The sequence below is a fragment of the Pyrus communis genome, chromosome 10, assembly GCF_041283825.1.
Source record: "Pyrus communis isolate YQ-2024b chromosome 10, ASM4128382v1, whole genome shotgun sequence".
Taxonomy (NCBI): domain Eukaryota; kingdom Viridiplantae; phylum Streptophyta; class Magnoliopsida; order Rosales; family Rosaceae; genus Pyrus; species Pyrus communis.
Genome location: NC_142574.1, coordinates 15,696,618 through 15,768,706, shown reverse-complemented (window position 1 = coordinate 15,768,706; position 72,089 = coordinate 15,696,618). Strand labels below are relative to the sequence as shown.

The following is a 72,089-nucleotide window of genomic DNA, read 5'->3' as shown; positions in this document are numbered from 1 at the left end:
GAGTTAGAGTTTTCTATATTATGTTTGTATGGTTATACATGTATAAATACGTATTCATAATGCAATAGAAGCGTGACTTACTAGGTATTTTGGATTTGCTGGTTTCATTTTTTCTCAAGTCTGATATTTTGCACCATGACGTCTTCAATTGTTTGCACAACCATCAAACAACCATAAACATCTACATATAGTATAGTTATAAGCATCAGCGTAAACTCAATTCAATAAAAAAAACTAACCATGATGCTTTTAGTATTGTAGCAGCATTCAAAATTAGAAGTTTTACCTGTTAGTTCTATATCTCTGTTAACTCTTTTGCGAAGCTGATCAAATTTGATTAAGTTAAACCAATGGATTGTGATTACTTGGCTGGTTTTCTCAACAGGAACTATGGTAGTTTTCTTGTTCAAAAAACAAATATCTCTACACATCTTTACCAGAGGAGGAACAATGCTTGAGTACATCTCTGCACGTAGAAATGTTTATATAGAAATACGTCATTTTTATCTTAAAGCCATACTAATTGAATTTTGATTCTCCATTTTTAGTATTATATCTTACAAAATAGCTGACGGGAAAGGGAAATTAGTGCAGTAATTAGCTACTTATCAGCTGCATTTTACTTCATGCGTTTCCAAAATCATGACGCTTCTCTCTAACATTCCTATCAACCTACTTCTCTGTAAATATTAACACATTTTCAGGGATTCCCTGTTTAGAAACAAACTAAATCATGGGATTGGTGAAGTCCATACCTTGGAAAGGAAAGACGCAGAGAGCTCTTTGAGATCAGTTCGAACTGCGGGGTCGGAGATGGAAACATAGGCCAATATTTCAAGGTTATCATGCAATTTAACAAATAGAAAATTAGAATTTAATCCTTAAATAAGATGAAGTTTAGAAAAATGTCTTATAGCAGAATAAAAATTAATTTTAGTCCCAAAACTCTATTTAATGCTAAGAGAGAGAGAGAGAGAGAGAGAGAGAGAGATATATATATATATATATATATATATATATACCCACACACACACATATATAGGTATAATTAGATTCCCCTGCAACTTTTGAACAATTTTTAGATTAAACATTTGTTTCTTTTTCAAATTTGATTAAAACGTTTTAACCATAAGCCACGTCAGCATTTGTTGTTTATTTAAATTACATATTTTTTAGATCTTCTCTAACCATGAGCTAAAACTCAAATTTCCATTTCTATTCCCCACACCACCCCCACTAGCCGCCCCCCCCCCCCCCCCCAACCCAAAAACAAAAAAACCCAACCCAACCCAATGCTAAAATGTGGCCTAAAACCTAAAACTCAAAAGGAAGCCAAATTAGCCCAGGATTAGTGGGGCTGACCCACCATATATGTATATTTTATTTAGTTTTATATTTATAAATACATTGAATCCAACAGTTAAGATCTAATTTAATGAAATTCAACGGTAAAAAAAATAATTTAACAGTCCAAATTTAAGTCTAACGGCTAAAGTAAATAAAAGAAAAATCTTTTCATTTGTTTCATATTTTTTCATAGTATTTAACGAGTTTCATGGTGTTGGTGTGACAGCCCGTTCCAGATTTTCGAACCGTAGGGGTGAAATGACGATTTTGCCCCTATTATGGTTGTTTCGTTGTGTGGCTGTCTTTGGGTGTTGCTTGGCTGGTTTTGGACCACACACACACCACACTCACTCACCCTCTCTCCCTGCCCTGTCCCGAGCTCTCTCTCTCTCTCCCATTCCTATTCTTCTTGTACGGACGACAACCAAAACCCATTGAAACCTTCACAGATCGAGGAAACAAATTACATATTCGTGCTCATGAGGTCCTTGGGAGTTCAACCATACCCATTTTCAGGTAAGGATACCTTTGTTTTCAAGTCGAACTTGGGATACCCCGATTTGGTCACTGTTCATGCACACGTTAATTCTTGTGTTTTTGGGAATTTCAAGCTTGTAGGAAGCTTGGTGAGGTCCTTAGAAGGCTCGGGGTGGTTCGTTTGAATGTTTTGGACGTCAGGATCGTGAGTTACAAGCTTGGCCGGAGTTGGTGGTGTTTTCCCGACGAGATTTCTTGGGTTTTTGTGCTTGAAAGTGGTATAGATCTGTTCCTCTTGTTGTAAGCTTCATTTTGGTACCAATTTTGTGAAATTTGGTTGAAAAACGAGTGAGATACAAGGTTTTAAAGTTTTCCCGGTTTTCCGGCGCCAGTGATAGCGCCGGAGTTTGGCCGGAGAAGACGACGGAATATTTCGTCAGTTTGGACGGAATATTCCTAACGGTGTTAACGGAATCCGTCAGATTTAACAGAATATTCCTAACGGCGTTAACTAACGCCATCAGTGTGCCAGGCACGTGCCTGCGCGTGTGGCCGTGCCTTGGCCGGCGCGTGGGGGCGCGTGCGACATCAGAAAATTTTTCTAAAAATATGGGGATGTTCCTGACGTTGAGTAGATCACGTTGGTGTATTCATACACCCCATTTGAGCATTGTATGAGAAGTTATTTCGTGATGTTGGTTATGTGCTTTAAAATTAAAGTTTTTATAGTTGTTTCGCATATAGGTGAAACCTATCACGAGGACGAGCGCGGTCACTATAGGCAAGGGGGTTACGACCCTTCTACATACCAGTGAGTGGGCTTTTGGTTTTTCGTATATACCTATATACTTATGCTTTTCCCAAAAAGTGAAATGAAACGTTTATACGTTTATATGCCATGCTTATTGTTTGCCATTTATTTACGCATTATTAGTCGCATATGTATATATGTTTGGTGTTGCAGACGCACAGGTAAGTGTCAGGTGAGTTATGATTTATGTTTACGTTCAGTAGTGATTTGAGATGCATAGAGATCTCATAACCTGCACCCCCGGTGTTAGTGCTCCCGCCCAAAGTTGGGCACAGTCCTTCACGTGATGTTCACCTCCTGCACTACACGTTCATCTTGGATCCAAGTTAGGTGCACAGTCCTGTCGTACATACCACTTTAGGTGGTTCCGACTCGTAGGTGACCCGCGATTAGTTACCCAGCCTTCACGCGATCGTAGCACTTGAGCGTACTTATTATACACCCAGTCATGTCATACAGACCACTTTAGTTGGTTCCGACTCGTGTGCAGGTATAGTTAGTGAGTTGGAGATTTGAGCTCTAGATTCAGCCATACAGGTCACGTTAGGTGACTCCGGCTGACAGATTGCATGGCATTGATTTGACATTACCTGAGCACTTGCATTTTATTTTGAGGCAATTGTCTGAGCATGACTTATATATATGTATATTCTATTTTTCTGGGAAGTATACAGGTTTTACGACGAGGGGTTAGAATCTTGTTTATGAAATGGTTTTTGAAAAACTTTGTTTTTGCCTACTCACACTTTTCGTTTTGCGTCCCTCCAAGTTCTAGTTGGCTAGTACTTGTGGTGGCTCCCCAGAGGATTTTCCCAGCATATCTGACAGATTATCACCAGTGTAGGGCCACCTTTGGGTGTGTTTATGTAGTGTTGTTTCTCCCGGACTGCATTAGGTCTTCGTGCTCTGAACTTTGTTTTCACAGTTACGCTTGCACATGTATGTTCTTACTTTATGTAAAGCTGGTTTTTATTTATTCGTACTTTTATTATTATTTTATTAGCTTCCGCTTTGTGCACATGGTTACGTCACTTCCACGTGACAGCCAGCATACCCTGTTCTCGATCGGGGTGTGTCAGTCGATTAGTGATTTTTCAGTATTTGTCATAATCTAAATATTTTTAGGTTAAAATTTTTATAAAATTAAATTAGGATAGTCTACATAATTTTTTTATTTTAAAAAAGTTACTTTAAGAAAAAAATTAGTCTAAATTTATTCTTTAATAATCTTGGGCTAAAATTTTAAGCCAAAAGGTTCAAGCAAAAAAGTTATTTCTGGGTTAAAACCTAAATTTTCAGGGCTAAAAATTTTAGGTTTTAGGCCAAGGGTTGGAGATGGTCTTAAGCTAAAGATTACATCAGTTTCCAAATATGTCCTTTTAAGAGTTTTTTATTTTTTATTTATTTTATTTATTTATTTATTTTTTTTTTATGTGGCCTCATGTTTAGGGGAATATTTTCTGATTGTTGATAATGTTTGGAAATTAATCTTCATGTTTGAAATTTGTAATCTCCCATGTTTGAAATTCGAATAGAATTTTTCATTTTAATTAGTGGTTGTTTTTACAAATATATCTTATTCCCATTTGGCAGCAAGAGAGGGTATTATATTTGCTCTTGATATTGGCTTATATTGGCTTCACGTCGGTGTTATTGGAGCTTGATTTAAAGAGTGCAGTTAATATGATTAATGCACATGGAGAATGTTTTTCTGCAACAAGCTGTATTTTGGAAGAGATTGATTTCGAAGTTTTAATTGTGTTTGGCAGCGATTAGATAGCAACCAAGCAAATCATCAGGTTGTGAAGAAAATGAACTATGACTTTCTTTCATGGATTGAGGATCCTCCAGTATAGCCGGTATATTTTCTTGATACATATATGGTTTTTCCTAAATCATTGTTTGAGAATGGAGTGCGAACTTGGTTCGTGTGCTACAAAAAACACAAACAATATTTGGTACGTTCCAAATTCACATTGCACAAACAGTATTTAGTACGTTTTTAATTACAACGTTTGTTACTGTAATTACTTTAAGTACCAAATGACTGGTACGTTCAAAATTAAATATTACTTTACGTACCAAATGACTGGTACGTCCGAAATTAACATTATTTTACGTACCAAATGACTGGTATGTTCAAAATTAATATTTCTTTACGTACCAAATAAGTGGTACGTTCAAAATTAACATTACTTTATGTACCAAACGACATGTACGTTCAAAATTAATATTACCTCATGTACCAAATGACTGGTACGTTTAAAATAAATTTACTTTAAGTACAAAATGAGTGTTATAGTCTAAATTAACATTACGTATCGTGCGAAAAAAACTGCTACGTTACAAACTCGCTTTACATGCCGCACCATATATACACACACACACGCACACACACGTGCCAAAATATACATTAACTAACGTACCAAACTACAAGGCAAATCATGCCTATATTATGCACTCATGATTAAGCAATAGTTCAATTACAGCTACAAATTAAGAGAGTTAGAAGAGAAGTGGAAGACTTTTTTTTTCATAAGAAAAAGAAAATCTTGCACGAGGGACATAAGTTATCATGGAGATGGAAAAAATTTCTGGTAGGAAATAATTATGATTAATATATATTATGAAATTCAAATGCTTCTTATCTGCAGGGAGGATATATATTATGCAGTATTTGTTTTGATTCAAACTCTGAGATATAAGTTAAGCAAGAATTTAGGAAACTTTTTTTTGTTATCGTGAAGAATTTAGGATTATGGGCATCGATGTTTTGCTTTGATAAAATCTATGGCAGGTTTTGTAATTTAAGAACAATAAAATGGGCAAATAAAAATCATATGGCACCAAAATTGTAAAAAATTAAAAAATCAAGCGCCTATATCAAAATACCCTTATTTTTATTGATCGGAATATGTATGGTATATTAGAATGGTGTGAAATCAAAGCCAACGTGAGCAAAGCATATAATATAATAAAGGTTTTTTTAGCTAAAATAGTCTCTGAAATTTGCATAACTCATCACTTTGGTGTCTAAGATTTGAAATCAATGTAAGTGATCATTGAATTTGTCCACCATTAATTATTTTAGTCCTCTCATGAAAAATTATATTAAATAAAGATCAAAATGACAAAAATACCCTCAATTTAGAGTGGTACTAGGCTGGTTTGGTATTGCTGTGCTTTGAAAAAAAACTGTTTCTGCTGTGCTGTGAGAATAAGCAGCTGTGAAATAAAGCAGCAAAGTGTTTGGTAAACTTTTTTGTAAAAGTGCTTTTGAAAAAAAAAAAAGCAGTATTAGAGTGTTTGGTAAACTTTTATGTAAAACAGATGTGAAAAAAAACCGGTTTTTCAAAGCTGGGTTTTGCAGCTTCTTGTTTTTGGCTTTTTTTCACCCAAAACTGTGAAAAAAAGCTGAAGCTGAGTGTTTACCAAACACAAAAACAGCTCCCAGCTTTTTTTTATAGCAGCTTTTTTCAGAATCACCTCAATACCAAACCAGGTCTAAGCCCACCTCATTGTCTTATCTTCTCACCCACATTATATTCCCACCCATTATAAAAGGGTAAATAATAACATCACTATTTTCCGACCCACCATTCCAATTATAACCTTTTAAATATCTTTAAGTTCTTTAAATTTTATTTTCTGTAATATGTATTTTTAAATAAATATGTATGTAAATATTTATCTCAAAAAAAACCAACCATGGGATGAGATAGCAAGCTCCTTGGCTTGGGGCAACAATGATTGAAGAAGGAATACATTAATGCTGTTTCCCCTGTTGGTCTTGGATAGAAAAAGCCCATCTTACTCATAGGAAGAGGCTCATGCTACTAATATGATATGAAACCAATTTTCAGAGAAGACGAAAGGGCAAGTTCAATAGAAACCGAACCCGATTCTGTAGGAAGCATGACTAATCTCCGTTGTCGTTGACACAGTTAGTTTGGCTATTGTACAAGCGATCAGGCAGGAAAAGGGTTTCGCAGGTACGGGTGCAAAACGATTAGAATGGTCCTTTTCTTACCCATGGTCGCTGTCAATGGCTTCGACCGAATAGACTCAGACAGCAGCACAACGAGTTCTACATACACAGTAGATGGAATTTGAAGAGGGAGGAGGGGCTGTCATCGACGTCGCCGTGCAGGTGTGGACTCGTTGGGTTTGTATAGGGTGGGTTTTTAAATTATTTTTTTCTTTTTTCTTTTTTGCTATTTCAAGTAATGCTTATGTGGCAAAATATTAGTGGTTATTGTTTAAGTCCTTAAATGTCATTTTATAAGAGGAGATATTTGTCATTAGAATTTACATTTTAAAGTGGGTGGAGTGATAAGACAATGGGTGAGCTTACCACCACTCCTCAATTTAATATATAATGGGTCAAAGATTGATTGTGGACAAACTCAATGACTAATTTTATTAATTTTAAATCTCAGGAACTAAAGTTAGGAGTAATGCAAATCTCATGAATTATTTTGAATAAAAAGTCTATAATAAATTAATCATAGTAGGGTAAAGGTGACCCTCCCAATTTCCCAAAGTCTTAACATCACTCCTCAATTTAATAAACAATGGGTCAAATGATTGATTGTGGACAAACTCAAGGACTAATTCTATTAATTTTAAATCTCAGGAACCAAAGTTAGGAGTGATGCAAATCACATGAACCATTTTGGATAAAAAGTCTATACTAAATTAATCATAGTAGGGTAAAGGAGACCCTCCCAATTTCCCAAGGGTGAGGTTTGCCATTTTTCTATTGTTCTACTAGTATTTTGTGATGTTTTTGTTTCTTCGACCCAAAATCTTTTGCTTTGTAAGTCATACCTTCATTGTTAGGTATAGGAAACCATAACGTGAAAATTATGCACAAAAAACAAGTATGAAGTATCAATAAGAATTAGTATTTGATCTAGGACGTTTTGGAAGCAGTTTTATTATTATTATTACTTTAGGGAAAATTAGAATTCCCTGCACTTTTCTATTATTCTTTAGATTAAACATTGGTTCTATTTTGAAATTTGATTAGGACGTCTAAACAATAGTCATGTCAGCATTTTTATATTTATTTATATTACATGAAATTATTGTGTTTTTTTAATTTAAAATGTTAATTATTAAATTCCGTGTATATCCTTTTAGGTTGATATATTTTTGTATGTGACCATTTTTTTAGGAAGCCAGTTTCTTCTCCCACGTTTGAGCTGTAGCCTGTATGGTTTCTTCTCCCACATTAGAATTCTATGATCTTTATTTTTGAATTTTGAATGGACTTATCCATTTCAATTAGTGGTTGTTTTCACTATTTTATATTGATATCATGTGAGATAATTAGACATATTCTCTATTTTCGGAGGCTTGAGGCTGGTACATTTAGATAATATATTTAAAAATACCGAATACGTACCAAGAAGATATATTAAGTAACGTACCAAATATGTTTTTTTTAATAAATAAAAACGTACCAAAATAATATATAAATGTACCAAATACATACAAAAAAAGAAATATGAACGTACCAAATACGTACCAGGAAGATATATAAATTAATGTACCAAATATGTACCAAGGAGAAATATATGTTTAATCAAGAGGAAATATATGTACCAAATATGTTTTTTTAAAATAAATATAAACGTACCAAATACATACAAAAAAGAAAACAAACATACCAAATATGTACCAAGAAGATATATTAAGTAACGTATCAAATATATACCAAAAAGAAATCTACGTTTCATGTGTAATTTGAAAGATTTTTTATTAAAATTGAATACTACAATATTTATATACAAGATTTTAGGAGTTTTGAGATATTATCTAAGAAAATTAAAAGGTATATTAAATATAATGGCAAGTAGCATTCATGGGTATTTTGAAAGACTTTTTATTGGAATTAAATTCTACAATATTTATCTACAAGATTTTAGGAGTTTTGATGTATTATCTAGGAATTAAAAGGTATATTTATATAATGGCAAGTTGGGTAATTTAAATTATAAGAAAGGCTACTTCTAATCCATGTGGCATCTAAATTGTCGGAAGATGTTTAATCAAAACTCTAAAATGCATAAATGTTTAATCTCAAAATTTTAAAACCTAGACATCTGTATCAAACTCACCCTCCCCCCCCCCCCTTACTTTTAAAAGTTTGAATCTCACTCATTGATGCATAGTAAAAGAAAAAAAATAAAATACTTACAATAACAGTGTAACCATAAGCTCATCCAATTAACAGCTTCTTAGTTTCTAACGAAAAAGAAATTTTTTTACTGTGACTGTCACATTGTAGGGCCAACAACGAGCTAAATTGATTATCACTTTGCTCAAGTTCGACTTGCTTAATTTCATTTCCAAACATTTGCCAGGCTTGGCTTCCTTCTTCTATTGGCCGAGCTTAAAAATTTCTAGCTCAACAACGAACTTAAGTCATTTTGAGCTATTTATTATAATTGATAAGATGGTTTGGTATTATAACACAAATTTGCAATTTGGCAACACATTTTACTAATAGAATATATAAGGAAAAATTTTTGAAACGTCATATGAATTTGTTCATATTTTTCAATTTGTTATATAAACTAAAATTTTAAACAATTTGTCATACCAACACCAGATTTGTCTAATCTAGTGTTGGTATGACAATAATTCTCCAAAAAAAAAAAAAAAAAAAAAAAAAAAAAAAAAAAAAAAGGCTAGCTCAAGTCATTCCAAAACAACCGAATATGCAGAAGTTCCATTTTACTTGGAACAACACTTCGAGTTTCCTAAAGTACATTTTCTGAGCTACATTGCATGAAACGGCCAAACAACAGAGCAAATTTTTTTCCCTTTTTGTTTAATGGGTTGCCATACACTTGCAAACATATAAGATTTCTCATCCTATAATTGAATGGGCTGGAAAAGAGGAGGAAACAATGGTTGAGTTTAAAAACGAATATCTATGTACATCTTTACCATAAATGAGACTATTAACTGGACACGGAAGCCTTTAAGGGACACGGAAGCCTTTAAGGAAATGAATTCTCATTTCTTTTTAAAAAGGAATTAGTTGTGAGGCACACACTAAATCGAACTTCAATAATGTGAACAGTCTATTTTTTAAATTGCACCTCATAGATCATGTTTGCAAAATATTAGCCTAATCTGAAATATTTAAGGCATCTAATTAGGTTCAAAGATATTAACGAATGCTCTGTTCTATAAGAAACAATGAAATTTCATCATGATAATTAAATTGGCAAATGGTTCTGGATTGAATTGAATTTTTGCAAGGATGATCTATGAATCGAGACTTACAAAACAGACGGTTCGGATCATTGAAATTCGATGTAGAGTGGGTCCCACAACTAATCCCCATTTATTTTTATTTTTTTTTTTTAAAAAAAAAAACAAAAAAACAAATGGGGTTCCCTTTGCATAAAAGGACTATAAGTGATAGTATGACATATAGGGTTAAATTTTGTATATGGAAATGAAAGGCTTAGAATCACAACGTGTAGCAATGATCCTTTTGGATTTTGATTTTGAGCTAGCAACTCTCTTTTGTGTATGCAACTTGGATCATAAATGATAGCAAAAACATTTTCAATAGTGGATTTGCTTATGGATATGGACATGTCAATCCTACAAAAGATATAAATCCCGGGCTAGTGTATGACGCTTATAAAGAAGATATTCCATGAATTTTCTCTGTTGAGCCATGATCAAGGCAGAGTTAGACTCATACTAGGATCACTACAGGTTCTCGGAAAGGATTGCTAAGTGGCTTCAAATTCTCAAAGCGCCTTCACAAATTCTTCCTAAGAAACTATGACAACAAACCGCAACTAAATTACCATTCAATGGAAAAATAACCAGATATTCCACAGTTAAACAATTTGCTTTTTCAATAACCAAATTTATACAGAAATATTATTATTCAAAAGTAATATGCACTATAAAAAAAGATACGCATAAGCAGGATCAGTAAGCATCTAATCAAGTTCAACTTGTTTTAGATCACACCCCGAAAATTTATACAGAAAATTCAATAACCAATTCTCTAGCAAGTAGCTTAAATAACCACAGGCACAGCCCAAAAAATTTTCTGTATAAATTTTCCATCGTCGCTTCAATGAACAGACGGAATGGCAGAAGGAAATTGGGAAAATGAGAAAATGATACTTTACACAGAAACGATGTTTTGAGGGGAATGCCAGAACTGAACACACTACATTCAGTGAAGCAATGAATGTACACAAAATATTTGAAAAATATCTCTCACCTTTTCAATCAGCACATGTAGGCATGGGTTTGTCAAATGATGATGAAATCTTGTAGGAACGGGCCTCACTCCCTCTCTCTGCAAGGTCCCTGTTCAACTTAAAAATCCCGCCCTTAACCACAACGTAAACGAACGCATGGCCCAAAGGGCCTAACCCAGACCCTCTGCCAAAAAAAGAAATTTGGAAGATGAAGTGGTAATTTCGTAAATAAACTGAAATTCCCCCAATTTCAGATTCACCGTAGGTAAGCTACAGTTACCCCCTCCCCAATTTTAGAATGGAGTAATGGGAGTAAAACTTTAGGATTCAGCAATCGTTTACTTTTGTATGAATATATTTGCAAAAGTCACATAGAGAAGCTACCATGAATTTGTTATTAGTAAAGAAGCTACTATGAATTTGTTATTAGTAAAGAAGCTACTATGAATTTGTTATTAACTTATTAGTCTAATATTACTTTTCTTTTCAGTGTTGAAAGATGACATTGGTTCGAACCCTCTCTATGTAAAGAAAAGTAATATTATATAAGTTTTTTTAATCCAAAATGGTCCATGAGATTTTCATAACTTCTCATTTTTGTTTTTGAGATTTAAAATCGAAAGAATTGGTATCTAAGTTTGTCCACCATTAAGCATTTTGGTCATTCCGCGAAAAATCTCCAATAAATAAGATTAAAATGATAAAAATATCCTTAATTTCTGTCAAATCATTTTGGCCTATTGTTTATAAATTGAGAGTAGTTTTGTCATTTTAATCTTTATTAAACATAACTATTCACGGAATGACCAAAATAATTGATGGTGGACAAGCTCAATGACCACTTGTATTGATTTCAAATCTCAGGGACTAAAGTGAGAAAATATGCAAATCTCAGAGACCATTTTAACTAAAAAGTTTATTATATATAAGCAAATTTCAATTTGGAACCACTAGTGATAAGCCCTTCTATAGCCTCAAGCCCGCTGACGTGGAATTGTAGACAAAGAGCTGAACCCAAAAGATAACCTCATCGTCGTCATCTATATGCTCAGAAAACTGGTGGTGGTAGTACAAAAGCCATGAGCTCAATAGGCCAGAGCATTTTGATGGCACTGACTGTCACTGTGAACAAGTTTGCTTCATCAAATGTGCAGGCGGTTCACAGAAAGCAGAAAAAAGCACCAAAGAAAAGCACTTCGGCCACAAGCACGAATGATATTGGAAGAAGAGGGCTTCTCTTATCTGCTCTAGTTGCTACTCCTCCACTCAGTGACTCTGGGGCTGAGCTTCTGAAAAGTAAAGTGCTTATCTCTTCATTGTGCTTATTTTGCCCCTGCTTTTTTTTTTTTTTTTTGTTGGTTTTTCGTTTACTTATTTAGTAGTGATTGAAATTTGTATCAGAGTATCTGAAGAAGTCAGAAGAGAACAAGGCCAAGAATGACAAGGAGGTAACATTTCTAATTTTACAACATTTTTTTTCATAATGCAATATTCTAAACATGTCTAATAATTTATTGAGAAATTCGAACTTCGGTGCAAGGGGATGCCCACTAGGTAACACCGGTCTGCTAATTCTTCAATATGTTTTCCAGAAATATATGGTTTTATTTATGAATGTTGTACAAGGAGGTGGTGTGTTCTTTGAAATGCTAGAGGAGCAATAGTGTATAATTTTGTTTCCATGGGGTCTAAATACAATAATGTTATTTAGCCATATAAAACTGACACGCTCGGTACAAGAGATGAATAAAGATGGACCCCACCATTGCACGTAGTATTCACTAGTATCAGAGAGTGTCTAAATAACAACACTCATATAAATAATGCATTTATTATTGTTTTCACATCTTGTTGTTTTACATATATGTGTCTATATATATATGTATGTTGCAGAGAATGGACAGTTATTTCAAGCGCAATTACAAGGACTACTTTGAGTTTGAGGAAGGAACTATTAGGGCCAAGAAAGGGGAGCTTACAGAATCAGAGAAGGGTATTCTCGATTGGCTTCAAAATAACAAGTGAATACTTCAAAATTTTAAAATTGAAAGCAAAGAAGCTGCTCATCTGGTGTCTTAGTTGCACAAATCTTTTCGATTTGAATGAATATCTTTATCAGCAATTCAATTATGTAGAGTCTTTGCAAATGATCTGTCTTTGTTTTCGTTCACATCGGTTAATTCCATATGAATCAAAGGCAAGGAAGGAGGTGAAGCATGTCTTTAGAGGTTGTGTCACCGCAGTTTATAAAGAAATCTGCATGCATTTCGGATACCATTGCCCCTCCCACTCTAAACCCATTCAACCTGACTTTCTCAATCTCGGCTGCTGTCCAATGGATTGTGGAAGACCGAGCCAGCGGATTGTTCCCCAACCGGTTGAGACATTCTTCTCCTGCAAATTTAGCCACACCACCCATAAGCATCTGCAAGTTGGGAAATGATTTCCATACGCCCCTTCTCCTTCTTCACACTCATGTTTATTTATAAATCTTGGTTCTCTTTTGATTTATTCAATCCTAAAGTTAGAAATAAACATTGATCTAGGGGAGAAAAGGGTATTTGGAAATCACTTCCCCTACAAGTTTAGGAGTGATGCAGTTCAAATGTAACAGCAATGATGACTGCTAATTCTTCCATACCTTTAAAAGGAGATGAACGGTACCCGAAAACAAGATCAGTCCTGTGAAGTCTATGAAACTTCCCATCTATTGACTATTTTTACAAACTTACAAATTCAACACTATGTTCGGCATTAGAAGTTTCCTGCCCATTTGCTCCAGCATTCATATAAGTAGCTCCTCCTGTAGTGCCAGGAATTCATCCAGCAAACAGTCCTGTGAATCCTTCATTGGAGCATTGAACCCTAACCGGTTAAAGCGGAAGCCACTTCCAACTCTGTATAAACCTGGTTTTTTCTTCTCCAAGAACTCGATCCGGTTCAGTATTACACAACCATCAAAACCAAAATCATCAAACAAACAGTTTAAGCCTTTATCAATGTCAATGAACCTGATTGAATACTCATGACAGAATCTGCATAGTTATCGACAAACCAAACCATTTTACTGAATTTTATTGGAATTTGGAATAAATTAGTTTACCACATTAACTCAAAAGGAATTGTCTGCAAAATAGAGTTAAATGTTAATTTTATGTCTTTATGAAAAGCAGAATAGAACATCAAATGGAATGCTAACAGACAGACAAATAGGCCTGTCTGGAACTGTTTATGGAAATGCAAAAGGAGTTTGGGAGGTAGATTGTTTGCCCTTCTGTTTGGATGCCCTTCCTATCCTTTCTTATTTGTGCGGTCACGTTAAGCCACGTCAACATTTTATATTCTTATTGTTTTTTTTCTCATTATCTCTATAAAAAAAATCAATATAAAATGTTGACGTAACTTAACCGTGATCGCACAAAATAAAAGGAATGGGAATGGCACCTAAACAGAAGAACAGACAATCTACCTCTAATGCAAAAAGGCTTTCTGCCAACTAAAAGTGGTTATGATTACGTTGGGTAAAAAATCTTAAAAATACTTTTAAGTCATTGAAGTACATTAGTACTTCAAAGATTTTTTTAATGAAACACTTTGTATTTCTCAACGTCTTCCAAATAAAACCGACATTTTTTTTGCCAAAATAGATGTATAGCAGGCTATATTCCCCCAAAAGCCATACGTTTTTTCAAACAACACCGCTAATGCGAACTTCAATCTTGATTTTCTTTTTTGTTGGAACTTCAATCTTGATTTGGATTTTGAGATTAGACCCAACTTGAAAACACTATTCCACTCATGCAAGTCTCGTGCTTTATTTATAGAACAATGGATGCAAAACTGTTTGGATCCAAAATGACATTTTGGGCCAAGTCCATAATTGTTCTCAATCTAATAAAAAGTGTCAGGAATATTCTTACTATAGACCTGGCCTAATGCAATCCACTACAGATATTATGCCTATTAGTAATCTGAACATAACAAAAAATCTCAACTTCTACCATTAGCAATGCTCTTTATCAAATGTAATAGAACCACAAACTATGCCCATGGTAGATTCATATCTAACACCACGTGCACATAGCCATTGTGGATTACAAATTGACCACGACTGATGTCAATTATAAAAAAAATTCCAAAAAAAAAAATAATAATAAAATATTGTATACATATATAAAATACTTATAAACAAAATTACACATTTACTACAATATAATAATTACATAAAAAATTACATATTCAAATATTACAACGATATACTAAAGCTAACAACAAAACCGATGACATATACTAAGAAATACCAAACTATCCATAGACCTCAAATAACAATAACATTGTCACTTGAAGACTTCACATTTCTTTGAACACCTCCAAACAAAGGACTTTGAGAGTGAACTATTGCCCCCAATGCTTTGAGAGTGAAGTACTGCGCCTAAGAATGCTTATCTGCATAGACATAAGCACATAGATCAAAAAAAATATATTGTACTACTATAGGTGGAAATACACATTTATTATCAAGTAAAAAAAGTGATTACCGATTGAAAAAAAAAAATTCATTGTGATAGACTCATACATTCATCAAATGACTCAAAATTCCACATTGTTTCCTACAACCTGCATAGAGTTCATATACTTGCATACATATAATTCTGACTCTTTCAGGTTCCCATCTTATCAAATCTACAATATTACAACACCCTCTTCAACATCTCTAGATTAGACAAGCAAGTTAAATCCATCATGAAATCAACAATTATTTACAAACAGATACAAAATTGAAGCATCCACTGATCGGAAAAATCGACAATGAAATGTTCTTACACAATACCCCCTAAATCAAATAAATATCATCCAGTAACCCATTTGAAACCACAAATACATTTATCGAATTTTTAACAAACGAATTCCTTTTTTTTTTTTTTGACCAACCAAATTATTGACCCATAAAATTAAGAAGAAAAGCTGAAAACAAAAAAAAAATTGAAAAACTGAAGGAATATACCATTTGTATGATCGAGGGCAATGGCCTTGCTCTTTGGCATGCTTGATGTGGCAGCGCCCCTCGGGAAGAGCGACCAGGTAGGAGAAGATCGTGCCGCCGAACCAGACATGGAGGAGGGGGTCGACGGAGCTAGTTTGGATGTACTTGGCTTGGTAGTAGTCCAAGCCTTTCTGCGGATTCTTCTTGGCAAAGCCGACAAACAGCATTGGCGTATTGTGGTTGGGCAAATACTTCAGCTTCAATCCCTTGATCTCGTTGTAGAATCTCCTCATCGTCATGTGTGGTGATGCATTCGACAGAGAGAGAATCGGAAAACCCTAACCCTTGAAATCGAGGAAGACTGGAGAGAAGAAATGAGGGGATTTGAGGAAGAGAGGGAGAGTGGTAGCCATAGATGTTTGAAATTTTGCTAAATTTTGGAAAGACGGAGTTTTGCAGTAGTTGATGGGACATATAACAATTTGGATTTTCCTTCTTTATATTTTGATAAGTGTCCAGGAGTTGTGAAATTTTCAAATTTCAAAGATGTTTGAGATTTTGTAAAATTTTGATGCCCGCCTCTTTCAGTTTTTAAAAAATTAAAAATAAAGTAGGTACAATTCTATAACGTATTATGACCGTAGTAGATAACAAAAAGATAATGTGGATATTAACAATAGTAACCACTAGCAATGCCTATTGTGACTTATTATATTTACAACGTAAAATTCTGCGCGTGGTCATTAATTGCTATTTTACAAGTTAAGATTTTCTCGTGATAAAAAAATTGTTATTCACCATGTGCTTATTATACCCCTAGTAAATTTGTACTTTTTTATAACAGGCTCATAAAGCCCATGATAAATGAACTGCTGTCTTGTAGTGGAGTCCTCGTACAACCAGGAATCTTCAAAAGCTAGGTATACTTCGAATCAGAAAAGATGCCAAGAATCAAGAATGAATTTGGGTAATTAAAGAGCTTGGTGCAGAATCCTACAAGTATCAGGATTGGCCAAGACCTATCTAGATTAGGTTAAGGAATTCTAGTCCTAATGGGACTCTCGACCATGAGGAAATTGCTACTATAAATAGAGAGGGGTGTGTGTTACACCCGCCCCCGCTTATAAATGTAATTCTGTAATTCTCCTAAAAAATTAATAGAATTATCAATTTGGAGCCTATTCTTTCACCCAATCCGGATCTAAAGTGGGATTTTTTCTGTCCCCAGGCTGCCACGTGGCAGCACCCCAACTCACCTCACTTCACTTTTCTGTCCTCTACCCGTGACCCCTTTTCTCTCTCTTATTTCAACTCTCTTTCTCTGCACTCTCTCCCTTCTCAATATTGAAACTCTCATTTTTTTTCTCTTCCTCTCTTACATTGTGACCACACACACACCCAAGCTACACCTGCTCGAGGGAAGACACCATCACCATCATCAAAACCTCGCTCTTTTCTCTCTCTCCCATCACAGCGAGGACAGTGGAAAGCCAAGAACTCCGACGAGGTTCTTTATCCTTAGAAATCAAGGTAAGCCTTGGATTTTTCCTCTCTCCGTGTTAGTGTGATGATTGGATGTGATTTTTGAGTATTATCTCGTTATTTCCAAGGTTTTAGAACGAGATCGGCTAGGGGGAAAGCTCACCCATCTTCAGCGAGCCCGTGGTTTTTAAGGGATTTTTCAATCACCTCCGACCGTTCTATGGCAAACCAAAGGTATAAAAACATTAATCTCGTCTAGTTCTTCATTTTGATACGTAGATCAGGGTCTAGAGTGTACGTTTACAGTCGCCCAGAGCTGTAGAAGCTCCAACATTCTTCTCCGTTTCGCACCAGGCCTTTCAGGCTATTTCTCAAACCCACGGGCCTTAAGCCCGTTTTGTTTCAGCCATTTCCCTTTTTTATTTTATTTAAATTCCTTAAGACCCAAAGGCCTTAGGGCCATGTCAACAAACCCAAAACCCTTTCTAATTAGGCCCTCAGGGTGTGTGGGTATGGGCCGAGCCCATAGAGCTCCTAACCCATTTCCTAAATCCTTTAACCCTAAAACTAAACCCAACCCTAGGGCCCAAACCGGAGCCAATAGCCAAACCCTAAACCAGGTTGACTCAGGTTGACTTTGACCCGTTGACCAGGTCAACGTTGACCGTTGACTTTGACCTTCGGGTTGACTTTTTCGATTTTCGTCCATGACCTTTTCTAGGCTAATTTCGATGTCCTGGACCCGTTTCTGAAGTCTGAGTAGAGTTTGACTGAAGGTACCCTTTGTGTGAATAGGTGCAATTAATAGTAGTGATTTCATTATTCCTTTTTTGTACGGCTTTTCACCAACAGTGTACGGTGAGTGGACCCTTTCTAAAAATGCATGTTTTCATATTAGAAATGCATACATGAAAAGCATGATTTGATGACTATGTTTTATGAAATATTTTATGAGATAACATGCTTACTGAGGCTAGTTTGAATTATTACTATTTTTCCTATAACCCGTGTTCTTATAGAATATCCAACGGATGACGATATGATATTTAGAACATATTTAGAACACTTCTTTATAGTATAGATGATGAATGACTTTATACTATGAAGTTGCTTTTCAATATATGTATGTATGTTCACTGGTTTTGTACTTACCTAGTGGTCATTTCCGCTACGGGACGTAGGGATAGATTCTGGTCCATCCCGGGCGACGGTTTGGTGTTGGCATAGGGCCTGAAGTGTGTTTCCTTAGACTATTTAGCACAGGGACAGGGAGTCAGCATAGGGCCTGAAGTGTATTTTTCTATGACTGTCTGCTCAGAGACGAGGAGTTGGCATGGGGTCTGGGGGTTATTGGACATTCACTAGTGATTATTATATATACAAGTTATGATTTGAGATATTACACGGCATGCTAGGTTTCGGAAAACCTATGTTTATCATGATATATGTGTTTTCATAAAACCTGGAGGGTTAGTATGTTGATAACTGTTTTATTATATATATATATATGTATGTATGTATATCAACTTGGTCCACTCATGTTTGTTTTGCGTTCCCTTCAGGACCTATGAACGAGGATTACAATCTGAGCTACGAGGAATTTCCCTACCATTGATTCCATGATATATCTTCTCTGCTTCGGCACCTATTGTAATAGCACTCCTCTAAATTTCACTTGTACTCTGTAATAGACGTATGCTCTGAATATGTCATGTATTTTCCTAATTTTAATAGTTAGTAGTTGAACTTTAATTTTGTGTTATTAGTCCCTATTGCATGTTTTAGCTTATTTCTCAGCATTTGCTTAAATTAAGTGGTTTTCGTCACCCTTCGGGTGTCGGCTAGCACGTGACCATTAGGACATCGGGGTGGGGGCATGCTAGTGTGCATCATTCAAAACCCCTTCAAATCAACACACAAATCTGCCATGCGCAAACTCTCGCTCTATGTGAAACCTCTCAAAGATCTTGAGATTTTTATTTTCCTTTTTCTCGTCAACGCGGCTTCAGTTTGAATAAGCAACATTGTGGTGGCAACCAGCAACATCTTCAGTTTAGATAAACAACACATGAGTCGTAGAATCAGCCAACTGAGGAGCACTTTCAGTTTGGCTAAACATCACTGCTTCGAGACCGATTGGTTATCTATCCAAGTCTCGGTCAGTAAGGATTTCCGAGTCCTTATTGGAAGAAGTCATCTCATCAGCCTTCTCAGCGAAGTTAGGTGTTACCAGGTTACGACATTCAGCACATTGAACGCCAAATATTTATTGACCTTCGCAAAACTAGTAGCCTTGTCTTCAGGCTCTAGAATTCGAAGGCCGAGATGTGTTCCTTCTTCGGCCGCAGTCGTAAGATTCAGAAATCATCAGCATGCCCAACACCACATCAACATTCATTCATCCTCCAGCCAAGCTCGGCTGACGAGTTGGCACGCCTTACATTCAACCGAATGACGTAGTTAACTTATTAGCTATTCAGCCTGCACGTCACGTAGGCTAAGTAGTTTTTAGGGTCAACAAGAACTCACAAGGAAAAGAAAAACAATTTAAGTCTGGATGGCTAATGTGTTTGAAAAGTTTAGCAATTTGGTTTATTTTTATGTTGAGGTATTTTTTGTAATTTATGTAATAGGTTTCCTAGTAGAATGAGAATTATGATTGCTTTCATATTTGTGACTAGGGTTTCAAGATTGCTCTCTTGTTTGTTTCAAGATTAGGTCTTTACAAATACGCCTCTTGTACTTTCGTAGGAATTAAGTGGTAATAAGGTGTAGTCCTTCGTTCGTTATGTAATCGTCATGGTATTTGTCATCTTCTCCTTTCTTGTGTATCAATAGAATAAAAATATGTTTAAAATTAGTTTATCTTCTTTTCTCATCCTTTCATTTGTTAACATATTTCATAATAGATGGTAAATGCACTAATATGTCCATGTGGTAATTGCAATTTTCTTTCATACCTTTTATAAGTTCAATTCTTATTTTGGGTGTGGATTAAGATTGTAAGAATCACTGTTCTGTTTTTCTTATAATAAGCTAGGAATAAAAATTCGAATTTCAATAGTTTTTCATGGTATTGGGCAAGTACCCGATAAAGTATTCATTGGCTGTACCCCGAACATATTTGGAGTAAACCTACACATTTGTTTCTCAAACCCTATTATATTGGGGTGCAATAAGAACCTTTGCTACGATATTATGATCTTTCACTTTCTACCTGAGTTGTATATATCGATCAAGATCTCTAATTCTAAGAAAGTAGATCTTTGCATTGCTCCTATAGCTGCAGCCTGCAGGTGCAGGTACCTTCTCACTAATTCATAATTTTTCATGCAGGACATGCAGGTCCATTGCAGAGACGATAAGAGCTGCTGAGACTTTGTCTTACGATTTGGGAACACTTGAAATTAAATGGCACTGGAGGAAGCTGGGACTCGATGTTACAACACAATAAGAAACAACATAACCCTTCCCTTCCTTCCTTCCCCCTCTATTCTATTATGTTTCCAGGAATTGAAGGTTTTGTCTTGTAGGTGGTTGGAAGGGCAAATGATGTTTTCCCATACCTTTTGTATTCTTATCCAATTATCCGTACGTGCTTTTCTGCAACATGATGGAATGCAGTGAGGCAAAACATAACTATATAACCATCACTTTATATATATGATTTTAAATTGCTTGATACTCTTTTAGAATAATAATTGGAGTCAATACTCCTTAGTTACAGACGAATTGCAATTTAATAAAAGTGTATAAACTTTTCGTTTTGTTATTTTATAGTCACTCGGTAATATTGGCTTGTGATTTGCAATGAAACAAGAATACCTTGTTACCTGTAAGTTATCAATCCGTGTCCTTTATTTTATTATATGTTTCTTTCCATTGTTTTTGGGTTTTTGATCGACTGCATGGAAGACTCCTATTACTGAATCCCCAAATTTAATAATCCAAAACAACATATGGCAGGACTGTTTTGACAACTTTGACATCGTAAATTCCCAAGTCCCATCTTATCTTTATCCTTTTTCAACCTTTTGAAAAGAAAGCAAAGTTTTTATTTCAAAAGGAATAGTTTTTTAGGGAATAAGGAATGCCAAAGAATGACACATAATTGTGCATGACAGCTTCACAGCAGACAAGCTTGGAGTGTGCAAAATTACAATAACAAATAGTATATAAAATACTTAATAAAAATAAAAAATTGGTATCCTTCCAAATGAGATAAAGAAGCACAGATTAAACAAGATGGGGCATGTTCCATTAGGTCAGGGAGATTTCAGGCAGGATCTCCTGGGCTGTAGAGAAATAGGATCATGAAAAATATGCATATCAAATGCAACAACAAACAACAACAAAATATTTTCCCATTAAATGAGGTCGGCTATATAAATCCTAAAACATCATTATACTCGGTTACGTGAATATGCATATCAATTATCAAATATGATAACATTTTAGTTTGGCCTTTACCTCCTCATTTTTGAACCCTTTTCTGTACTCTGATCAGACTGCCCATCACTCGTACACTTCTACATCAAGTTGTCTCGGATTTTCATATGCATTTTTAAGCCCTAAATTTTTTAAGAGAGAACAAATATTTATCATTCAGCATGCATGGATGGAGAATTTGTCCGGACACTAGGGACATCAAGGGTCTTGTCCTTATTAATGTCTAAAGTTTTTTTTTTTAATTTTTTTTCCAAAGGTTTTGGTTTTACTTCTGGATAGATTGATCGACAGCATTATCTATACAATGCAGATTTGATGAGGGAAATCCCACCTAATCAAATGTGATGATTATTTAACCTTTTTTTATCATGTAATTTGTGTACTAGCCAAAGGAGGTAGGTGGATTCTTCATTTTTGTTCTTACTATTTGATTTAGCTGGTTTGATTAATAAAAAATTCTTAGGTGCTCTAGAATACTCACTATTTCGATTGTTTTAACAGTTAGATTTTAATTTTTATATTTTAACAATCAAAACATCTCAAATGCCGGGTTCTCCAAAGCACTCAAGAAAGTGCCTTAATTAATTATTGAAAAAAATCTATAGTACATGAATTGTAGTCAGAAACTCCGAATCTGGAGAAGAAACTCCAGATCGAATAGTAGTCAAAAGAAGACATGATACTAATTAAACCTCAATTTTTCTTACTTAATTGTTATGAAAAAACCATTTTTCGAAACTGGTTTTCATTAAGTTATGGAATTAGAAGCTTGGAATTGCTTAGAATTTTGGGTAGCTGTGATATGTAGACACGATTATCGCTTAAGACCTATTTATTCATTCCTTAATTATTTACCAACTGATTTATTTTAGGAACTGCAATGGCATGGTAAAAATAGCATGATTTGGATCCATAAAAAATGGATTTCCATTTCCCGCACTATTTTTTTTCTCATGTACACCCTTATTTATTTATGACATTGAAATTGAATAACGCATAATAAACAAAAATCAGCTTAAACGTACTAAAAAATAGAAAATAATTAAGTGTCTAGAAATCATTTAAAAAACTAAGTGCTGCATTGGATAATGGATACACATAGATTGCCTAATGTAAAAGGCTTAGCCTTTTTCCAATTTGTTGAACAGAAGGTGGAGGAGTATATATAGTAAGTAAAAAATGCCAGCTCATTTGCACCACCTGCTAGTTGACAAATAAAAACAATTAAGTTTGAAAGCAGGAAGGTTTGTTTCCAACTTCTCCTCTTAGGTTGTTTCTATCGAATTGACAGGTAAAAGAAAAATATGAAAGAAAAGAAAAAAAAGAACATGCAAGATCCCTTTTGAGATCGAAATTCCATCTACTTTTGGAGCCTCTCCCCCCACCATTCCCTACTCCTAGAGCTAGCAACTAATGCAGCAGCTGCCGTACAATCATGCAGCTAGTAGAATACAAAGAGCAGAAGCTGAGTAGCTAACTACCCTTGAAACCACCTGCATGTCAAGAAATTAAGAAACTCATTCAGTTTAAAGAACACAAGGAAATGAAAAACTACAATGTATTTGTAAACTAATGCATAAATTGTAATAATGTTTTTCAAGAAGAAGGAAAAAGATGAGGACTCAACTGGTTATTTCCAGATGGAGTAGATTGTAAGAAACCACAGTGGTCTTGGTATGCAGATCTCCCCTGCAAGAACTTAATATTTTGATCAGTAACCATTTCAAACTATATAAAGCCAAAAACAAAAATAATACAATTACTAAGCAAAAAACAAGTACCTTAAAATGTGTAGATGAGAAACCTTGTGAATAATCCAGAACACTGTCTCCAGAAGCTTGATTATTTGACACAATGAAGTTATTCTTCCGAAAAAAAATCATAAAACCCATCAAATATAATCCAAACAAATTAACATTAATAGATATATCAGTGCATGCTGATAAAAATTAGCCACACTCATGAAGTTGAGCTTAATTAATTAAATACTAATTACCTTGGAGTAGTTGAAGACAGGAGAGCTAGCAGTGTCATCTAATAAAGATGGTTGTTGTTGTTGTTGTTGATCACCACATGAGCGTCTACCTTTTCCTTTGATATTATTTCTCTGCTGCCTTTTTCTTCCAAACTTCAAATTTCCAGCATCCTTGGATATTTGAGGAGGATAAAAAGACCCATAATTATTGTTGTTGCTGTTGTTTTCATCCAAGGAAACTTCATCTTCATTGAAATGTGGAGGCCCAGAAGATGCATCAGACACCATTGACTGATCTTCTTCTTCATCATCCTCCTCCTTATCATGAATAACTTGTTTACCACAAAAATCGGACTTACTCTTGCAATTATTATCTCTGCTGCGTGAAGCACTTGGATTACGAGAAAGATAATTAGAGTGCTCCAAGTATACAGTCCAACCAGACTCACAACCACTACTGCATTCTGAGGTCAACACATTCATTTTTTCTACTCTCCGTTTCACAAGCTATAATCTCAATGGTTTTTTTCCTTTTAATAACACAAAGACAGAGGGGGAGAGAGAGGTAAATATATATAGATGAATATCAATACACCTCTCTCTCTCTCTCTCTCTCTCTCTCTCTCTCTCTCTCTCTCTCTCTCTAGTTAATTAATTAAGTAGATATTGATATATGATATATCTCAATGGAGGACTGGTGGAATGTGTCTCTCTATATTTGGACTTCGGACAACAAAAGTTAATGTAAATATATAGGAGGATTTGGAATGAATTTAAAAAGAAAGAAAGAAAGAAAGAAAATAGGTGAATAATTTGAACTCAAATCTTAGACTTGTTTTGTCCTGACTCGGACTCGCCTATTTAATTTCCCATTCAGCAGTTTGTGAGAATGAATAAAAAATGCCAGTTGGGATCGAGGAGGATTAAATTGGTTGCATGTAAGAGAGAGAAAATTAAAATTAAAATTAAAATTAAAAGAGAGAAATGGCTAGCAAGAAAGAAAGAAAGAAAGAAAATATGAAATCAGAGAGGCACAATATCCCTTCACATGCTAAGACAGCTAGGCACTGTGTACCCTCTTAACAAAACTGGGTACACGTCCGTTTCCCCTTCTCAGTATATGGACACCTATCCCTTCATATCAGTACCAGTCATAGCCTCTCTCTCTCTCTCTCTCTCTCTCTCTCTCTCTCTCTTGTTGGTGATGACATTAGCTTGATTGGATCTAGCATGGGAGTTTTTAGTACGAGATTTTTCGAGCTATCGTGTGGTCCTTGTAAATATGTTTTAGCAGATAAATAAAGCAAAGCAATTATATGCTCTGCATGTTATATTGAACTTGTAACTGCACATGCATAATCTACAAGATACTTTCCTCCTTTCTATATTATTAGTTACCATATGTCTAGGGTTTATTAACGTTAGTCAGAGTTAGGAGAGTGTCATGAAAAGTAATTCTACTAAGTTTATCAAGGATTTATCAGCATTAGTAATTGAATGAGTACTGCAAAGATGCATGTTAAGACTAGTCGCTCATGTGTTCATAAATAACTATCAAAATTTATTTGAATTTTACCGTGCATGCATGCGACTCATACTTATTGATAGTCATCAAAATACACTCTCGTACATATGTTATTACTTCGATTTATAGGTTGAGACTAGATCTAGACATAACCAAATACACTCTCGCAGAAGTGGGTAATGCAGAACAAAAAGTAGGTGTATTCGTAAGTTATTGTCTACCTTTAAGAATCAAGCCACAATAATTAAAAGGGTTAAACACAGATTAAAAGTTTTATTAGGGCATGGCTGCATGAGTGGAGACTGTAGAAATTTCTTGGGGCAAAGCGCAGTTGACTGGGTGTTTATGAATCCACATGCAATCACATTCACACCTCTCTCTCCCTCTCTTCCTCTCACACTGAAATTCTGCAGAGGGATTTACTCTTTACCTCTAAGGACTCACACACGCATGTGGGCACGTGTGCATATGCATATGCAGAATTCCCCACATATTTACACACATGTCTGCACGTGCACACGCACTTCAACCTAAATTGCTCTTTCAAAGCTGCATTTTAAAATTGGTCACTTGTGAGATTATATTTATCTTTGGTACCACTTCCAAAGTTCCAATGTTAACTTCCTTCACATCTTCCCTTTCAAAAAATTTCTTTCCTGCCATTTTTACGATGTGCCCTAATTGGTATACTTTTTATATTTATATGTATTGAATATTTTTTAAAAAAAATTCAGACAAAGCAACGTATATTACGCATGTGGTGGTCAAATAAAGGGGCACAAGAATATGTGCTAAACTTATCCGTAGCCGTATAAACTATCATCAACACGTATAGTGATAATAATTGAAGCATATATGGTTGTATATTATATAAACAAGCCAAATGTACGAGAAGGAATGCAATATTCGACCACTCTCTTATGTGTTTAATGTGATTTAGAGTATTAATGCATCCTAATCTACACATCGATTAATGATTAGAATAAGCTCACGCGCATGTTCATGCATAACCTATTGTGATGGATTAAACACCTAGTGGTTTACTATAGTACATAAACCAATAGGGCAACCACACATATACCATATATGGTAGCAAAGAAAACGAAGGTTAAAACTTTAAAAAAGCCATTTGCATTCCCTCTTGGATCACTCATTATTAATAGCCCATCAAATGATTCATTAGGACGTCCAAGTGTAACTATCAAACCCATCCAATTTGTGATGCAGGTGCTGTGTCTAGTACTGTGTACCTCCGAAGATTAAATTTGATCTCTCTCTCTCTCTCTCTCTCTCTCTCTCTCTCTCTCTCTCTCTCTCTCTCTCTCTATTTGATTGTACCAAAAATAGGTACCCATGTCCCATCCAGCTCATATGGACCACGCTTTGACAAATGCTGATTGGGGGGCATAACAAACATTGGGTCATAGACTTGATCTTTTTTAACCTCATCTTCCCTCAATGAACTGGTCAACTTAATTAGTTGCGTGTTTATTATTTTTGGTCAGATAATTAGATGAGCAGTTAACCTACTTAATTAGCACATAAACACGCTTAATTAGATGAGCAGTTAACCCAAGGAGTTAACCTACTTAATTAAGTTGTTATGCTTGGTTAATTAGTTAACCTACTTAATTAGCACATAAATACATTTATACTTGCCGGGATGTTTATTTTCCTATAATTTACTCAATTTTTTTAACAAACAATATTATCTACCCTAATAGGTGGGAGAGTGAGTTAAGCCTCACAATAGGCTAGCAACAATGTGGTTTAAATTCGTCTTTGACGAAAATCGAACCTAAGACCTCTCACTTACAAGTAAAGAGGAATACCACTAGACTGTAATGCTAAGTGGCATTTACTCAAAATCTTTAACTACTAGTAGATGTGTTAAAGAGAAGGAAAAGAGAGAGAGAGAGAGAGAGAGAGAGAGAGAGAGAGAGAGAGAGATTTAAAGAGGACTTGTATGAAGTTAAAAGCAAATGAAGCATAAAAAATAAAAAAAAATTTAATTTGGTGTTTGTAGTATTATTGATTTAACAATGTTAATTTGAACTATAAAATGGTGACTCAATTGATTAAATTCATTCACCCTTAAATATAAGGTTTCGAGTTCAATTCTTCCTCCTCAATATCTCGTTTGTATTAAAGAGTAATATTACAAGTATGAATCACAAATTTAACATTACAATAGGTAGTTTTGAAGTCATTCCTCTGTGGTTAGACATGTTTCATGAGTTGATTGAACTTTTACACATATGACATAATGTAGATGTAGTTGTAATTGCATTACGTACGTGTGTGTGTACACACACACACACATGTGGCAAAACAAAAAGAACTTAATATACTTATAGTACATAACTAGATGATTAATCAGGTTAAATCTGATAAGAACGTAATTAGGGTTTATATTTACAACATGAAGCTCTAAAGCATTCCACGTACAATTAGAAATACGTAGTAAAAACGATGGCGAATCCATTAATAGATTCCAGCTGGCAAAGTGAGGTAGTTCCAAAGAACACAGTGGGATCCACACAAGGTACAAGAACGACGGTAGTGATTTGTCGCATAGCAAGTGTACATCGTATGGACGGGCGTCCGAGGGCACACTGTACCGACCACTCGCCATATCGAGTATCTACGACGAAAATGTCTACAGGGGGAGGGAGCTGTTCATCTTGCCTCCACGTGGATCGTTGCCAATCCTTTTGCGGCAACTATGCATCTCCCGGACAAAGATTGAGATAAGGTCCTCGCCACGTCACTGTTTATAGTACACGCGATTGTAGGGCAACTGTGAGTGTGTATGTGTGTGTCTAATTTACCCCATATTGTTGGGGCTAAAGCGTTAGTAGGATTTGATGAATTGAGATCACAGGATCCTGTATTGCTCTCATCTCATAAGAAGAGTTGAGTAAGTTGAGCTGTCAGCTCCAGGTGGCTAGCACTAGCATGGGTCTAAAATGAAAACTCCAAAATTTCAATCGATATTGAGTGCATTCTTGAGCATTCTCAGATAATAATGTCTACTTGCTCAATTGTGTTATTTATATATGTTACTCTACTTCTATGTTTCATAGACTTACACATATATTGTTCGATTTAAAGACAACATTTAGGTTAATTATTCTTTCGATTTACAAAAAAATTGCATAGTCGTGTATATATAAAAATTATTAATATGTATAGAGTTAAAAATTTGTGTATTACGACCCTCATAATGCAATATATAAGTCTCATCGCTCTAGTCTATAGAGTATGTAATTACGTGAATGAGAGATAAAAATGGAAGATGAGAAGTAATTCTTGCGAGTTTATCCTCACATATTGGCCTAAAGTGCCTCAATAAGAATTTTTTGCGTACAATTGTCATAGCTCACATAAACGTGTCATATAGAATATTATCTCCCCTCCCTACTCTTCCCAACAACTTTCTTGAATTCCATATACACTAATAACTATTAGTACAAATGTATTAAAAGGGATGATGGTGATGCTTACAATATTTCATGAGAAGATAATGATTATAATCATTTATTCTTATCATTTCAAAATGAAATCATTAGATGTTGAGAAAGCCTTATTTTTCTCTTGTATCATGCACATCTTTGTCCTTATCATCTTCTTAGATACTTTGTAAAATTAGCTTGGAGTATATATGGAGTAGGTAGATCTAGTAAAAAAAGCAAGGCTCTGCACAATTCCCTTTTGTTTGTCTTCCGCACCATGTGTTCAATCATGTGGTGGATAGAGATTAATTTATTATTTTGGTGAAGATGGTAGGGATGATATATGTAACACTAACACCCAGGAACTTGTCCTACTTATAAAAGTGGGTGTTTGGTCACTTCCGTGTGGGTCGGAAGTCTGCATCAACAAAGGGCTACATAACCATTTATTAGTGGTGCTCTGATAATCGATAAAAAACATATATTACTGTGGGATATTAAGTAAAACCTAAAGAAAATGAATACAGTGATGGATATGATAAGCAACAGAATTGTCTGCATCAGGAAATGAATTTTTCGACAGAAAATACTCTAAAACTGACAGAAATTGTGTCGGATATAACCGACAATAAATGCCAGACTAATGTCGGATATTATCAATTAATGTCGGTCATGACCACCAGAAAATTAAAAATACTGTCGAATTCATATTCTCCTCCTGTCGGTCCTAACCAACAGAAAAAATTAAAAAAAATAAAATAAAATCTACTACTTTTCGTTGGTCTCAACCAATAGAAAAATATTAATAATTAAAAAAAACGAAACTTTCTGTTTGGTTTTTTAATTTTACAGAATGAATTAAAAAAAAATTAATAAGTGAATAAAATAATCAAAGCTCGTAACAAACATAATATGCATTCAAATATTAACCTACTATAATGTCTTTTGAATCAGTCATAACACATAAAGTAGACGTTAAATATAAATTAACCTACAATACAGTCATCTGAATCCGCCATAATACATAACTAGACAAAAAACATTTGTTCGACGTAGATAAAGTGTCAGACATATCAGTAAGGAAAACCAACAAACTATTTAATAGAACCCGAGCATTCTGCCGAACCTCCTTGTGCTCCAGGGCCTTCTGCTGATCCTCCCTGTGATCCAAAGCCTTCTGCCAATCCTCCATGTGCTCCTAAATACCTCAGCACATCCCCATCAAAACTACTCGACAGCAATCCGGAAAACAAACCCGGGGATAATCCACCATTGAAACCACCTGGAGAAATATGTGAGTCACCGGGAGAAGCCATCTTAGGTCAATATACTGGCATTGGATACTGCGGCTAAAACGGCATATGCTGCATGGGATATACAGGCGCAGGTGGCTAACTGGGGGCCGAATGCTGTGATGCGTGAAGGCTGAGTAATGGCCGCTGCAGATGTTATGGAATAAGCAACATCAATATATGTTGTTGCTACATCAAGAACTGCTGGTTCATCGCCTGCTACTGATGGTTTACCTGCTCTTGCGAGGTCTTTGATTTCTCAAGCTCAGCCTTTACCTCTGCCAACTTTCTAGAGGCTTCTTCCTCCTTCCTCTTCAATTCGTTGTTCTCAACTACCACCTTGGCTAATGCACCCTTGGATGATTCCCTGGAATACCTAGCACCTGAAGAGCTTGCATATGACACCATCTCTGGTATCACCCCATGACCATAACCTCAAACCCTATTTCTAGTCTCAGAACGCATCTGCTCAACATAAATCTGTGTTCTAACCTCATAGGTGTCCTCTTCTCTAGACTCGACAATTGACTGAATTTGACTCTCTATAGATGTCTTGCAATATAATATTTAAACCAAATAATAAAAGATTATTAAAAGTTGAAATATAGAAAAATAAATAAGATTCATAAAAGCAGATTCATCAATCAAGTTCATAAAAACAGAAAGATAAACAAGGTTCATATAAACATAGATTTTGTGTTTCAATAATGTGTTAGAACACAAATTCAACAATCGAAATAGAAAGATAAATAAGAATTAAATACAAATAGTCATAATCTGAATAGAGTTACAAATCATTTACCCCCCTCTGTTGTGACAATTCATCAACCCAAGAGTCATCTTTTCGGGTATGGGTAGCTCGAAAAAAAAGAAGATGGGATATGGCTCCTTACCATGCTTGTTGAGAAAAACAAATACAGATTGCCCCCAGATTATAAATACAAAAATAAAAAACACTACATATATTACAAAATAATAACACATACCAATTCCTCGCGAACCCGAGCAAACGTTTTTGAACCAGTTGTATGGTTCATCATTTTTAAGTCCCGATTATACTTGTTTTTCTCTGCCACCTCCTAAAAAGTATAAAAAAAAAAAACCTTATAAGACAAACATATTTCAATACCAAATATCAAATCATTAATTTTTTACCTTTGTTTTAGGATTATCCCAATACTCTAACATCTCGACCCACTAATCACCATCCGCACCAGGGGGAGGTTCTGAGCACTCATGCTCTTGTCTTTTGGTGTAATACTCCGCTTTCAAACAATTACGATATTCCTTGTATGCATGATCCGCAACATGGAGAGTCATGTTACAAATCATAGGCATTCTATCAAGGTCTTCATCAAGAAATATGATATTCCCCTATTTTCATAAAAACAAACATGTTAGTATAGATCCGAAATATAGTCTCGAAATATAGAAGTACAAAACAAAAATATATACTTTAATTCTTTCCCACAAAACTTCCTTATCATTTCAAGCGCCAATCCCTCTTCAATGGAATATGTCTTGGATCCCTAACCTCCGAGGCTATCAATTTCAAAAATTCACCGGCATTTTCACTAACACATTTCCCTGTCGAATCAAATAGACAAAGTTGTCTTCCTTTCCATGTTGGAATAGCAGCTCCACGGGTCCTACATTCATTTTGTTCCTCCATAGAAATGGGTGGATGTGAAAATGGAAAAGGGAAAAGGAGGGTAGAAGTGAAAATGGGAAGGAGAAGAGGAGTAAAAATGGGTAGAAGTGAGAATGGGAAGGAAAAGAACGGCTGAAGTGAAAATGGCTGAAGTGAAAATGGCTGAAGTGAAAATGGGGAGGAGAAGCTGAAGTGAAAATGGGAAGTAGTTGAGGGTAATAAATATTGTCGGTTATATCTGACAGAAATTCAACTAAAACCACCAGAAAATTAAAATCCGACAGAGCTTTTATGTTTTTGTCAGTACAGTGCATTTATATATGTCAGGACGGTGCAGTTATAGATGTCAGAGTACTGTCGGTTATGACTAACAATAAAGTACATAGTGTCGGTTATATCCGACAACATGACTAAAAAGCGCTCACCTATTTAATATGCATGTCAGGTTTGTGTCAGTTATAACCGACAAAAATATCCAAAAACCACCACAAAATTTTCCTTCGTCGGTTTTTGTGCGCCTTAACCCCGCCCAAAATTTTGTTATGTTCGTGTCGGTTATATCCGACAAGGAATGACTTTAAAAAAAAAAAAAATTAAACCATGTGTTTTTAAATAACATTTTAAATTTTAGCACACAAACTAAAATATTTTAAATAAAAGTCACCACACAAATTGAAATATAGTCTAATTAATACTTAAAAAGCATAAGGTAAATAATAAAACTATTCCATTTCATCTTCTATTAGGTCATCATCGACATTGACAAAATGAGGGAACTAGGTAGGCAACGGTAATACTTTGTGAAAATGAGTCTCTTCCACACCAACCCTTGTATGCAAATTTTCATTGTCCAGTACACGATCATCCAAATCAGGTATAGCATAATCATCAAGTGCATCATTATCCTCTAATACGTCAAACAAACCTCTCGGCTGCGTTCGAACAACAGCATGCCAATCTTTTTCAATTGTGTCCTCCACATAAAATGCTTGTAATGCTTGTGAAGCTAATATGAAAGGATCATCTTTAAATCCCAATCGATTGAAGTTTACTAAAGTAAATCCATATTGATCGGTCTTCATACCTCTTGGACTTTCACTATTAACCCATTCGCACTTAAACAACATCACAGCTCGACCCTTGTCTCCTGCTTAGGTAGGGCCACAATATTTAACCTCAAACATGTCTATGACTCTGCCATAACAATTCACTTGCCCAATTGCACCAGGGACATTTGCAGGTACAAAGACACTACAATTTTGATTTTTATGCTTATCGTCCACATATGTTGTACAAAATCTGAACCCATGAATAATGTGACTTTTATATCTCATCACAACCCTACTAGGATAATTGGCTGGCCAATGCAAGTCTTCAAATATCAAGATGTCATTAGCATGACATCTTGAATTAATCTGTAATAAGTAAAAGGATAAAAGTTGACACAACAAATATAAACACATCATAATTAAAATGTTAAAAAAAAAAAAAATTAAAAAAAAAAAGTAATAATGTGACCGTTATATTAACTCACATGTTGCTTGAACCATTCTAGAAATTCCTTCTTGCTTAACTCCTTGATTTGTCGCACAGTTAGCCTTGCTCGACGATGTCGATTTTTCAAGAATTTGTTGCCTAGCCAATCAGGTCCAAATATGCTTAACTAATTTTTCAAAGTAAAGAAAATTGATAAAACATTAAGACGTATGACTAGATGTTCTTACCTTCTAAATGGGTTGACCTCATCACAATTATTTAGAATGTATCTATGGCACTGATCAAGAACATTTAACTCAAGTTCCACATTTTCTCCTGAACCCATATAACATCCTTTAGAGTCAAAAATTGATAACCCACCAGATACTCCACGTCCAATACTATCTTCATTTCAACCTCTACGAGTGCGACGAGACTCGACATCTCTAAGATACATGGAACAAAAGGACAAGCATTCATCCACCAAATATGCTTCAGTAATAGAACCTTCAGGATGACCTTTATTACAAACATAACGCTTCAGTGTTTGCAAATACCTATAATTATAATACAAAACACAAATTATTATAATTACTAATAAAAATTATCATTATAAATTAACAAATTTTATAAAGATTTGTTAATTACCGTTCAATTGGATACATCCATCTATATTGAACAGGCCCTGCAATAGCTGCTTCATCTGCCAAGTGAACTGGGAGGTGCATCATTACATCAAAAAATGCAGGCGGGAATATCTTCTCCAATTGACATAGTGTCAAGGCAATTCTTGAATTCAGTTGCTTGAAACCTTCCTCGGACTCCTTGCTACACAATTGTCTGAAAATTGCACTCAACTCTAATAATATCATAGTAACAAATTTAGGCAAAACCACACGTATTGCAAGTGGGAGTAACTGCTGCATTAAAACATGGCAATCGTGGCTTTTTAATCCATGTATTTTTCGTTCATTCACATGCACAGATCGCGACAAATTTGATAAATATCCATCGGGAACTCGAATAGTAGACAACACTTCACAAAATGCAGTTTTTTCTTCTCTTTTCAATGTGAACAATGTTGGAGGTCGAAATGTTCTATTTCCTTCCCTACGTGGATGTTGTCCATGTCTTATGTTCAAGATTTCAAGATCTGCACGTGCAACCAATCTATTCTTAGACGTTTTCATCTATATCTAACAATGTTCCCACTATATTGTCACATATATTTTTTTCAATATGCATAACATCAAGATTGTGTCTAATCAATAGATGCCTCCAATAAGGTAGTTCATAAAAAATAGATTTCTTCTTCCACTGGCTCTTACTACTTATACTGCTCTCAGTTCGTTTTTTGTGTTGCCTAACCGAGCATCTTTCTTCGGTTTTCCAAAAGTAAATCTCAAAGTACAAAGTTCATCAAGACATTGTAAACTAGTCCATTGCCTTGGTGCACTACGATGCTCTCGCCGACCATTAAAAGATGTGGTTTGCCTTCAAAACATATGATCAACAGGAAGAAAGCATCGATGCCCCAAATAGCAAATCTTACTACTCGCCGGCAAGTAAATAGATTCTTTATCATGCATGCAATGTGGACATGCTTTATATCCATGTGTACTTTATCCTGATAACATTCCATAAGCTGGAAAATCACTTATAGTCCATAAGACGGCAGCCTTCGTCGCAAAAATTTGGTTGGAATACGCATCATAAGTAGGAGTGCCCACCTCCCATAACTCATTCAACTCATCAATCAATAGACGCATATATACATCAATCTCTTTACCGGGACTGCGCGATCCTGGTATTAACAGAGACAACAACAAATTGGGTTGCTTCATACACATCCAGGACGGTAAATTGTAAACTGAAAGCACCACAAGCCATGTGCTATGATCTTGCCTCATTTTTCTGAAAGGATTAAATCCATCACTGGCCAACCCTAATCGAATATTTCGCATTTCTGATCCAAACTCCGGATATAAATTATCCAAATGCTTCCATGCTGGAGAATCTGAAGGATGTCTCATAAACCCATCCTTAGGACATTCAGTTGTGTGCCACCTCATATGTTAAGCCGTATGCTTCAACATATACAACCGCTACAATCGTGGTTTTAAAGGAAAATACCACATAACCTTAGCTGCGATTTTTTTTTCTAGAGCCATCATCTTCGTTGACATTTTTATATCTTGATTTACCACAAACTGAGCATGCGGTCAACTCTACAGTGTCTTTCCAATAGATTATGCAATTATTGGGACAAGCATCAATCTTCACATACATCAGACCCAAGTCATTTGTATGTTTTTTTGCCTTATAACAAGATTCAGGCAACCAATCTCCATCAGGCAACATTTTTCTAATTAACTCGAGTAACGTGGTGAAGATCTGATACAATCTTACAACCGCCTATTTTTTAAATTCATTACAACCTGGCCACAAATCTTGATCTGTCTCTTCAAGCAACTTAAAAAAAAAGTCTCGACCTCTTTCGAACACCCTTCCCTAGAAAGAGATTCAGTAGACGGCCCAATACCTTCTTCCGTTAATGGTTGGACAAATACATCATTAAGAACATCATGAATACCAGTCAACCGATCTCTTGTTTCAGTAGACGGCCCAACACCTTCTTCTCCAATCCTCATATTTTGCTCTCCAATGAAAGGTTCCCCATGATGTCGCCACAAAGCATTTTTGTAATCTTTATCCATATCATACAACACAAGATGTTCGACAATAGTTTTTCTAACAAAAGTATATCGATTACAATATCTTTTGCAAGGACATCTAAACTTATCGGGGCCAGCACCATTCACAACTGCTTGATCCAAAAACAAATTAATTCCATCTGTATATGCTTCCAAATTTCGCGATATTGTCAACCAAATCTTTTCCATGTTTTACCACTGTACAATAGCAAATATTACTTTGAAACTAAGATGCCTACAATCTTTCAATCCCTATCATATAGGCATAACTATTAGAAATTTCAATCCCTATCTTTCAACCGCGGACTACCACAATTGCAATTTAATTTTCAAAACCTATCACAGTAAAACAAATTAAAAAAACAATCAAAGCTTAACAAAAATATGTTTATCTACACTCTTGATTATTTATTAAATTTAAGTTTTGTATATCCTCATAGCAATTGGAGTGAAATATTTAATTAATTAACATAATATATACCTATATTACTAAATATTACCAATTTATGGTATATTAAATATTATCAATTTAACATAAATATTTACAAATAATATTTATCTCAATTTCTTCATAACAATTTAAGTAAATAAAATAAACTAATGGAACACAAATAATCCTAATTTATCATACTAATTAAATTAAAATCTCTAAATAAATAATCTTGTGTGTTAAACAAACAATTTAAACATCAAGAAGTTCAACAATAAAACCTGAACTATTGAAGAATTCTGTCGTCGATCTACTCTTTACGTGGTCAGCCAACCAAATAAAGCCCTTGCAAAATCAAATCAGAAAAAGATGAAATGCTTGATGAAGAAAGAAATAGAAGATAAAAAGTATGGAAGCAAAAGAAATGAAAAACTTCCTGTGAGATGAAGAGAACAAAAAGATTGAAGATGAAGAGAAGAAAATGATTGAAGATTGAAGATAAAGATTGAAGATTGAAGATTGAAGATAAAGATTGAAGATTGAAGATGAAGAAGAGAAAGAAATATGAGATTGAAGATGAAGAAGAGAAAGAAATCTGAATGAACAACAAACAGAAAAACTTTTGGCGTAAAAATAATAAAATAGTCGATTTCTGTCAGTTATAACCGGTAGAATACTAAAATAATAACCGCCAGAATACTAAAATAATAAAATAGTCAATTTCTGTCGGTTATAACCGCCACTATTAACTTAAAAACTGCCAAAATATATAAAAAAAAAATATTAAAAAAAACACAAATACTGGCGGTTAAAAAAAATTTGTGGCAATTTAAACCGACGCTAATTATCCGCCAGTAAGTACTGGCGGATATAACCGATAGTAATTACGTTTTATCCGACACTAATTAAAAAATGTGCCGGATTACTTTTATCTAACATAATGGCTTATTAACCATCACCATCATCCGACATTTAAAGCTAATTTTGTAATAGTGGGCCACAAGAATACGAACAATCAAGAACTTGTACCTGAGCACATGACATGAACTGTGTGGAAGAATACCAATTTATATAATGATCCCACAAGCTCTAAATTGTTTAACCTTTTACAGTAGTAGAAACATGATTATCTTTGGAAGAGAGTGACTTGTAATTACCCTGCATGTTAGTATTAGCCCGTGTTTCGCATACCTGCTTTGACATGACAAGTCTGACTAAATTGGATGGGAGTTTTAGCGTGTTTGGTGGGTCTAGACTCTAGATGCATTTCCTATTGGGATATGTATAGGCTCAGAAGTGCATCACAGTAAACGTGACTTAAAATCAAATCGTACCCTTGCTAGCCACGTTAAATACTCAAAAGTGATCCGGTAAAGTAGTTCCATCTACGTTTTCTGGTCGGACAAAGTTAGTATGTTGACTTGTATATAAGGCCTCTTTCCAGTTTTTACAGGTCCAATATACTTGTAATGCAATACAAGTTAGCCTCTAGGCCTCTGGCCTGGCCTCATGTACCCAATCAAAGCGTCATTTTCGCATGGCCCATGCAATCGATCAATCTCCTTTAGAACTAAACAAGTTGATCAAAGATGTGGTCTAAATTTCACTAGTTACTTATCAGGTAAGCATGCAAACCAATTACGCAATCCCTCTTAAGGTCTGAAGTTTCCTACAATCATCAAGCACATTTGCCCATCCATGTTCTAAGAAATAGGAAGTGCTTAATTAGCTGGCTAGAGAGACTCATATGGAGGAGCTGAGTGAAAATTGCTTCCATGAAGCCACCTACCTAGACCAAGAAGGTCAATTAAGAACTTCCAGAGTGCCCGTGGTTCAAGAACTCGCTCGGCGAGGATTCAAACATTTGCCTGAGAGATTCATAAGGGTGCACCTTGAACACGATTATGATGTTGTCGACTTATCTTTGCTTAATAATGTCTCAGAAGTCCTACCATCCATAAGCATGGCTAAATTACGAGCCCGGTCTGAGTCCACAGACTGGACCCGAGAGCTGGCCGAGCTAGCAAGTGGTGCTAATGCTTGGGGTATGCTCATAATCAAGGACCATGGTGTGCCAGGGCATGTTTTAGATGGTGTGAAGGATGTGGTCAAGGAGTTCTTTGGGTTGTCGTTTGAAGAGAAGAAAGCAAGCGTTGGGTCGTATGTGAGTGTGGATAACATGGGGTACGGCCGGAACTTTGTGAAGTCGGAAGATCAACCGTTGGATTGGATTGACCGTGTGACTGTGAAAGCAGCTCCTGTCGGAGCAACCCAAGGGCTTCATGTTTGGCCTCAAAGGCCTGCCGATTTCAGGTGCCGCATTTCACCAAATAAAACATAAGTGTGCATCGATCATACTTTTGGTACCTTTATTTTCTGACACATGATAATCTTTTTAATTTTTTTTTTCGGAGATTGAGAATTTTTCTATTTTTAGTTTTCAAAAAGTGAAAACAAAAGTTAAAAACGAAATAGTTATTAAACAGTTACTTAGTAATAATGAATTTAGCTGAAGTGATTTAAGTATTTAGAATAAATTAAAAAAATTCCAACATTGATAATGAATTTAGCCAACTGATTCAAACATTTAGTGATTTAGAATAAATCAAATTCTTGATCAGCTCATGGAACGCTGTAATTGTTAGAATAATTTCATAATATAAAGTGGGAAATATTGCAATGGGTGATAAGGGGCTTGTTTATATATGTGTGTGTGTGCACGCCGTGAAGCAACTTATCTTTAATCCATCGCCCTAACCATTAGCCACAAAAATTTTAAACACTAATCAACATTTTTGTTAAACAGGCATGCTATAGAGCAATACGTTCATGAAGCAAGAACCATCTTGAATGACTTACTGGAAGCCCTTGCCGAAGCCTTATCACTAGAAAAACATGTATTCCTCCAAAATTTTGACCCCAAAGACAGTGAGATCAATGTGAGAGTCAACTACTACCCACCATGTCCTAGACCAGACCATGCCCTCGGTCTAACTCCGCATTCGGATGCCAGTGCCCTTACTCTACTTATGCAATTCGACACCGCTGGAGGTCTCCAGGTTTTGAAGGACAAGAAATGGGTGAATGTGCCTTGGCCACCAGAGGCATTGCTAGTGAATATGGGAGATTTGCTAGAGATTATGTGCAATGGAAAGTTAAAAAGCCCATGGCATAGGGTTGTGACCCAAATGGATGTTGAGCGCTTCTCAGTGGCTTTGTTCTATAATCCATCTCCCCGAACTTTGATTGATCCTATAAGGGATCGTAATTCCTTGAAAGATGAGGGGTATGAGAAGGTGGTTGTGGGTGATTATTTGCAACACTTTTATAGAGTTAGTCCTACTGCGGAGAAACAAGCCATCAACTTTTCCAAAAGACCCAAAACGGAATGAGGTGTGTGGGATTTTACATGCTTTGTTAATGTTGTTATTTTTGTTAACCAATGTATTAGTTTGGAATGTGATCCTTGGCAGCTAGCTCGGATTTGATTTGTTTATCATGTGCGAATCTAACTAGCACAGGATTCATGCGTATTGCTTTTAATTATTGTATGTGCGGCTTGGTTATTATTTGTGTGATTTATAGAGGCAACCAGGCCAGAAGCAAATGCAAAAACAAAAAAACATGTGGGGTAGCAAAAATTCATCGTTTTCAATCTTGACAAATTTATACCTACAAAAGACTCAACACTTTTCATCGAGACCAAGGTCACACGTGCCCCACGAGGTTTTTTTTTTTGGTGTGTGGGGGGGGGGGCAATGGATCTCTGATACCTAAGTCAGTATCTTTGAAAAGAGTAAGTGTTTCGAGTTTGTATGTGTAGCATAAAACTTACCAAAATTTGATGGAGATGAAGGCATTTATAGGGAGGAGTGGCTGGCCATAGGGTTAGGGTTATGGCATACACATAGCGGCATCCGATTGGCCATGTGTCATTCATTGAATGAATGAGGAAATAATATTCCCAAGATATTAATTAAGATATTAATTAGGAGATAATATCTTGAGATGATGATAGAAACATCCATGATTGATTGTGCAAGGGATTCCTTATTTGATGGAGTTGATCTTTAATTGTGAATGTATTAAAGATATGAATCGGTGATTTTTTTTTTTTTTTTTGTCAAGATAGGATTTGGTGATTAATGTCTTTAACTTTTCCATGCCACAAGAATGGGAGCTGAGAGCAGTTGTAGTCAACTTCTTGAACCTCCAAGTATGTTGAGTTGTGCATGGGAATAATTGTGTCCTGCTGTCCATTTAATAAGGGCAATTTTATATTCTTCGGCATAAAGTCCATGCGTCATGTTCTGCATTTTTAGAATTATTTTTTGCTCCACAATATTCATTGCAGTGGAGATCAAGAAAGTGGCTAGTTAGAAGATTGCGGAGGTGAAGTTTTAGATAGTAGTACAATTTTCTTGCTCTTGGTTGTCAAATGAGAAATTAAAATATTTTTAAAGTTTATTTGTTAAATCTTGGAAATTAATCTTCAGAGAATATGTTAATTTCTTTATTTTACTTATCATTCAAATTCAACCAAGACTAAGATTATTATGCTACTTTCTAAAGCTCCGCCTCCTCAATGATCTAAACTTTTCTTTTTTGCTTTTGGTTTAGCCTGCTTTTGCATCTGTACAACGAACTTCCTTTAGTATTTAGGCTTTGGCATTTTGCGTGGCAACCATTTCAACCAGATGCATTTAAATTCTAAAATCATGCAAATGACTTGAGGTTGCCTCTTAATATGTCATATTAATTGTGCATTCTAACAAGGCGACCCATAGCCGACATCAGATTCTTTCTTTGCTGGGAATTGCTCAGGGTGAGCTCCCATCAGTTACAAAGGTGGTCCTCTGTTTCGAGGTGAGCCTTGTAAACAAAATTTCCAAGCTTTGGTGGATAGGATCCGAGCTCGTATGTTATGGCAAGGACACCTTCTCTCTATGGTTGGTCGTATTACTTCACTCAAATCGGTGGTGGTAAGCTTGTTATCTCCTAGCTTTTCAGCTTATGCTTGGCCTTCTTCTGTCCTGACTTAAGTTCGGAATTGGGCTCGTAATTTTATTTGGTCAAGTTGTGCGCTGATACAAGTGGTTTTTTCACTGTTGCTTGAGAAAAGTAGTGTTGTGCGTATAATGAGGGTGGTTTAGGTATTCGCAACTTTGCAGCTCTTAATCTAGCTTTTCAAATGAAATTTTTTTGGGACATTCGAGTGATTTCTAGTATGGCTTATAGTTTTTTTCGGAGGAGATTTTTCAATAATTTGGGTCATCCTTGTTCGTCTTACAAGTGTTCTTCGGTATGGCCTGGGCTACGTCCCTTATATTCGGCTATCTCTGATGGGTAAAAATGGATTATTGGTTTGGGTGGTCAGGTGAAATTTTGGCATTCAAAGTGGTTGGATGTGCTGGTTTCTGATCAGTTGGGACTTCCTCTGCCTATTTCTAATCGTTTGCATGCTTTGGTCTCGGATTTTATTTTGGATGGCAGCACTGATGGGAATCTTTCAGTTAAGCTTGCTCGTGATTTTTAGCGTAGTCGTCAACCTCATGTTCTTTAGGATCGATGGGTTTGGCATCCATGCTTTCGCTCACGTAATTGAGTAATTTTATGGAAATTTTTGCATGGTAAACTTTTGACTGATGATATGCTTCAAGGTAGAGAGGTTTTATGTTGGCTTCTATGTGATCCCCTTGCGGTGGATCATCTCTTTCTTTAGTGTGCTTTTGCAAGACAATTTTGGTCGGCTTGTTTAACATGGTTTCAAGTTTGTTCTTGGTATCATGATATCCATGGGTTTTTCACTTATCCACTACATCAGGCTCCGGGTACTCAGTTGCAAATGTTATGGTGAGGATTAATTGGTGCGGGTTTTTATTTACTATGGCAGACTCAGAATAATTTGCGTTTTCGAGATGGGCTATGTTTTGTTGCTTCTTTAATTAGGGCGATCAAACTCAACTTGTTGAGATTCATTCTTTTAAACTAGGCTCCATGAAATTCAGTTTCTGAGTTATTTTATGAGCCATTGGAGTTTCTGGGCATCAAAATCCTTCAAATTTGGTTAAAGTAAACACGGATGGTGCAGCTGGAGGTTCCCCATGTTTGGCTGGCTTGATGGGATTTTCCGTGATCATAATGGACTTGTGCTCTTGTGCTGGGTTGTTTTGCGGGCTCCCTTGGTCTGACTTCTTCTCTGGAGGCTGAGCTTTATGCTGTGATTCATGCGGTTTCTTTGGCGATTAAAAATGGTTCGCAAGCATTGTCGATTGAATGTGATTCATCTCTAGTAGTCCATTTTCTTTCTTCCTCTATGGCGCAGGTGCCTTGGGCCCCACGTTTACATTGGCATACCTGTCAGGGTTTTCTCCCGAAGAATACTTGGCTACTCAAAAGGATAATCGGAATCGTTCATAATATAAATCACCCTATGCAGATCTACTCTGCAAAAAATAAATTAAAAGTAAATTTGTTTAGTCATCAAATTGTATAAAAACAAATGAACGAAATTGGTAAAAGCATTACGAACTGTCTATATATTTGCTAGAATAGATTGACTAAATGACCTTATTTTTAATTCATTTTTTCCAAAGATAATCTTTTCCGTGTGATTGATAATATGAACGGTTTTGATTATATGCACAAAGCTTTGTGATTCAAATTCTAAAAATTTTGAGTAGGAATTTTTACTCATCTTTGAGCAGCCAATTATAATATTCTTTTCTTCCATGACAATTTTGAGTTTCCCATATTTTTTTAGAGGGTAATCAGGTTCAGGCGGCGAATTCTATGGCTAATTATGGTGTCGACTGCCAGGTACTTATTGGTGGGATTGTTGTCCTGCTTGTGCTGTTATGCTTATTTGCGTAGCCTTTTTCAGCTTCCGACTTATCGGATTTGTTTGTACTTTTTTATGTTGTCTACGGTCAAAATTTTCTTGGTTCATGTTTATAGGGGAGGCCGCTATCGGGGGCTTGGCACCTTCCAATTGCTTTGAGCGGGGAGGGGTAGGTTACATTAACGGCCGCAATTCGGATCCCTGTGTGTAGTTTGGTTTGCCCAATACTTCAGGATATGAGCCAAGTTTTTTCCCTCTTAGTTTTTTCCCTGTGTGTAGTTTGGTTTGCCCAATAATTCAATAAAGAAGTTCTTAAAAAAGGAAAAAATAAATAAAAAATAAAAAATAAAAGGTAAGGCCTAATTGAATTATTAGTCCCTGTGGTGATATGATAGTTGGAAGATAGCCCATGTGATAAAGTCTGTTAGAATTTATGCTTAAAATTAAAAATTCCGTCAACTTTATGTTAATTGTTAGCACACCATGTGCTAATAATAACAAAAGTTGACGGAATTTTTAATTTTGGGCATAAATCCTAACAAACTTCGCCACATGAGCTTAAATTCTAATTTTTTTTTACAACATAGGCAATCTTCCAACTACTCTATCATTATGGGAACTAATTATCTTTTCAAGATCAAGTAATTGATAATCATTAAATAATAATGTTGCCATTGGCCAATGTAGGGGACCACATATTTGTTAGAATTTGAATTTAAATGAGAGATTTGTGTGCAGCAACCGCACAACTTCTTCTAGAAGAAGAAATAATCACAGTACAGAAAAATGGAGAACGATGAGAGAGAGAGAAAGAGAGACAGACAGACAGACAGAGACTGCAAGCAGAGAATGTTACTCTGCAAAATTCATTCACACATACAACATGAGCTGAGAAGAGAGAGACTGAAGTAATCCCACACTCTGCAAACGGTTACATAGTTTTGGCAATGTTTAAGCTTATATCAAATCAATCTCAGTCTTCCATCTTACATCTTATGAGATGAAGAGGCACCTCACTTATATAAAACCTATAAGACTTAAATAAGGCAAATTACATTTAAACCCAAAGCTGATTAATCCAGCAATGTAAGCTAGGATTAATACAAACACTTAACACATCAGTTCACGATTTATACTTCAACAATATTATCCATACAGATGCACATCATAAATTTTTAATATTTTGATGGATGATGATGCATAATTTGGCGGGCTAAAGCGACGCCATCCAGCATCGGTGCTACGTAGCACCGAAGCCCCTCAGTGCTCAAGGTGGTACTACCCACAGATTCAAAAATCAAATCAACCAACCAACCGGCGAAATCCCCAATAATAAAAGCTCCTGCAATGCTAACTATTATTCCTGCCGTCATCACGAATAAAGGATGTACCGGGAGACAGCTTGCCAGGGCAACCCCTATAGCGCTTCCTAGCGTCGCACCTCCAACTGATGATATAGCCACCACAGCCGCGCGTGTTGCCGTTTGAGGTGTGTTGTCAGCTAAATATATTTCCCATACCGTCGCGCCTGCAGACAAAAGAAACACGGCCAGCAACCCCCAAGACTTTTGATAACCGATGAATTTTAACCTTTCCCCGCCCCGATGCCTCTATTATTTGCTCGTACACCTGCATTTATGGTAACTGATAGGAGCATATTTATGCGACTTAAATGGCTTGTTCTCGTACATTTACGTTATGTTTCTTTAGTTATTTTAGTTCTTTATGCTTCTTTTGTGTGTTTTCAGGTTCTAAGGGCAAAGTATGCAAAAGGATGCCTTTTGGAGCCTTTTGGAGCAAATTAGAGATTGGAATGGATATCATATGCTTGAGCCAAAAGGATGGACGAAATTGAAGACTTGAAGTAGGAAAGTTAAATCCTAAAAAGACCTCATGTTTGAGCATCATTGAAAACTCCTACGCATTTTAGAACACAAAAACAACATTCCTAGCAACCTTAGGACATTGTCGTGTGTTTCCTTGTGTTTCCCTTCCTTGCCATGCAAGGAAGGGCTTTGTTCCCTATTTTAAATACTTAAACACTACCACTTATCATTCACCACATATCATTCACCACTTATCATATCATACATTCATTTATCACTTATCATAAATCATTCACTTATCACTTAACATATCATACACTTATCACTTATCACTCATAATCATCTACACATTTCAACCATTTAAACACATGTACTTCACCTACAACATCCACCTACTTCACCTACAACATCCACCTACTTCACCTACAACATCCACCTACTTCACCTACAACCTCCACTTACTTCACCAACCTCACACACTTACTTCACCTACAAATGACATAGCCATATGTTCCCTCCACTACTCCTATAAATACCCTTGCATTCATTCATTCATGGACATCTCATTTCATACACAACACATTACAAACACATTCTCCCTTCCCTAGCCGTGAGCTTCCCATCCATTCCCTTATAATCCAAACACCACTCCTCACTCCATTCCACACTTCCATTCCCCCAAACCAACTATCCTTAGACCTTGTGCTACAACAACGAGGAAGATAAGAGGGCCTAAACGTTCATACAATTCAAGTGTGAGTTGTTGGAATGTTTAGGTATTTCTTTGATTTCAAAGTTTAAATTTAATTCTCTTTGTTTTGTACGTATGAGGAATGGAAGAGAAGAGTGCCTAAACGTTCATACAATTCAAGTTTGAGTTGTTGGAATGTTTAGGTGTTTCTTTGATTTCAAAGTTATGAGGAACTAAACCCCCTTTAGCTAGGGGGTGATTCGAAACTATGTTTATATTTGCAATATGAATTGATTAACTTTCGTTGGAATTTCATAAGTTGTGGATTCAATTTGTTTAACCGTTTGATTGATAACTTATTTATGAATGTTTATTAAGAATGCGCGCTTAATTTTCATGCATGAATATGACACTAGAATATAAGTGAATTTCACCTAATCGTTATGAACTTATATTCACAAGTAGTGGAGGTTGCTTATAAACAATCGCGTTAAAGGAATTCTTGGCACGAGTTTCATGCTCATCATAGTAACGAATGCCTCGTCAACACTTATAGTTTTCATAAAATGATCTTTGATTGTATCTTTATTGTGCTTTTCACGTAAAGGACTTTTGGAGAATGTGGTGAATTGCGTTGCGCTAACCCATCCAATTCATTAACTTAAGGAAAACTTGACGGTTAATTTAAGCGGACCTAATTAACCCGGGGCGTTGAGTTTCATAATTTATCGAAAGACCAACTGAGAATCAATCTTGTATGCAAGTGTAACATGTGTGGAGAAGAACCCCTTGGCTATTCCATCATCCATATTTTCATCACATTCATATTTACGTTTTGCCTTTAATTACAATTTGTCCATTTAATTTAATCTCGTCCAAACACAATCCCCCCTTTACTTTATTGTTCAATTTAATTAGAAATCAATTTAGTTATGTTTTAAAGTATTTTTGAATTCTTTGAGTCTAGTATAGTGTTTTATATTGTGTTTTTACGTTTTTGAGTCAAATCCAAGTGATTAACAATCCCTCCTAATCCCCGGTCCAGAACGATCCCTACTTATATCATTACTACAATTGTCAAAAAAAAGGGTTTAATTTGTGTGCGTATAATTCTCGCAGCAAATTTTGGCGCCGTTGCCGGGGATTAGCAAATTTGCTAATCTCTTGGATTGTTCGTTTCTGTTATGTATTTTAGTTTTAGTTTTTGAATTGTGTTTTGTTTGTTGAATTCAAGTACTAGAGAAGAACAACATGGCACTTGATAACGCTTCTCTTTTGTCACAGCTCATGGAAAGGTCCCAAATGCAAAGAGTTGATATATTTGATCTTCAATCAAGGAATAACGTGTTTTCCAATACTTACAGTTCAGATTGGAGTGATCATTCAAACTCTACGTGGTGGGAACCTCAACATGTTCAACAAGAAGGATATTGGCAGCCATACGAGGAGTTCTATTCAAGACCTATGCACCCACCACAACCTCATATTCAATATGCCCAACCAAATTTAAGTTCGTCAATAGATTATAATCAAAAGCTTGATGAATTAATTTGTTTGGTGCAGGGCTTACAAAATCAAGACAATGAGGCTCAACAAGAAGGATATTGGCAGCCGTATGAGGAGTTCTATTCAACGCCTATGCAACCTCCACAACCTGCCCAAAGTAATGTAGGTAATTCAAATGATAATGATACGATCTTTCAATTACTTACTACTCTGGAAAAGCAAATTGGGCAGATAGCGGAGTTCGAAGGACAATTTTGGGACCAAGGCGAACTCCCTAGCTCAACCATTGCAAATCAGAAGGGAGAATTTGAAACTGCCAAGGATTTCATGTTGAGAAGTGACAAAGAGGTTGGAACGGACCCTCAACCATTAAAATCAAATCACAAGGAGGAGGAATACACCCAACCCACGGCAAGGGTGGAAACACCTTTACCGGAGGCACCTATTGCTCCTATGCCATCTAATACAGGTATGGTTGTTCCAAATTTCATTTTTTTTAACCCCGTTCCAACAAGTATCCCTATTCCTTGCAGATTCATGACTTCCAAGGAAGAAGAAGGTGAAAAAGACATCTTGGAAGCCATTCCAAAGGTGACAAGTAGGGAATGTCATGAATTCATCAAAGAGGACGTTCTTGAAACCACAAAATCCAAAGAAGTTAAATTTGATGACATTGGACAAGTCATAACCATCACATGCAATCTGGCCAAGTCCAATATCCCTGAAACTTTCAAAGGAGTGGTGTTTGTCATTGAGTTCTTGTCGGACAAAACAAGTAAGTTTTCTTTTCCAAATTCCATTAGATTTTATACTAACTTATTTTTTTTTATGAATCAGGCACCTACACTAGAATTCATACCAATGCCGGTTCACTTCAAGTATCACCTTCCATTCAAGGACCAATTCCATGCCGTTTGATTTTATTTATGTTAATAAAAAAATAAAAAATAAATAAAAAAAATACTAAACATGGAGAAAGATGGAGCCTTCACAGAGGATGTTTACGTGAAGCCCCACTACGAGGCGTCGAAGCAGAAGGAATAGAAGTGGAAGGCATAGAAGCGGGAGGCATAGAAGCGGGAGGCATCAGAGCGGAAGCGGGAGGCATCAGAGCGGAAGCCATCGGAGCGGAAGGCATCGGAGCTAGAGCATTCCAGGCCTCAATACTTGGCCAAGCGCTGGATGACCCAGGAAAAAGGTGCCTCTGAAGATAAGACGCAAGCCTTTGACGGTCATTGTGAATTCGACCCTCAGATTCTTGCAGCTCATCAAGCTTCCTCTTCATGCCCGCCGAATAGTTATTTGCAAGCACATGCAAACTTCTATTCTCGTACTTAAGCTGTTTGATTTCCTGCTTAAGACTTTCCACCTCTGCCATCAACGATTCCACTTGGCGGGACCGAGCAAGCAGGCGTTGGCCCATGTTGGACACAGAGCTCGCACACTGAACACTAAGTGCGAGGGATTCTTGAACGGCCAACTCATCGGACCGTCCTGACAGCAGCCTACTATCTTTTGGAGTGAGGAGGTTCCTAGCTACTATTGTAGCTGTTGTGGCGTCCTGCATCACAGAGTCTTCACCTGAAAGAGGACCGTTAGAAGATAAGAAAGAAGGGCGCCATACGTTACCTTGACGCGGCGCGGCCGTATCACTGCTGAGGCTCAATTCTAAGCTAAGGTTCGATGAGTTTGCCATTTTTCAAAAGTGTTCAAAGAGAAGGGGTGGATGGAGTAAATTTTCAAAGGGCCGGAGACGATTTTCAAGAATGGGAATTCTTCAGAGTGTGTATGTGGGCGGTGATCGATAGCTCTATAAAAAGCCAAGGCAACGCGTCCACCGATTCAAAAAGCCGGAATTTCCGGCGTAAGTTAGGCGACGCGTTCTCGGCTTTTTAGAAGACGTGTTCAACTTTGTCAAAAGATTTCTTCTTTTCCGACAACACGAGGAGGCCATCGTCGCAACTACACATCTTTAGCCGACAAGCGCAAAGTTCGGCGACGCTTTCTCTGCTTTTCAGAAAACGTGTGCAGCTTTGTCAAAAGGAGCCGCATCTGCACTACCACGTGTCGTTCAGAAAGCGAAGGAGCGTCGTTCAGAAATCGAAGGGGCGCCTGCTCAGAAATCGAAGAGGCGTGTTCAGAAATCGAAGAGGCGCCACTATTTCAAAAAACCGGATTTGCGGGATCAAAACGTTTGTCGACAAGGGTAAAAAGTACCACCACTTGCTATTATCTCTATATATGTCGACCTTCATTTTTTATGGCAAGGCAGACCTGAAGAAAATGCCCAACTCTCCCTCACCTCTGAGGGCGCACTCCCAACAAAGCCTTTCGAAATACTCAAATTCTTCTTCTTCCCCAAAGATGATACCAGATGCCTGGAGTACATATGACCCAGGAGGAAGCAGCACAACAAATACATGTGCTGATTCATTCACCGCTTCTTCAAAAGCAAAGGTATCTCATATCATCAAGGTCAAAAGCAAAAGTATCTCATATCATGCTCTTTCCCTGTCTTTTTCTTTGTCCTTGTTCTTACTCGCATGGCAAAGTAAAAGAAGCAATCAGCCGGCACTTGGAGTCAGTCTTCCGATCTGGAGCCAACTGCCTGGAATCTATTCCTGATTGCTTACCTAGCGTTGCTCTCGAGTAGTCATCTTCAACGGTTGATACACTTCCAGAGAAGGGACCACTTCTGCAAAGGGGAGCGAGTAAGGCAAGTGAAAATGATACATTGAAGCATGTGGAGACAAACGTAGGCTGAGTTATCCTCCAACCCTTTTCAATACGAATTGGAAAGATTGAACAAAGAAACAGACCAAAGGAGTAAGCTCAGACCTTCGGGGGAGACCAAAAGAAGCCTGCTGCCCAGTTCAAGAGTAGCACAAAGGAAAATCAACGATGGGAGCAGCGCAGTTCAAGAGTAAGCCTGTGGAATCATCAAGATCAAGCCTCAGTGAAATCACCAAGGAGAAGAGGGAATTTACACTCCATAAACAGATTTGCGTCCCTAAACTCTTCTCTTTGTTAATTACATTCTGCCATGTTTACTATGTTTAAGTGCTTTTTGTGTGAATCTATGCTTAAAACATTGAGGACAATGTTTGATTTAAGTGTGGGGGGGTAACTAATGTTGTTAATGCAAATTCGTGGGATTTTATCACCCATTACTTCAAATGTTGTTCCTTGCTGTTTTAAGGTGTTTTTAAGTTGTTTGAGAGTGTTTTAGTATGTTTTGTTCTTATAACTCCGAAAATCACATAAAAATTTGAAAAACATGTTTTAAAAAGCCTAAAAAGAGTGTTTTGAGTCGTTTTTGTGTGTTTGTGTCTTAGGGTACCTTCCAACACAATGATAAGGATTTGGTTTGTAATTGCATGACGGTTAAAAAGAGTTATAAACATGGATGAAAGTTTGATTTACTCTTGGTATATGCTTGGTTATGGTTATAATGTATGACTTCACATGCAATCATAAAAGAAAAATTCGTTTTTGTAACATGCTTGAAGGAAGAAACTCATAATAACGCTACAACCCTGTGAGACTCGAGCCATTACCTTCTTTGGAGAGTTATTTTCTGTGATTCTTTGTTTCCTAAAGTTGTTGCATGATCTCATTATTCCTTGCTTGGTTGCTACTTAGAATGCAATTGTATCATGATAGAACTAAATGCTAGAACTTATATCCGTTTCATTCAAAGCATGACATTGAATTGCATAACATATGTCAAGATGAAGTTGTGTAGTTGCCACCATAGCCAAATAGCCTTACTTCCCATTTTTCGTATTTGTTGTAAGTTTTAACCCCGTTGAGCTTTGTTTAGCTTTTATTCATTGTAAACCCACATTATCCTAACCTAGCCTAGTTTAGGACTGTCCACACCCTTGTTCTTAAAAGATAGTGAGCATGACTTAAATGAATTCCTTTTGAGTACATTATGAAAGAAAATGAGTGTGGGGGAGAGAATGTTTTGTTCTTAAGTGTTTATGTATGTTTTGAGAGTCAAAAGAAAAGAAAAAAAAAAAAAATTGTGAAAAACATATGAAAAAAAGAAAAACAGAAAAGAAAAGAAAGAAAGGAAAAAGAGCTTGTTCCCCCTTGTTGTTCAAAAGATTGAGTTTTCATTCAAAAGTGAATTCTACGTTAATTCAAATGCTTTGCTCGCTATTTCTTTAAGAACCTTTGTTTTCCATATCTCTTCTTTGTTAGCCAAACACCTTTAGCCCCGTTACACCCCTTTGACTTCTATCTTGATCGTTATGTGTTCAATAATGTGGAGTTTGGCTTTGATATGAGCTTATGGTGTCACTGGTTCTTGCGTCTAAGTAGTAGCATTCCATTCATGAGATCATATCTAAACATGCTTATTAACTCCAGAAAATGCTTTCCTTATTATAACATATGTGAGTGTTCGTCTACATGTTTACATCAATCTTCTCACATATACCTAGTGTAGGGTGTGTAGTCAGAAAATCTGTGTGAAAAACGAGAGTACATCTAGTAAGAAATTGAGGGAATTCTCTAAGGCATGTTACTACATTCAAAACATGGTTTTAAATGCTTAATTGTGAACTAGTATGTGGTGACTATGAGTAAGAATGTACTTAAGTGTAAAGACGGCTCAAATCTGTGAGAATAATGATTTTTAACTTGTCATGTGCATTGGAAATCCCTGATACGATTGTTGGAAGGTGTAGGTTGTGTTTTGTTCTTTTTGTTTTGTTTTTCTGTTTTGCTCGAGGACTAGCAAAAGCTAAGTGTGGGGGTATTTGATAGGAGCATATTTATGCGACTTAAATGGCTTGTTCTCGTACATTTACGTTATGTTTCTTTAGTTATTTTAGTTCTTTATGCTTCTTTTGTGTGTTTTCAGGTTCTAAGGGCAAAGTATGCAAAAGGATGCCTTTTGGAGCCTTTTGGAGCAAATTAGAGATTGGAATGGATATCATATGCTTGAGCCAAAAGGATGGACGAAATTGAAGACTTGAAGTAGGAAAGTTAAATCCTAAAAAGACCTCATGTTTGAGCATCATTGAAAACTCCTACGCATTTTAGAACACAAAAACAACATTCCTAGCAACCTTAGGACATTGTCGTGTGTTTCCTTGTGTCTCCCTTCCTTGCCATGCAAGGAAGGGCTTTGTTCCCTATTTTAAATACTTAAACACTACCACTTATCATTCACCACATATCATTCACCACTTATCATATCATACATTCATTTATCACTTATCATAAATCATTCACTTATCACTTAACATATCATACACTTATCACTTATCACTCATAATCATCTACACATTTCAACCATTTAAACACATGTACTTCACCTACAACATCCACCTACTTCACCTACAACATCCACCTACTTCACCTACAACCTCCACTTACTTCACCAACCTCACACACTTACTTCACCTACAAATGACATAGCCATATGTTCCCTCCACTACTCCTATAAATACCCTTGCATTCATTCATTCATGGACATCTCATTTCATACACAACACATTACAAACACATTCTCCCTTCCCTAGCCGTGAGCTTCCCATCCATTCCCTTATAATCCAAACACCACTCCTCACTCCATTCCACACTTCCATTCCCCCAAACCAACTATCCTTAGACCTTGTGCTACAACAACGAGGAAGATAAGAGGGCCTAAACGTTCATACAATTCAAGTGTGAGTTGTTGGAATGTTTAGGTATTTCTTTGATTTCAAAGTTTAAATTTAATTCTCTTTGTTTTGTACGTATGAGGAATGGAAGAGAAGAGTGCCTAAACGTTCATACAATTCAAGTTTGAGTTGTTGGAATGTTTAGGTGTTTCTTTGATTTCAAAGTTATGAGGAACTAAACCCCCTTTAGCTAGGGGGTGATTCGAAACTATGTTTATATTTGCAATATGAATTGATTAACTTTCGTTGGAATTTCATAAGTTGTGGATTCAATTTGTTTAACCGTTTGATTGATAACTTATTTATGAATGTTTATTAAGAATGCGCGCTTAATTTTCATGCATGAATATGACACTAGAATATAAGTGAATTTCACCTAATCGTTATGAACTTATATTCACAAGTAGTGGAGGTTGCTTATAAACAATCGCGTTAAAGGAATTCTTGGCACGAGTTTCATGCTCATCATAGTAACGAATGCCTCGTCAACATTTATAGTTTTCATAATGCTTAATGATCTTTGATTGTATCTTTATTGTGCTTTTCACGTAAAGGACTTTTGGAGAATGTGGTGAATTGCGTTGCGCTAACCCATCCAATTCATTAACTTAAGGAAAACTTGACGGTTAATTTAAGCGGACCTAATTAACCCGGGGCGTTGAGTTTCATAATTTATCGAAAGACCAACTGAGAATCAATCTTGTATGCAAGTGTAACATGTGTGGAGAAGAACCCCTTGGCTATTCCATCATCCATATTTTCATCACATTCATATTTACGTTTTGCCTTTAATTACAATTTGTCCATTTAATTTAATCTCGTCCAAACACAATCCCCCCTTTACTTTATTGTTCAATTTAATTAGAAATCAATTTAGTTATGTTTTAAAGTATTTTTGAATTCTTTGAGTCTAGTATAGTGTTTTATATTGTTTTTTTACGTTTTTGAGTCAAATCCAAGTGATTAACAATCCCTCCTAATCCCCGGTCCAGAACGATCCCTACTTATATCATTACTACAATTGTCAAAAAAAAGGGTTTAATTTGTGTGCGTATAATTCTCGCAGCAAATTTTGGCGCCGTTGCCGGGGATTAGCAAATTTGCTAATCTCTTGGATTGTTCGTTTCTGTTATGTATTTTAGTTTTAGTTTTTGAATTGTGTTTTGTTTGTTGAATTCAAGTACTAGAGAAGAACAACATGGCACTTGATAACGCTTCTCTTTTGTCACAGCTCATGGAAAGGTCCCAAATGCAAAGAGTTGATATATTTGATCTTCAATCAAGGAATAACGTGTTTTCCAATACTTACAGTTCAGATTGGAGTGATCATTCAAACTCTACGTGGTGGGAACCTCAACATGTTCAACAAGAAGGATATTGGCAGCCATACGAGGAGTTCTATTCAAGACCTATGCACCCACCACAACCTCATATTCAATATGCCCAACCAAATTTAAGTTCGTCAATAGATTATAATCAAAAGCTTGATGAATTAATTTGTTTGGTGCAGGGCTTACAAAATCAAGACAATGAGGCTCAACAAGAAGGATATTGGCAGCCGTATGAGGAGTTCTATTCAACGCCTATGCAACCTCCACAACCTGCCCAAAGTAATGTAGGTAATTCAAATGATAATGATACGATCTTTCAATTACTTTGCGCAGAGAAAGCGTCGCCGAACTTTGCGTTTTCTGAAAAGCAGAGAAAGCGTCGCCGAACTTTGCGCTTGTCGGCTAAAGATGTGTAGTTGCGACGATGGCCTCCTCGTGTTGTCGGAAAAGAAGAAATCTTTTGACAAAGTTGAACACGTCTTCTGAAAAGCCGAGAACGCGTCGCCTAACTTACGCCGAAAATTCCGGCTTTTTGAATCGGTGGACGCGTTGCCTTGGCTTTTTATAGAGCTATCGATCACCGCCCACATACACACTCTGAAGAATTCCCATTCTTGAAAATCGTCTCCGGCCCTTTGAAAATTTACTCCATCCACCCCTTCTCTTTGAACACTTTTGAAAAATGGCAAACTCATCGAACCTTAGCTTAGAATTGAGCCTCAGCAGTGATACGGCCGCGCCGCGTCAAGGTAACGTATGGCGCCCTTCTTTCTTATCTTCTAACGGTCCTCTTTCAGGTGAAGACTCTGTGATGCAGGACGCCACAACAGCTACAATAGTAGCTAGGAACCTCCTCACTCCAAAAGATAGTAGGCTGCTGTCAGGACGGTCCGATGAGTTGGCCGTTCAAGAATCCCTCGCACTTAGTGTTCAGTGTGCGAGCTCTGTGTCCAACATGGGCCAACGCCTGCTTGCTCGGTCCCGCCAAGTGGAATCGTTGATGGCAGAGGTGGAAAGTCTTAAGCAGGAAATCAAACAGCTTAAGTACGAGAATAGAAGTTTGCATGTGCTTGCAAATAACTATTCGGCGGGCATGAAGAGGAAGCTTGATGAGCTGCAAGAATCTGAGGGTCGAATTCACAATGACCGTCAAAGGCTTGCGTCTTATCTTCAGAGGCACCTTTTTCCTGGGTCATCCAGCGCTTGGCCAAGTATTGAGGCCTGGAATGCTCTAGCTCCGATGCCTTCCGCTCCGATGGCTTCCGCTCTGATGCCTCCCGCTTCCGCTCTGATGCCTCCCGCTTCTATGCCTCCCGCTTCTATGCCTTCCACTTCTATTCCTTCTGCTTCGACGCCTCGTAGTGGGGCTTCACGTAAACATCCTCTGTGAAGGCTCCATCTTTCTCCATGTTTAGTATTTTTTTTATTTATTTTTTATTTTTTTATTAACATAAATAAAATCAAACGGCATGGAATTGGTCCTTGAATGGAAGGTGATACTTGAAGTGAACCGGCATTGGTATGAATTCTAGTGTAGGTGCCTGATTCATAAAAAAAAATAAGTTAGTATAAAATCTAATGGAATTTGGAAAAGAAAACTTACTTGTTTTGTCCGACAAGAACTCAATGACAAACACCACTCCTTTGAAAGTTTCAGGGATATTGGACTTGGCCAGATTGCATGTGATGGTTATGACTTGTCCAATGTCATCAAATTTAACTTCTTTGGATTTTGTGGTTTCAAGAACGTCCTCTTTGATGAATTCATGACATTCCCTACTTGTCACCTTTGGAATGGCTTCCAAGATGTCTTTTTCACCTTCTTCTTCCTTGGAAGTCATGAATCTGCAAGGAATAGGGATACTTGTTGGAACGGGGTTAAAAAAAATGAAATTTGGAACAACCATACCTGTATTAGATGGCATAGGAGCAATAGGTGCCTCCGGTAAAGGTGTTTCCACCCTTGCCGTGGGTTGGGTGTATTCCTCCTCCTTGTGATTTGATTTTAATGGTTGAGGGTCCGTTCCAACCTCTTTGTCACTTCTCAACATGAAATCCTTGGCAGTTTCAAATTCTCCCTTCTGATTTGCAATGGTTGAGCTAGGGAGTTCGCCTTGGTCCCAAAATTGTCCTTCGAACTCCGCTATCTGCCCAATTTGCTTTTCCAGAGTAGTAAGTAATTGAAAGATCGTATCATTATCATTTGAATTACCTACATTACTTTGGGCAGGTTGTGGAGGTTGCATAGGCGTTGAATAGAACTCCTCATACGGCTGCCAATATCCTTCTTGTTGAGCCTCATTGTCTTGATTTTGTAAGCCCTGCACCAAACAAATTAATTCATCAAGCTTTTGATTATAATCTATTGACGAACTTAAATTTGGTTGGGCATATTGAATATGAGGTTGTGGTGGGTGCATAGGTCTTGAATAGAACTCCTCGTATGGCTGCCAATATCCTTCTTGTTGAACATGTTGAGGTTCCCACCACGTAGAGTTTGAATGATCACTCCAATCTGAACTGTAATTATTGGAAAACACGTTATTCCTTGATTGAAGATCAAATATATCAACTCTTTGCATTTGGGACCTTTCCATGAGCTGTGACAAAAGAGAAGCGTTATCAAGTGCCATGTTGTTCTTCTCTAGTACTTGAATTCAACAAACAAAACACAATTCAAAAACTAAAACTAAAATACATAACAGAAACGAACAATCCAAGAGATTAGCAAATTTGCTAATCCCCGGCAACGGCGCCAAAATTTGCTGCGAGAATTATACGCACACAAATTAAACCCTTTTTTTTGACAATTGTAGTAATGATATAAGTAGGGATCGTTCTGGACCGGGGATTAGGAGGGATTGTTAATCACTTGGATTTGACTCAAAAACGTAAAAACACAATATAAAACACTATACTAGACTCAAAGAATTCAAAAATACTTTAAAACATAACTAAATTGATTTCTAATTAAATTGAACAATAAAGTAAAGGGGGGATTGTGTTTGGACGAGATTAAATTAAATGGACAAATTGTAATTAAAGGCAAAACGTAAATATGAATGTGATGAAAATATGGATGATGGAATAGCCAAGGGGTTCTTCTCCACACATGTTACACTTGCATACAAGATTGATTCTCAGTTGGTCTTTCGATAAATTATGAAACTCAACGCCCCGGGTTAATTAGGTCCGCTTAAATTAACCGTCAAGTTTTCCTTAAGTTAATGAATTGGATGGGTTAGCGCAACGCAATTCACCACATTCTCCAAAAGTCCTTTACGTGAAAAGCACAATAAAGATACAATCAAAGATCATTAAGCATTATGAAAACTATAAGTGTTGACGAGACATTCGTTACTATGATGAGCATGAAACTCGTGCCAAGAATTCCTTTAACGCGATTGTTTATAAGCAACCTCCACTACTTGTGAATATAAGTTCATAACGATTAGGTGAAATTCACTTATATTCTAGTGTCATATTCATGCATGAAAATTAAGCGCGCATTCTTAATAAACATTCATAAATAAGTTATCAATCAAACGGTTAAACAAATTGAATCCACAACTTATGAAATTCCAACGAAAGTTAATCAATTCATATTGCAAATATAAACATAGTTTCGAATCACCCCCTAGCTAAAGGGGGTTTAGTTCCTCATAACTTTGAAATCAAAGAAACACCTAAACATTCCAACAACTCAAACTTGAATTGTATGAACGTTTAGGCACTCTTCTCTTCCATTCCTCATACGTACAAAACAAAGAGAATTAAATTTAAACTTTGAAATCAAAGAAATACCTAAACATTCCAACAACTCACACTTGAATTGTATGAACGTTTAGGCCCTCTTATCTTCCTCGTTGTTGTAGCACAAGGTCTAAGGATAGTTGGTTTGGGGGAATGGAAGTGTGGAATGGAGTGAGGAGTGGTGTTTGGATTATAAGGGAATGGATGGGAAGCTCACGGCTAGGGAAGGGAGAATGTGTTTGTAATGTGTTGTGTATGAAATGAGATGTCCATGAATGAATGAATGCAAGGGTATTTATAGGAGTAGTGGAGGGAACATATGGCTATGTCATTTGTAGGCGAAGTAAGTGTGTGAGGTTGGTGAAGTAAGTGGAGGTTGTAGGTGAAGTAGGTGGATGTTGTAGGTGAAGTACATGTGTTTAAATGGTTGAAATGTGTAGATGATTATGAGTGATAAGTGATAAGTGTATGATATGTTAAGTGATAAGTGAATGATTTATGATAAGTGATAAATGAATGTATGATATGATAAGTGGTGAATGATATGTGGTGAATGATAAGTGGTAGTGTTTAAGTATTTAAAATAGGGAACAAAGCCCTTCCTTGCATGGCAAGGAAGGGAGACACAAGGAAACACACGACAATGTCCTAAGGTTGCTAGGAATGTTGTTTTTGTGTTCTAAAATGCGTAGGAGTTTTCAATGATGCTCAAACATGAGGTCTTTTTAGGATTTAACTTTCCTACTTCAAGTCTTCAATTTCGTCCATCCTTTTGGCTCAAGCATATGATATCCATTCCAATCTCTAATTTGCTCCAAAAGGCTCCAAAAGGCATCCTTTTGCATATTTTGCCCTTAGAACCTGAAAACACACAAAAGAAGCATAAAGAACTAAAATAACTAAAGAAACATAACGTAAATGTACGAGAACAAGCCATTTAAGTCGCATAAATATGCTCCTATCAAATACAAAATTTGGTGCGATATTTATACGCACACAAATTAAACCCTCTTTTCGTCAAATTGTAGTATATGTATAAGTAGGGATCGTTCTGGACCGGGGATTAGGAGGGATTGTTAATCACTTGGATTTGACTCAAAAAAACGTAAAAACACAAAATAAATGTATTTCTAACTAATCTAACACTTTAAAATAAATGGGGGATTGGTTTTGGACGAAATTAAACTAAAATAGAAACTTGGAAACAAAACAGATTGTACAAACGAAATTGATGGAATAGAATGAAGAAAAACTAGTTAGAGGGTTCCTTATCCACACATGAACATAAGCATATAATTTGACTCCCAGTTATGACTTCAACAAACGATGAATGACAATGCTCCAAGTTAATTAGGTCCGCTTAAATTAACCTTCAGATTTCCCTAGATTCATTGGATTGAATGGGATACGCATTACAACCAAATTATTCCTAATCAAAGTCTCTCACATGGAATACGCATGATAGAGACATTCAACAAAGATCATTAAGTTCAACGGAAATCATAAACATTGACTAGGCATTCATAACTATGGAATACGCATGTTAATCCAGCCTAGGGTTTACTAAACACAATCGTGACTAGCGATTTTTACTACTCATGAATATAAGTTCATAACGATTAGGTGAAATTCCCTTATATCCTAGCATCAAATCTTAGGCATGCAAATTAAGTGTCGACCCTCAACCCACATACATAAACAAGTTCTTAATCAAAACAGAAAAGTAACCCACATCTAAAGTTCATGAATTCATAACTGGAGTAAATCAAATCATAACCAACATATGTCCATGGCTTCAAATTCGCCTCTAACTAAAAAGAAATTAGTTTCACATGTTTAACATAATTGAATAACAAGTTAAATTAAACATGAAAACAGAAACAAGAAAAGAAAGAACAAATGGATGGAAAGTTAGCTACGGGGTTCATCTCCACATATGTTATACTTGCATAATAAAACGATTTCCAATTGCATTTCAACAAATCATTAATTCTCAACGCCCCGGGTCAATTAGGTCCGCTTAAATTAACCGTCAAGTTTTCCTTAAGTTAATGAATTGGATGGGTTAGCGCAACGCAATTCACAACATTCTCCAAAAGTCCTTTACGTGAAAAGCACAATAAAGATACAATCAAAGATCATTAAGCATCATGAAAACTTTAAGTGTTGACGAGGCATTCGTTACTATGGACTACGCATGAAACTTATGCCAAGAATTTATTTAACGCGATTGTTTATAAGCAACCTCCACTACTTGTGAATATAAGTTCGTAACTATTAGGTGAAACTCACTTATATTCTAGCGTCATATTCATGCATGAAAATTAAGCGTGCACTCTCAATAAACATATATAAATAAGTTATCAATCAAACAGTTAAACAAATTGAATCCACAACTTATGAAACGCAATTAGAAGTAATCAAATCAAAATGCAAGCATAAACATATATTTCGAATCACCCCCTAGCTAAAGGGGGTTTAGTTTATTATAACTTTGAAATCAAAGAAATACCTAAACATTCCAACAACTCAAACTTGAATTGTATGAACGTTTAGGCACTCTTCTCTTCCATTCCTCATACGTACAAACAAAGAGAATTGAATTTAAACATTGAAATCAAAGAAACACCTAAACATTCCAACAACTCAAACTTGAATTGTATGAACGTTTAGGCACTCTTCTCTTCCTCGTTGTTGTAGCACAAGGTCTAAGGATAGTTTGATGGTGTGAATGGTTTGGGGAGTGGTGTTTGGATTAATAGGGAAATGGAAAAATGGTGTTTGGATTACAAGGGAACTCACGGCAAAGAGAAGGAATGGAAGTGTTTGTGGTGTGTTGTGTATGAAATGAGATGTCATGAATGAATGAATGCAAGGGTATTTATAGGAGTAGTGGAGGGAACATATGGCTATGTCATTTGTAGGTGAAGTAAGTGTGTGAGGTTGGTGAAGTAGGTGGATGTTGTAGGTGAAGTAGGTGGATGTTGTAGGTGAAGTACATGTGTTTAAATGGTTGAAATGTGTAGATGATTATGAGTGATAAGTGATAAGTGTATGATATGTTAAGTGATAAGTGAATGATTTATGATAAGTGATAAATGAATGTATGATATGATAAGTGGTGAATGATATGTGGTGAATGATAAGTGGTAGTGTTTAAGTATTTAAAATAGGGAACAAAGCCCTTCCTTGCATGGCAAGGAAGGGAGACACAAGGAAACACACGACAATGTCCTAAGGTTGCTAGGAATGTTGTTTTTGTGTTCTAAAATGCGTAGGAGTTTTCAATGATGCTCAAACATGAGGTCTTTTTAGGATTTAACTTTCCTACTTCAAGTCTTCAATTTCGTCCATCCTTTTGGCTCCAAGCATATGATATCCATTCCAATCTCTAATTTGCTCCAAAAGGCTCCAAAAGGCATCCTTTTGCATACTTTGCCCTTAGAACCTGAAAACACACAAAAGAAGCATAAAGAACTAAAATAACTAAAGAAACATAACGTAAATGTACGAGAACAAGCCATTTAAGTCGCATAAATATGCTCCTATCAGTAACGTAAGATAAATTACAAGCAAGTCAAGATTCAATTAAATAGAAGATGCAGCAATAACTGAAATATATATAATATGTATGTACATGGGTTAGGATCGGGGATATCCATTTTTTGACACATATTTTGTACCATTCATTCTATAATTTTTTTCAACGATTTGAACTATTTATCTTTTAGGTATTTTCTCAAAAATCATGTTTACCAAAAATCATCCAAGTTTGGAATCATATAAGTGTTATATTAAATGGTAGTCATTTTAATGTTTCTTTGCAAACCCATAATCATCCTTTTTTTTTCACTACAAATGAATACCTTAATGATTTTTTATTTGTCAAATATTTTGCAACGGTTGTCTATAAATGATGAATTATAATATAAACGATTTGAATTATTGAAATAAGTTACGAAATGGCCCACAAAATGAATATCAAAATGTGTGTCATAAAATAAATGTCTTCGGATCCCAAGTGTTATATATGGAAATATATATAAATACAAAAGATAAAACATTCATTTTCTTAACCCTTCGGTATGATTCTAAAAAGAGAAAAATTTGCATGTACACACCGCATTTGAAGTCATAATCCACCGTCATGCGTGAAATTTATAAGTATTGTACTACTGAAGCCAAAAATACTTGTGGATCCGCCCAACGCAAATCTCAGTGTAGGCACCAGCCCCCAAGTAATCCAGTTATGCCCCCACATGAATAAAATTTTGAGCCCGCAATTAGGCCTGGCAATTTCTGACACGACCCGATAACCCGACACGACACGACACGAAATTAACAGGTGTTTGGGTCGACACGATAACGAATCGGGTCGTTATCGGGTAACCCGATAAGCACCTGTTAAAATAACGGGTTGGTTCGAGTATACATGTGGGTAACACGATACACGATAAGCAGAATATTATTTTTATAATTTTATAACCCTAAAAAAATACTGTAATAATTATACACATTAATTTTACAATTTTATACCCCTAAAAATTATAATAAATATATATATATATATATATATATATATTAAATTAACTATAAAATTTATAATAATTATATATACTATAATAATTATACCCCCAAAATATTAAGTCTATCTATAATAATTATATATATATATATATATATATTAAATTTTATAAAAACTATAATAATTATTAATTAATAATTTAATATGCATGATGCATTGCATGATTTTGCATCCATTGAAATTTGATGTGATTTCTTTCCATTCAAACTTCAATAATCAATTTCTTGCCGTTGCCAACTTGCCGCCCTTTTTGAAAAAAAAAATGGAGGGAAAATGAAAATGTTAAGAAAAGTTGAAAATAAAACAAAAAAGTGAGGGAATTAGGGAAAGATATTGGAGGGAAAAGTGAAAATGATAAGAAAAAGTTGAAAAGGAAACAAAAAAGAGAGGGAAAAATGAATTAATAGAAGTGGTGAGAAATTATTTTTTTTTTTTTAAAGTTATTAACTTTTTATCACACACATGACTGTCATGACATATCTCACTATTTTTATAATGACACACGTGACACGTGATGACGTGATGTATGTACTATTCCGTGAACCAGTCAATTATAATTTATACATACAAAATAAATAGATTTAAATCTACTTAATAAATATATATATATATAATTATACACACACACACATGGAACTTGATTGATGGCATACGAATTCTCCAAAACTAATTTCAACGATCCCAACCGTCAAACTTGTTTGTATATGCTTTGAGATCACATCAACAAAAAATCATAAAAAATAAACATTCAGAGATCAAGTAACGGGACAAAGCTTTTCAACGGTTATAAACGAAAAATCACGATTTAACGGTTATTTTAACTCCGATTTTGATGATTTTTTATAACTACACTCCTTGACCCCATATGAATACAATGAATGAATTCGATCTTCAATTTAAAATATTTACACAAGTGGATACCACAAAATCTTATGTTATACTTGTGACATCCCACATCGCCCAGGGGAGTGATCCTTAAATGTATATTCCCATCTCTACCTAGCACGAGGCCTTTTGGGAGCTCACTGGTTTCGGGTTCCGTAGGAACTCCGAAGTTAAGCGAGAAGGGGACTAGAGCAATCCCATGATGGGTGACCCACTGGGAAGTTGCTCGTGAGTTCCCAAAAACAAAACCGTGAGGGAATGGTAAGCCCAAAGCGGACAATATCGTGCTACGGTAGTGGAGTCGGGCCCGGGAAGTAGTCCTGCCTGGGCCGGGATGTGACAATACTTAATGAAAGTATAAATAAACTCTAAGTGTTAGTCAATCTATCGTTTTACGAATTCTTCAAAACTAATTTCAACGATCCAAACCGTCAAGATTGTTTGTATATGCTTGGAGATCACATCAGCAAAAAATCACAAAAAAAAAACATTCAGAGATCAAGTAACGGGACAAAGCTTTTCAACGGTTATAAACGAAAAATCACGATTTAACGGTTATTTTAACTCCGATTTTGATGATTTTTTATAACTACACTCATTGACCCTATATGAATACAATGAATGAATTCGATCTTCAATTTAAAATATTTACACAAGTGGATACCACAAAATCTTATGTTATACTTAATGAAAGTATAAATAAACTCTAAATGTTAGTCAATCTATCGTTTTACAAATTCTCCAAAACTAATTTCAACGATCCAAACCGTCAAAATTGTTTGTATATGCTTGGAGATCACATCAGCAAAAAATCACAAAAAAAAAAAACATTCAAAGATCAAGTAACGGGACAAAGCTTTTCAACGGTTATAAACGAAAAATCACGATTTAACGATTATTTTAAGTCCGATTTTGATGATTTTTTATAACTACACTCCTTGACCCTATATGAATACAATGAATGAATTCGATCTTCAATTTAAAATATTTACACAAGTGGATACCACAAAATCTTATGTTATACTTAATGAAAGTATAAATAAACTCTAAGTGTTAGTCAATCTATCGTTTTCCGAATTCTCCAAAACTAATTTCAACGATCCCAACCGTCAAAATTGTTTGTATATGCTTGGATTTTCGAGTGTAGATATAGTACTTGAACAAGAAATGTTTTAATGTTTTGAAGTAATATTTATGTGGCAATGTGTGGTATGTGCAAATTTAAAAAAAAAATATTTTTTTCTTAACGGGTTATAACGGGTCATAACGGGTCGGGTCACTTTACCCGTTGGGTAAAGTGACACGACCTGTTAAGGACCCGTTAAGATAACGGGTGTGACACGACACGACCCGTTAAGATAACAGGTGTTACACGAAAACGACACGAACATGATAGACACGACCCGTTTGCCAGGCCTACCCGCAATGCTATTGTAGTCACTAAGGTCATCTTCAACCGATGGCTGGCCAGATGACTCGTTTTAGTCCTCTGGCTTTTCAAGACTTTTCAAGATATTAATATTTTAATGAACAGTACATGACCATATTTGCCTCCGTCTCCAACCGAGGGCCAGAGGGCCAGAGGGCTCGTTTTAGCCCTACCACAAAAAATCGTCTCCAACCGAGGGCCAAAGGGTCAAACATAATTTATTATTTAAATTTAAAAACTACAACAACTTAAATTTAAAAATTACAACTTATATTTAAAAATTACAACTAAAATTTAAAAACGACAAATTAAATTTAAAAACTACAAATTAAATTCGAAAACAACATTAACTTAAATTTAAAAACTAAAACAACTTAAATTTAATATCCATAATCAACATCATCTTCATCATCCGCCATCATAGAAGTATAGTAAGAGGTAAACAACTGCCGTCGGCTGATAATTTCTTTTTTTTTTTCCTATCAAAATAGGCCTTACTCATTGGAGTGTAATTCGAAGTGTTCATTTCCATATTCTTATCATTCATCTCTTCTTGTATTTGTTTTGCCCGTTCTTCATGCCTACGCTTCATTTCTTCGGCCTCAAGGGCATTTTGCTCCGCCAATAATTGCAATGAGGCCACCACTTCATGTTGAGCGACGTAATTATCATTTGCCTTGCCCTTTTCCTTCAACCTTCGCGCCTTGTTTTGTCCCATAGCCCTAGGTATGGAACCTTCACCCGAAGACGGATTTTCTACCTTTTTTTGTTGAATGGTTGGAGATCCATCTTCATCCATATCTACAGCTGAGGATGCAGTTTCGAACACCGGCATAGGAGCTCTCTTTGGTGGATCTTCAAATAACACCCACCTTTTACAAATTTCCTAACAACTGTGAAACTGAAAAGGTTTCGAGCTGCTCTCCATATACAATTCCTCCGCTTGGCGTACCTAGAAAAAAATTAAAGGAAATTAATTTATGAAATTAAATGTAATATAATTAAATATTTAAAATAAATTGTGAAAACACTTACTTCATCATAGTAATTAGCGTCGCTTTCATGTCTACTTGCGGCTGCTAACAATGCTTGATGCCATTTGTTCAAACTTGGCTAAAGATGTTTCTTCCATCTTGAAGAACAACTCTCGTGGTTTCAAATATTCACGAGTCCAAACACCGTCATTTGTTTGACAATTCCCCCTCACACTATCTTCCGACACCCATCTATAAGCCTTGCAAAGAGCTTCATCTTCTTTTCGGGTCCAAGCCCTACCTTTCATTGCAGAATAGGCCATTTCAAAATTATTAAAAAAATTGAAGGATAGATTTTTGAAAGAGGAAGGAAAATATGAGAATTGAAATGGTAGGAATGGTGAAAATTTTGTGAGGAATGGTTTAGGTATTTATAGGAAAAAAAATAGAATTTTTTTTTTTTTAAAAAAAAAAAGGCCCAAAAAACCCTTAAAAAAAAAAAATTTGAATCCAACGGTAACTGGCGTCAGCTAGCCATTGGTTTCAAAATTATTTTAAAAATTCCTGTCGGTTATAACCGACAGGATTCCCAGTATTTCTGGCCAGCCCTCTAGCCCTCTCCTATTCCGTGGGGTCTTCTGAGATTCCACAACCCTCTGGCCTCTGGTTATTTTCGGCCCTCTGGACCCTTCAGTTGGAGATGGCCTAAGGTCATCTTCAACCGACCTAGTCAAAGGATTATAAGGTTAAAAATAGCCTGTTTTGACACGAAATTCGTTTCCAACCGAGGCTAGGCCAAAGGGCTTGTGGATCCCACCAGGCCAAAAATCTCAAAACAGGTCAGCAGGCTGGCCATGATCAGCCAGCCCTCCCAATTTTGGGTTCCATAAAAACGTCACCCAATGCATGACGCTCTCCACTAGACAAACTCAAACTCATAAGCAACGATAGGAAACAGAGAATGGTTCAGAGTCCCAATGGAGGAGGAAGGGTGGAGAAGAAGTTGGGTGAAGTTCATCGACCCACAAATGGCAGGTGTGGAAATGGCGTCGTTGTTCATGAGGTCGAGCTGAAAAAACCCAGTTTTGTGAAGAACCCAGGTGGGGAGAAGAGGAAAAACGTAAAGGGTAGTGGCGGTTTTGTTAAAAGTGGAGATATTGATGGTGGGTTGAGAAAGGAGGATGGGAATGGAGCGGTGAAAAAAGTGCACTCCAGGTGTTCAACCAAATGCGTCAGTTACAGTGGTTGCATTCCTGCAATTTTGAAGGCTTTGGATGAAATTGAGGATTTGGATGAGGCTCTGAGGCGGTGGGAAGATAGGCTTACAAACAAGGATAGGAGTATAATTTAAGGAGCATGTGTGTTGGAAAAAGGCTTGGGAGATTTTTGAGTGGTTTAAGAGAAAGGATTGATATGAGGTTCATGATTCACTATAATATAGTGCTTAGAATTCTTGGGAAGGCGAGGAATTCTTGTGATTCACTATAATATAGACTTTAAATTTAAATTGTTGTAGTTTTAAAATTTAAGTTGTAATTTTTAAATTTACGTTGTTGTAATTTTTAAATTAAAATAATAAATTATAGGGCTAAAAATGAGGGCCATCTCCAACCAATCCAACCAGATGGTTTTAGGGCAAAAAATAACTCAAAATGATACGAAAACCGTCTCCAACCGATGGCTAGGTCAAAGGGCTTATGAGCCCCACCAGGCCAAAACCATCAAATCAGGCCAGCAGGCTGGCCATCTTGAACCTGCCCGATGAGCCTAGCCCACATTTTTTTTTTTTGGACGAAAATTTTTTTTTTAACCCATACCACTTTTTTTTTTTTTTTTTTTTTTTGGATGAATTTGTTTTTTTTTTTTTTTAATTCTAATTTTTTTCCTACACCATTTCTCATATATTTTTCACCATTCCATACTATCTTACCTCATTTTATTTCAATTCTTCACATTCTATTCTCTTCCAATAATTGTTCCTTTAATTTTTTTTCAATAATTTTCAAATGGGCACCTCTTTCAATAATCCTCCAATATGTCTGAAAATCTTATTTTAATATAGTAGTTTAATTTAATTAACTATATTAATTCAATTAAAATAATAAATTATGTTTGGCCTATGGTATTTTGGATTAGAAAAATGGGTGTCACATTTTATATAATGTTTAAAAATGGGTGTCACATTTTATATAATAAATCATTGAAATAAGTTTAAAAATGGATTAGAAAAAAAATTGAATAGATTTTATATAATTAAAAAAAAAGGTACATTTTACTACAACAAATTGGTATATTTAAGAATGGGTGTCACATCCCGGCCCGATGCGGATCACTTCCCGGGCCCGCTCCACCACCGTAGCACGATATTGTCCGCTTTGGGCTTACCAGTCCCTCACGGTTTTATTTTTGGGAACTCACGAGCAACTTTCCAGTGGGTCACCCATCATGGGATTGCTCTAGCCCCCTTCTCGCTTAACTTCGGAGTTCCCACGGAACCCGAAGCCAGTGAGCTCCCAAAAGGCCTCGTGCTAGGTAAGGATGGGAATATACATTTAAGGATCACTCCCCTGGGCGATGTGGGATGTCACAATCCACCCCCCTTAGGGGCCCGACGTCCTCGTCGGCACACTCGCGACCAGGGTTAGGCTCTGATACCAAAATTATCACATCCCGACCCGGGGTGGATCACTTCCTGGGCCCGCTCCACCACCGTAGCACGATATTGTCCGATTTGGGCTTACCAGTCCCTCACGGTTTTGTTTTTGGGAACTCACGAGCAACTTCCCAGTGGGTCACCCATCATGGGATTGCTCTAGCCCCCTTCTCGCTTAACTTCGGAGTTCCCACGGAACCCGAAGCCAGTGAGCTCCCAAAAGGCCTCGTGCTAGGTAGGGATGGGAATATACATTTAAGGATCACTCCCCTGGGCGATGTGGGATGTCACAATGGGTACATTTTAAGATTAAAAAATTGATAAATTACATGAATGGGTACATATAAGGTTAAAAAAATTGGAAACCTTTTTATAAAAAAATTAACGGTTACAAACTTATTCTAATTTTTTTTTTATTTTGGAAATGTTTTGAATTGAAAATTATCTATGTGACAGCCCGTCCCAAAATATATTTTCGATAACGTGAAATGACTTTTATACCCTTGGAAGTTAAATTGTGTTGTGTGACATGCACTTTGGTTGTGGACCAAATATGTTAAAACCTAATTGTTTGGACCCAATTAGAACTAAGTTTTTCCTTATTTTTGGTTGGCTACAACTTGGACCACGCTCACACACCTAAACCAACCCGTGGACTTTCTCTCTCGGATTTTTCTTCCATTCCGTACAACTGCACGGACAACCTCTCAACCAACCTCATCATTCACGGATTGAGGTTTTGGACGTTACTTTCATGTTCCTTGCAAGCTCAGGAGTTGAGCTATAGTTTTGGTTGGACGTGAGGGCTTCGGGAACCTCTGGAACTAAAAGCTCCGATGACGAGTACTTTTCACTCGTCGTGATCGCATTGGTTTCAGGTAGTTTTAAGACTTAGAAAGGTTTTATTCTTGCTTTTCTAGCACGTTGGATCAATTTTGGAGTGGTTTTGACGTAAGAACACTCGGGTTTATTTAGTTGCAGGGTTTGGCTGATTTCCTCAAATTTTTCTAGCGAGATTCCATTGGTTTTAGGACCCCCAAAGTGGTAAGATTATGTTCTTCTCATCCTAAGCTTCATTTTGGTGAAAATTTCTTGAATTTTGGTTGAGAAATGAAGAAGATATAAAGATTTTAAAATTTTCCAAAATCCGGCAATCGCAAACGGTGGCCGGTGGCGGCTCCAGCAAGGATCACCGGAGAAGATGAAGAATATTCCGTCAACTTTGACGGAATATACTAACGGAGTTACTAATGGAGCCAAGTATATTTAACGGTATATTCCATTATTGGACGGAATATTCCTTAACGCCGTTAGGGTTTCCGTACGTGTGCTAGGCCTGTGCGTGGTCGCACATGTGGCCGTACCTTGGCCGGCACGTGGGTGATCAGAAAATTTTTCTAAAAATATAGGGATGTTCGTGGGGTTGAGTAGATCACGTTGGTATATTCAAACATCCCAATTGAGCAATGTATGAGAAGTTATTACCTAGTTTTGAGTATGTGCTTAAAATAACGTTAAAATAGTTGTTTCGCTTAGGTGAGACATTTCCAGAGGACGAGTGTAATCAAGCGAGACTTGGGGGCTACGACCCTCTACATATCAGTGAGTGGGTCCTTTCCTTTCTATCGTATATATACATATGATGGATAACTCCGCAAATGTGTTTAAGTTGATTTGTGCATGTTACCTACAAATAATTGATGCGAACTACGAATGGCTTGATCCCTATTTAGGGTAAGTAGGTAGTCTAACGAGACGTTAGATGCAGCCATACAATAAATGAGACTAAATAATTGAGACAATAGCCTTATTTGGGGAATTGAGCAATGTGAGGGACATTGGTGGAAAATGTGAGATTTAACCTTATGTTTTGGTGGTTAAATGTTGTTCATAAATCAATGTGTGAGGAATTGAGAGATTGAAGTAAAGAATCGTAAGTAATGATAGTTGATTAAACTAATATTTAGTTGGACTTGTTCCCGATAATTATTCCCGAAATAAATAGTTCAGGAGTGGGGCGTTACATATTATGCATATTTCGCCATGTTATATATATGTATATATTGGTAAATGTTATGACTTGGTTGAGTATTAGATTGCATCATGGCATATCCATATGTATACTACATGTATGTAATTATTGTGAATGCTTTGAAGTGCGAAAATGAATACAGGACGCACATGTAAGTTTATGGTGTTACTCCGACCTTGTCGTACAGGTTGCAATGATAGGCAACTCCGACACTGTTGTACAGGTTGCCCATGAGTCATACATGTTATAATAGATGCAGTTAGAGCTCATAAACCTGCACCCCGATGTTAGTGCTTCCGTCCGTGGCAAAAGCATAGTTCTTCACGTGATGTTCACCTCCCACACTTTACACTCACCTTGGATTCAAGGTAGATGCATAGTCCTGTCGTACAGACTACTACAGGTGGTTCCGACTCGTAGGTGACCCGTAATTATTTGCACAGTCTTCACATGATTGTAGCACTTGAGCATACTTATTTACATCCAGTCCTGTCATACAGACCACTAGAGGTGGTTCCGACTCGTGTGCATGGATATGTGATGAGCTATGGGTTCAGTCGTACAGGTCACTACAGGTGGCTCCGATATGTGCTAGCATTGATTGATAAGATATGGATGAGTCGTACAGGTCACTATAGGTGACTCCGACTTATGTGCTAGCATCGATTGATGAGATATGGATGAGTCGTAGTAGCATTGATTGATGAGATATGGATGAGTCGTATAGGTCACTATAGGTGACTCCGACTTATGTGCTGGCATTGATTGATGAGATATGGATGAGTCGTACAGGTCACTATAGGTGACTCCGACTTATGTGCTAACATTGATTGCTAAGATATGGATGAGTCGTACAGCTCACCATAGGTGACTCCGACTTATGTGCTAGCATTGATTGATGAGATATGGATGAGTCATACAGGTCACTATAGGTGACTCCGACTTATGAGCTAGCATTGATTGATGAGATATGGGTGTAGTCGTACAGGTCACCATAAGTGACTCCGACTTATGAGCTAGCATTGATTGATGAGATATGGGTGTAGTCATATAGGTCACCATAGGTGATTCCGACTTGCGTGCTAGAATGGTTTATTAAGCACATGATTATTTATATTGCTAATGAGATGTTGTGTCGTGGTATACTTTTGATTTCATACTTACGTAGTATGATTTTCTGGAAAATTATACAGATTTTACAGCGAGGGGTTATTACCTTTGATAAATGAAATGGTTTTGAAGAGCTTGTTTTCGCCCACTCACATTTTTCTGTTTTACGCCCCTCTAGGTTCTAGTAGCAAAGTTTCCGTATTGACGAGGATTCGTGGCACTTCTCAGTACAGGTGGCTTCTTATGAGGGTATAATCATTATCTTACCTTGCTATACTTTACTTATGCTTAGTATCACATGTGAATGGATCCATACCCGCTCACTGTGCACTCGTATATTGAGACACTTTTAGGTTTAAATTTATTCATAGTTTACACATTATCACATATTTATGGTTTCATCACCTTCCAGGTGTCGGCTAGCACAGCTCAATTCGGAGTCCTAGCGGACAATCCGGGTCGGGATGTGTCAATTTAG

The 72,089-nt window shown here is 36.4% G+C and overlaps 4 protein-coding genes across 5 annotated transcripts; 2 read left to right on the top strand and 2 right to left on the bottom strand.

The window, feature by feature from the left end:
• The first annotated feature begins 11,836 nt into the window (after nt 1-11,836).
• Nucleotides 11,837-13,006, top strand: LOC137730170 (photosystem I reaction center subunit N). The gene is made up of 3 exons (XM_068469234.2): nt 11,837-12,180; nt 12,286-12,332; nt 12,778-13,006. The coding sequence occupies exons 1-3, from the start codon at nt 11,964-11,966 to the stop codon at nt 12,907-12,909; spliced, it is 396 nt and encodes a 131-aa protein (XP_068325335.1). The 5' UTR covers nt 11,837-11,963; the 3' UTR covers nt 12,910-13,006.
• Nucleotides 13,007-15,032: 2,026 nt separating this feature from the next.
• LOC148693579 (uncharacterized) lies at nt 15,033-16,378 on the bottom strand. The gene is made up of 2 exons (XM_088677449.1): nt 15,890-16,378; nt 15,033-15,330 (listed from the first exon to the last, which is right to left on the bottom strand). Coding segments are annotated over exons 1-2 (279 nt in total). The 5' UTR covers nt 16,168-16,378; the 3' UTR covers nt 15,033-15,329.
• Nucleotides 16,379-22,859: 6,481 nt separating this feature from the next.
• On the bottom strand, nt 22,860-24,694 carry LOC137727481 (protein SOB FIVE-LIKE 5-like). Of its 2 annotated transcripts, none has more exons than XM_088678588.1 (4): nt 23,796-24,694; nt 23,581-23,664; nt 23,427-23,497; nt 22,860-23,292 (listed from the first exon to the last, which is right to left on the bottom strand). In XM_088678588.1, exons 1-4 carry the CDS (start codon nt 24,255-24,257, stop codon nt 23,277-23,279), a joined length of 633 nt encoding a protein of 210 aa, XP_088534714.1. In that variant the 5' UTR covers nt 24,258-24,694; the 3' UTR covers nt 22,860-23,276. The 2 variants fall into 2 exon arrangements, with proteins under 2 accessions (XP_088534714.1, XP_068322436.2); XM_068466335.2 differs by having other exon boundaries at nt 23,427-23,488.
• A 13,098-nt stretch (nt 24,695-37,792) lies between these two features.
• Nucleotides 37,793-39,886, top strand: LOC137730048 (protein LATERAL BRANCHING OXIDOREDUCTASE 1-like). Its single transcript, XM_088677261.1, has 2 exons — nt 37,793-38,630; nt 39,124-39,886. Exons 1-2 carry the CDS (start codon nt 38,065-38,067, stop codon nt 39,707-39,709), a joined length of 1,152 nt encoding a protein of 383 aa, XP_088533387.1. The 5' UTR covers nt 37,793-38,064; the 3' UTR covers nt 39,710-39,886.
• The last annotated feature ends 32,203 nt before the right edge of the window (nt 39,887-72,089 follow it).

What these genes read in the sequence shown, in the direction of transcription:
- LOC137730170 (XM_068469234.2), top strand. Translation starts at nt 11,964, where the DNA reads ATGAGCTCAATAGGCCAGAGCATTTTGATGGCACTGACTGTCACTGTG. An exon ending in TGGGGCTGAGCTTCTGAAAA is followed by an intron (nt 12,181 to 12,285) that starts GTAAAGTGCTTA and finishes AATTTGTATCAG; the next exon opens with AGTATCTGAAGAAGTCAGAA. An exon ending in AGGCCAAGAATGACAAGGAG is followed by an intron (nt 12,333 to 12,777) that starts GTAACATTTCTA and finishes TGTATGTTGCAG; the next exon opens with AGAATGGACAGTTATTTCAA.
- LOC148693579 (XM_088677449.1), bottom strand. Translation starts at nt 16,167, where the DNA reads ATGACGATGAGGAGATTCTACAACGAGATCAAGGGATTGAAGCTGAAG.
- LOC137727481 (XM_088678588.1), bottom strand. Translation starts at nt 24,257, where the DNA reads ATGAATGTGTTGACCTCAGAATGCAGTAGTGGTTGTGAGTCTGGTTGG. An exon ending in CTGTCTTCAACTACTCCAAG is followed by an intron (nt 23,665 to 23,795) that starts GTAATTAGTATT and finishes TTTTTTCGGAAG; the next exon opens with AATAACTTCATTGTGTCAAA. An exon ending in TCTCATCTACACATTTTAAG is followed by an intron (nt 23,498 to 23,580) that starts GTACTTGTTTTT and finishes CAAAATATTAAG; the next exon opens with TTCTTGCAGGGGAGATCTGC.
- LOC137730048 (XM_088677261.1), top strand. Translation starts at nt 38,065, where the DNA reads ATGGAGGAGCTGAGTGAAAATTGCTTCCATGAAGCCACCTACCTAGAC. An exon ending in CAAAGGCCTGCCGATTTCAG is followed by an intron (nt 38,631 to 39,123) that starts GTGCCGCATTTC and finishes TTTGTTAAACAG; the next exon opens with GCATGCTATAGAGCAATACG.